Genomic DNA, 70,579 nt, shown 5'->3' on the forward strand with positions numbered 1-70,579 from the left:
AGGAGAGCATTATACATACAAAACCTTTGAAGGTAATAACTTTAGTTGTAAAAACATGGTAGACTTACCAATACAACTAGATACTATAAGGATAACAGTTCCTTGTTACATTACGAATCACGAAAGTGATCAAGAATTAATTTTAGGAAATCTATTCCTAAATAAATTAGAAGACTATGACATCAATAAAAATGAAATAGAATTCTTAGGAATGATTATTTCAAAAAATGGAATCGAACTCCAATCACACATATCAAAAAAGATAGTAGAATTTCCTAATAAATTAACAACAAAACAAGAAATTCAAAAATTTCTGGGTTGTTTAAATTACGCAGGAGAATTTATTCCGGATTTAGCGAAAAAACGGAATATTCTACAAAAACTTATAAGAAAATCCAACAGACTTGGATGGACCGAAGAACATACACAGTGTATAAAAAGTTTAAAAGAAGAATGCGCTAAGTTACCAAAACTCAGATTACCAGAAGAAAGTGATAATCTAGTTTTACAAACTGATGCATCTGATTATCATTGGGGAGCATTATTGCAAACCGATTTAAATGAAATTTGCAGGTACACAAGTGGTACTTTTAATGATGCAGAAACAAGATATTCCACTAATGAAAAGGAATTATTAGCAATTGTTGGAGGAATCAGAAAATTTTCTGCTTTTCTTCTACCAAAATAATTTGTTATTAGAACTGATAATACTCAAGTTTCAGGGCTAATATTTAATAAGCTACCTTCCAAACCGCAATACAGAAGATTGCACAGATGGCAGGTGTTATTATCTTTCTATTCATTTTCAATAGAATACATTAAAGGAAATGATAATTTTCTTGCAGATTTCATCTCTAGAAACGTCCAATATGGACAATCAGACAAAAATCCTGATGAACAGGATATATGAAGGAATGAAGAAAGTGGATGAGTCCATTGATGAAAAAAGCCAAAAGCTTTTCAAAATAACGAGCTATCAAGGTTGTCTGAACAATCTCGGATGTTACAATCTGAATTAAATCAGCTTAGTACTACTCAAGCTGAAAACATGAGAGAGTTTTTACTCTTGTGTGAGCATCTGGACACACGTCCAACACAGAATTCAAAACTGAAAGGGAATTTTAATCCCAACAAAGTGGCAGGAGATGTCCCACCAGCACCTAGTGCCAAAAACATCTCAATGGTAAGCAAGGATATGCCAATTCCTGAATCGAAAGAACAGGAAAAAAGCCTAGCAAATGAAGCAACAAGCTCATCATCAGCAAAAGCTGAAAGAATTATATCTGGGAAACCAGAAAGCAAGACTAACCAAGTTCCATCAGGAACAAAAGTTTTTTCTTCTTTTCAGGTTGGAAAGGAACACCCGAAGGAAGAAGAGTATCTTGCTTTTACCAGATACATCTATAATCTCCCAGAAAAAAGTGGAGAGACGTACGGTGTTTTAGGAACAACAAGTTTGTTTCCTAGAATGTCAATCTTTCCTAATGGAATACCGGGCTTTACAGCTCAATTATTTGAATTTGGGTACTTAGATCGTGTGTATACAAAACCGGATCTAAAAGAACTGTCCCAACTTCCATCAAAATTGTTCGAAGCAATTAAAAACTTTGCTCAAGGCAATGGAGTTTACTGCAGATTCTTCAGCATATCAATGGAGTGTCAAGATTTGCAGGCGTATTATCCTACTCTCAATTATATTTCAGTTGAGAAAATTAAAGAATTTAATGTTAAGGCTACCGGAGTTGATAAAAAACTTCCTCACCTTAATAAAAAATGGATTCAGACTAGAAGAGCGTTGGGAATAAAAGCCTTATACGCTATTCTTACAAGATTTTACAAAGAAGATTGTAGAGTCATCGATCAAGACAGCGATTGGGTCTTGATTACTAAAGGTAAAACTAAGTCCAAGGAACTTAAAGAAAGGATACTCGATATAGAACTTCACAGGCTAGGAGCCACTAAAGAAACATGGAAACTAGCATGCAAAATGCTAGATCATGATCATGCCTGATTAGCATAAGAAGAAGACAAGGAAGATGACGTAAGCACTTACGTCAAGAAGCATTAAAGAAAAGGAATCCTTTTCTTTTCCTCAAAGACAAAAGAAAGGTCACATCATGTCGGCCAATAATTCAAAAGAAGACAATGGAACGTCCATTATTTTATCACAAGGAATCTTCCGGCCCCAGCAATCAAGTAAAGCTAAGGACTAGAAGATAATTATGTAATATTTTAGGGAAGTCCCTAAAATATTATTCTTTTGTAATAAGTCCCTCCTTATATCTATAAAAGGAGAGGAACTTCATACAGAAAAGGCAGACTACATTTTCTCAGAAAAAACCCATCTTAGAAAAATGTTAGGTACCTTTAAGTATGAAGAGGGTGAGTGAGTAGTAACTTCTCCCGCTAGGGAAAAGTATATGTTTATGTTTTGATTAAGTAGGTAGTATATGTGTGTATGTAAAAATCATATTATGAAATAAAAGTTGGTTTCTATACCCTCTTTCTCAAAACTCCATTAATAAGTCTTAAGTGAAGGTTGCGATCTTCAGCCTAAAGGAGGAACAGTAAGAAGTAGTCAAAGACTGAGGTCGTTAGGACGAAAATTGTTCATGGCCTGAAAGGAGAGCTGCTGCGGTGGTGATAGGACTATTTATCGAGTAAAGAGAAGGAAGGTATACACGCAAACTTTTGGTTACATAATATATTTTTCAAATACACATATAATACTATACTAGATTAAACAAAAAAAATATACTTAGTACCTGTAGGGAATCAAAAATAATATGAAGAATCATATTAACAAAATCAATCATGCTATTTGCATATCATGCCATGTTAAAATGCTTATATTAGCATAAAAAATGAATCAATTTCTATTCTATCTATCTTGGAGATTTTGACTCGTTTTTTGTTACATTCGTAACTTTTATGGCCTTCTTCGCCACAATTATAACATTTGCATTTATCTGCAGGTTTTGTTTTTGAAAATTCTCTTTTCCTTTTATAATATTTTTTTAAAGCATATATATATATATTTAGCTCTAAATCAAATAGAAAAGTAAAAAAAAAAAGTGATACATTGCAAAAGATGAGGAATATTATGAATTTGTACACTTTTTCTGAATTATTGTACTTCTTCCGTTTAAAAAAGAATGACCTATTTTCCTTTTTAGTTTGTTTAAAAAAGAATGACCTCTTTTTTTTTTGGTAACATTTTAATTTCAACTTTCCACGTGGCATGTTTAAAGCCACAAGATTGAAGGGCAATTTAGTACATTTGACATAACTTTAATTTAGGACCACAAGATTCAAAAGTCTTATTTATTTTTTAAAACTTTGTGCCAAGTCAAACTAGCTCACTACTCTTTGTGAAACGGAGGGAGTAATAACTTGACCAAATTCTTCTGCACTGACCAAATCTTTTGCTTTCCTACCTATTCACTTTCACCATAAGCACTAGTCATGTCACAACTCATGTGAAATACACTCAAATCGATTATAAATCAGTTATAAATAAAATTTAGCAAAATTTTAAATGTATTGTTATTTTAAGAACAACAATTAACTAGTAGTTAATTTTAAATCTTATTTCCTCAACTTTTTTATTTTGATTTCACAATATCTAGAATCAATTTAAAATGTTAAATTCCATTTTTATCCGAATCCTCTATTTAACGAAGCAAATAATAAATTTTGGACTTTCACAAGTGTAACAAAGTTGGACACATATTTTTGGTTACTTAAAAGAGTTATAAAAAGTATATAAAACATCCTTTTCCAACTTTGCTTCTAATTCTATTTTTTTCATTCGTACCTTCCTCCTTAAGCAAAAAAAAAAATTAAAAAAATTCAGTCTTTGTTCTTAATTGTCTTCATACAATTAAAATTTTGCCTAAACTGCAGATTTTCAGCAAATTAAAAGGTAAAAGTTTTTATTACTTCACTTTTTTTTTTTAAACTTTTTTTCATTCATTTAGTTGTGATTTTGCTTCTGCATTTGCTCTGCAAATTGAAGGTAATTTTATGAGTATTTCTGTTCTGTTATGAAAGGATTATTTATTTTTAGTCCATTTAGAAAAGAATGTATTTTTTAGGGGCAACTATTTTATTTCATCTTTTCGTATAGTATGTTTAAGATTACAAAGTTAACAAATATTTTGGTGAATTCTACGTATCTTTAGTTTAAGAACATATAAATATAATCAAATTGAAACAAAGGAAGTATTTTAAAAGTATTCGTATATAATCTAGACAAGGTGGGAGTGGCGGTGGTGGAGATGGGCGAAGATCACGTGTGTTGGAGGGTGGGGAGGATATAGAATATATTCAATGTGTAATGTCATTTGTAGAAGTTGTATTTTGCACCCATGGGTTAAAAAAAGAGGATTTTTTTTTACTGTTAATTGTCATTTGTTGTTTCATATTATGTCATGTGATTAGAGACAGAGTCAGGATTTGAAGTATATGAATTTTAACGTCATGATTTGAAGTGTATGGGTTTTGAACTTGGAACCGAACCCATAGCTCGTATTAGTTACATAGTTGTGGTGATGTCAGGAATGTACACTTGTTTGTATCTATTGTGTGTTTAGTCCACTTAGATGAAGGATTGTAGTTGAATGAAACAGTACGCGGAGTATCCGCTGGCGCCCTTTCCAGGCACTTACTGAACCTGCTGACACTTGTGAAAAGTGAAAATGCAAAAGCGGCGGCCTTCTTGTTCAAACTTAGTATAAATGTTTTGTTTTGAAATAGTATGTGTATATTTGTATCTTGGTTCAAGTTTTATGCACTGATGATGTAAAAATTGTTTACACTATCAAGTCATTTAACTCTTGGTACTTGATTAAAGTTGGTTTCTTTTAATTGGAAATATGCATTCGAAACAGGCAGAGGGAGCTGATTGTTGTGTTTCTTGACCAGTTGTGGCTAGTTGCGATTATGGGGTTGTATGCTGTGGCGAGATTGGGGGTGAGTATATTGTCGAATGATGATCAGGTTTCTGTGGATTCCATAACTCTGTTTGTGGCTCTTCTTTGTGGATGCATTGTGATTGGTCATCTTCTTGAAGAGAGTCGTTGGATTAATGATTCCATCACCGCTCTGGTTATTGTGAGTCTTTTTTCCTATACTGAATCAATGTTGTATGTATGCACATATATAAAGGACACTGCATGTACGAGCTAGAAGAGGGATGCCCTTTAAGATTTGAATTCTGCACCTAAGTGGCCTAGAGTAAAGTTGTAACCACAAGACTGCAATTTTAGCTCGAGCACACACATATAAAACATAATGTTACCTCATCTACGAGCTAGAAGAGGGTTGCGCTTAGTAAGATTAGAATTCTGCACCTAAGTGGCGTTGAGTAAAGTTATAACCACAAGACTGCAATTTTAGCCCGAGCACACACATATAAAGCATAATTTACCTCATCTATGAGCTAGAAGAGGGATGTGCTTAGTAAGATTTGAATTCTGCACCTAAGTGGTGTTGAGTAAGGTTATAACCACTAGGCTGCAATATTATCCCGAGCACACACATATACATGCATAATGTTACCTCATGTACAAGCTATAAGAAGGAGTGCCCTTAGTAAGATTTAAATTTTGCACCTAAGTGGCGCCAAGTAAAGTTTTAATCACAGTACTGCAATTTAGCTTGAGAAAACACATATACATGCATAATGTTACCCCTTATACGAGCTAGAAGAAGGAAAACCCTTAGTAAGATTTGAACTTTGCACCCAAGTGGCGTGAAGTTGTAACCAATAGGCTGCAATTTTAGTCCATGCACACATTACATGCATAATGTTACCTCCTTGTACGAACTAGAAGAGGAATGCCCTTAGTAAGATTTGAACTCTACGCCTAAGTGGTGTAGAATAAAGTTGTAACCGCTAGACCACAACTTTAGTCTGTGTAGACGCATATACGTTCATGAATGATGATATTTTTGTGAATTTTCTTCAACACATTTTTATAGTGGACTATGCTTTTGGATTTTGCTGCAATGGACGATCTTTGTTGTTCTCGTGGCAGGGTTTATGTACAGGAGGCATCATTTTGTTAACTACTAAAGGAAAGAGCTCTCATCTCTTAGAATTTGACGAACAACTCTTCTTCATTTATGTTCTGCCACCCATCATATTTAATGCTGGGTAAGTTGTTTTCTTCTTGCCTTTATAGTGACATGTCAATTTTAATGGGGTTGCCACAGTTATTTGAGTTCGTTTATTGCATTGTTGCATATTACAAGTTTTGTTCTCCCTAATCTGAATATGGAAGAGAAAGAACATTTAGACTAAGGTGTTTAGCCCAAAAAAGGTACAGTTGAATACTTGAATTTATACGCGAGGTCTAAGGACACATGGATTGAGTTGACGAAAGTATAAGACTAGAATGCTATAAACTGTTGAATCAGTATGAACAAGACAAAGAAAATAACAAAATGAAGCATTTCAGTTTAGAAAATGTGAAGAGCCTGAATTCCAGATCTTCTAGCTATCACCAGATATCTTGACTTTATTGGTAATTCCTTATAACAAAGGAGCTTAGTATCTTGACAAAATAGAAGTAAGATGATAGTATAAGACTTGTGTCATGATCAGAATCTCATCATTACTAACAGAAGATACATGCAGTATTTATAGCTGAACGTCCAAGGACAAGACTTACGAAATACACCCCTTCTAATAAAACCTATTAATTTCTCATCAATTATCATAAAGCAACGGTTAGTGATTCCATAATGGCTATATTCTTGATCCTGTTCTAACCGGTTGCCGAGTAATATTCAATCTCATGTTTTCGGAGCTAGATGGACCTTACGGATGTGGCACTGATCACTTGTCCAGATCCTGTATAAAGAAGACTGCTTCCACCAAGCACACTTAGAAAAGATGCCATGCGTATCATCTACTGATCATGTCCTAATTCCTATGCGTTCCTTTTGCCACGTTTCACTTCCTGATTGGTCCGAGTCTAGAGCCTGATTTTTACCGTATACTGTATACATAAGGATTGTCCACATTAACGCCTGCTGTTGTTATTGATAACTGACAATTAGACAGAAAACAAAAAAGAAAAGAGCTGCAAGTTTTTTAGATGTTAAATTCTATGAGACTGACTTCAGCATTTGCACCTCATCAGTTTTCAGGTGAAAAAGAAGCAGTTTTTTAGGAATTTTATGACCATTATGTTGTTTGGTGCCGTCGGAACATTGATATCTTTCAGCATCATATCACTTGGTAGGCCATACTTTCTCAGTCCTCTTCAGTCAACTTAAGAAAGTAAATACCTTGTGTAAAGGGAGCTGGAGCGAGGTTCTTTTTCGCTTGTTCCGATGTTAAATGAGCTGAAGTTGAACTCTCATATTAACATTTTTACTTTATTAATGGTTGTAGTGATCTTGGAGGGGGAGTTGGTCTTAGGCTAGAGTTAGTTGAAATCTGAATCAATTAAAGAAGATGTGAATTAGCATTTGAATGACATGTCCTTAACTCCGTATGACAGCATCTAGTAGAGCAACTTAAAGAAGTAGGTAAGAATTTCTATGTTTACCTTATCCAAATTTCTTCTCAAGAACATTGTCCTTACGTCACAAATATTCACATTTCTTTAAAATGCTTTAACACAGTGTTAGAATGCAATTTTGCACATTTACAGACTTAAATGATTTTGAATGTGCTTGTAACTTGTAAAACACCTCCAGTTCTTTATTTGAAAGGCACATTCATGTAGGTGCTTTACTCAAGCTGTTATGACTTATGATCAAGGATAGTGTATTTGTCGTTCTCAAAAGAACAAAAAGAAAGAAGAAGATCAAGGTTACAGTATTTGCATATTCCAAATGTCTTGTCCTTTCTTCTACTGCATACAGCAAAATGGTTTCTTAATAGTTAAATTCTTCACCGTGTAGAAGCCAAAAATAATTTACTAGTTATCAGGTTTTACCAATGGTTCATTTTCGTCCTTCCTCCTTGAGAATTTCACTAGTTGTTGATTTTGTTTTTAGTTTTTACATGGGATATCTCTCTTGGTCGCCCTAACTTGAAAATTTTGTTTTAGGCGCAAAGGAGTTATTGGGAAAGCTTGATATTGGCTTTCTGGAGCTACGAGATTATCTCGGTACTAGTCTTTCCTCTTCTTTCGATTGCAGTTGATGTTTCAGGTTATCACTTGTAGATGTTATACTTTTGGTTGTTACAACAGGGCCTCATTTGCTTAAGAGTAAGCAAAGGAGAAAAAATGACTAATATGAGGGTTAGGAACAAAATATTGTGTTTTATGTATATATATATTGGTTGTAGTATCTCATTAACACAAGGAAAGCTTCTATGCAGTAGTAAAAAAGTTTCAAAAGATATTTTAAACTATGAGTTTGACTTCCACCTGTAATTTCTTAGTGTTTTCTTGGATCCCTTATCTCTCGCCGGGTCTCCACCTCTGCCACCGTGGTACCATAACCTTGTGAGAGTATTTTCTTAGTTTGGATTTGAGTGCGTAAGAACTATGTTACTCGGACTCTTCAAAAATGTCAACATGTGCATGTTTGGATCCTCCAAAAGTAATGCCTTTTTGGAGGATTCGACACAGGTGTGACAACATTTTTGAAGAGTCCGAGCAACATAACCTAAGAAGTAATCGTCATATAATAATTTGATTTAATGATATGGATAAAATTTAAGCTCAGTCTTTCTGCGGATGGCATTTTTCTGTAAATTGATTTTGACCTCTTATCTTCTGATAATTTCAAATACTTTTTTCGTAGCGATTGGAGCAATTTTTTCAGCAACAGACTCTGTTTGCACCTTGCAGGTATGGATTTCCTCCAAATGTTGCGGCTGTACTGTGGTAAAATGGATAATTATTGAGTTAGCAACTTGTGTAAACTGAATGTTATGAGTTTAATTCTCAGGTGCTTAATCAGGACGAGACGCCTCGACTCTATAGTCTAGTCTTTGGGGAAGGGGTGGTAAATGATGCAACATCTGTGGTGCTCTTTAATGCGATCCAGAAGTTGGACCTCTCCCACATCAACTCAAGGGCTGCTTTAGTGTTCGCTGGAAATTTTCTCTACCTGTTTCTTGCAAGCACTTTCCTTGGAGTTTTGGTGAGTAGCTCACTTTCTTGCTTTATGTTTTACGCGCATTTGCCAATCCTTTCTACGTTTGTCCTCTATTTTCTCACCGACAAGCTAATAAGACACGGGTCCCTCTTCAGCAGACTTTCCCTTTTTCTCATCAGGCCACAGGGTACTAACAGCCGTTTCATACTGTTGTTGTTTGCCATCCATGAGAACACCGCTTACTATCCGATTTGCATGTGTTAAGCATACCGCAATGTTCAACCTGTGCCAAGATCAAATTCTCCATAAGATTTATAGTTGCATTACCTAGGGCTTCCTTATTCGCTCGGCTCCACTATCTTGTGGAAATGGATCCCATTTCTCTTTTCAGTGATGCCAAAACAGCTGACATTATTTGACTTGTATTAACCTTCTTTTTTTTTGGTTGTATAAGAATTTGTATTCATTGGCATGACATCTACTATTTCCTCTGTAATGCCTTTGTATTTTCCTGTTTGAGCAAGTCTGAAAATTTCTGATCTCTTAAGCAATGATGTTAGAACTAGGTAATTTTTTTTCTGTTTTTTTCCAGCTCCCTCGTTTGATCAGATTATGCTAACCATCTATCATTATTTACGACATCTTGCTCTTGAATGCAGATTGGATTGCTAAGTGCGTACCTAATAAAAAAGATATATCTTGGCAGGTAAGCCTGTCTTTATTCCATTTTTCTTTCTTATAGTTGTAATTTATTAATTAGTTTACTATTATATGTCTTTCGTTTCGTGTCCAATTATTAATTAATCTGATTTTCTTCAAGGCGCAAGTTTTTGGCTTACCGGTCAAGACAAGAAAAAGTGATTACAGAGCTAGGAAAATTCCCACTTATTGAATGTCATAAGCTACTATAGGAGTTTTTTTCTTGACATACTGGCCCTTGACAGCAAAGCCTTTTTCTAATTATTGTTGTTTTTCCTACTGCTCCTGCAGTTTCTTGTCCTTCAATTCATGTTACTATCTGTTGATTCCTTGTACCTTGATTATCGTATTGTTTTTGTTGAAGTACTGTTCTGTTACTACTTGTTGCTTTTGTTATTATCAGTTGTTTCTTGTACTTTTGTTACTCCTTTTTTCTGGACTGTTTTTTTCATGAGTTGAGGGTCTATCGGAAACAACCTTTCTATCACTGAGGTAGGGGTAAGGTCTGTGCATATTCTATCCTCCCCAGACCCCACTTTGTAGGACTACACTGGGTATATTGTTGCTGTTATTGTTTTTCCTACTATAAATTAAACTGAGTTTAATCAGTGATATCCGTGAAGTTTAATTCCTGAAAGCTTCTCTTTGCTTTAAAATTTTTACATTTTTTTCTGATAATGCCAATATTATTTGTAGTCACTGTGAGATAGTTGGTTTCCTAGTTCCTAATAAAAATTGAGATATTAGTTACCATTCTGACACAGGGGACTAACTATTCAAGGTAGTGAGTCTCGTCGAGGAATCTTGATTCGATGTAGTAATACTGAGTTTGGACCTATTATAAATATGATTTAGGAAAAGACTTTTAAAGAGGATTTTGGATGTTAAGAATCTGTGTTCCTTGGGTATCAACGTGTATATATCTATATGTATTTGGCATTTGTAACTCTAAAAGCCGTCCATTCCACTTGTAGGCACTCAACTGATCGTGAAGTTGCTCTCATGATTCTCATGGCTTACCTTTCATACGTGATGGCAGAAGTAAGTTTCTGTACAATTGAATAGCTGTACAGATGTTAAAACTTGTTACCTCTACGTGATGTAGTTTGTGTAATTATTGATTGTGATCATTTGTCCCTGCCTTTCAGCTGTTTGACTTAAGTGGAATTCTTACAGTATTTATCTGTGGTATTGTCATGTCACACTATACCTGGCATAATGTGACTGTTAATTCTAAAGTGACAACAAGGTATGCTTACTCAAAAATCACTTATTCCGAACGTCTTTATCCTTCTTAAGGAACTTCTCAAAGAAGTTATGTACGTGTTTCTTAGTTTAACTAATTTTATTTTTTCACAGACATGCTTTTGCAACACTGTCATTTATTGCGGAGATTTTCATTTTCCTTTATGTTGGTATGGATGCCTTAGATATTGAGAAATGGAGATTCGTTAAAGACAGGTAAGATGTCATATCCATTTCATAAATTGTGTCTCTGAGTTCCATTTATTGGCCTTTTTAATCTAATTTAATTCTCATTTTGTGGATTTTCCATTTCATAGTCCTGGAAAATCTGTTGGGATAAGCGCTGCTTTGCTTGGCCTGGTTCTGGTTGGAAGGGCATGTTTCGTGTTCCCGTTGTCTCTGTTATCCAATTGCTTGAAGCGATCTGAGCATGACAAGTTTGGTCTCAAACAACAGGTTATATCTCATTTGTTGTCCTAGTCCCTTGCAGCCGGTGTTGCTAAATCTTACCGGAATAATAATAAATCATCAACTTCACAGGTTACAATATGGTGGGCTGGTTTAATGCGAGGATCTGTTTCCATGGCATTGGCTTATAACCAGGTCGATTCTTTGAACTTATCAGCTCTTCTTCTAAAATGTGTATGGCGCATGTGTCCTTTGGGGACAATCCGATAAAATTGGAATTTTCAGTACGTTACAGTTTGTTTTTTGTTTACCCGAAATAAGTGAGGGTAGGATACGGAAAACTCAAAACGTATCTTGTTAGTTAAATATATTAGTGCAAATCTCTGCTGCAATGCGCTCTTTTACTCCTTTCTCACTAAAGGCTTTTTCAGAAAGAATGTATTTGTATTTTAAAAGTGACATCGCGTTTATTGAAGTGTGATTCCTGCGTGCAGTTTACAAGGTTTGGCCACACCCAACAGCCAGGAAATGCAGTTATGATCACCAGCACAATTACAATAGTCCTCTTCAGTACAGTGGTAACTTCGTCTTTCCTTTCTCCAGCTCTTTTTTTTTAATGTATATATACTATATGTTGAATCCCCTTGATTTTTTCGTGTGTTTACCTTTTTATATTTTGACGTTCGTTTGTGAAAATCTTGGATCCGTCATTGCTAGCCCTTACCCCAAAATGAGATGAAACAATAGTCCTCACATATATAAAAATTTGTATGCATTCATTGGAAGATAAGAAAATTCTCAAGTCGACATTCTTCATTTACAACAACAACAACACTTCAGTCTTAAACAAGTTGGTGTCAGCTATATGAATCATCACTGACCATGTTACTCCATATAAACTCATCTCGACCATAGTAAAACTAAGAAGTAGGTAGAAGTTATAGTGAGTTAACTTTGATTGAGCTAAATCTAATTGTTTTGATCCCTTTTAGGTGTTTGGGTTGATAACCAAACCTCTTGTAAGGTTCTTGTTGCCTTCATCACAAGGTTTCAACAACCTGATCTCTTCTGAACAATCGTTTGCACGCCCACTTCTCACTAACGGGCAAGAAGTCGAAGTTGAGATGGGAAATGTTGATCCCTTACGACCATCTAGTTTGAGCATTCTACTGAAGGAACCCTCTCACACTATTCATAACCATTGGAGAAGGTTCGATGATGCTTTTATGCGACCCCTATTTGGAGGCAGGGGATTCGTGCCCGATGCACCTGAGTTGTCAAAGGGAGGATGTGATCAATATTGACAGTGTAAAAGCAGCAGAGTTTCTTCAATTTGCTGTTAAACTTACTGACTTCAGTGTAAAGTTCTTTAACTATGATCAAGGGCGGAGCTAAGGGGACGAAAGGGGGATTCGTCCAAGTCTTCTTGGTTAGAAATTTACATTGTATATACAATGTCGAAACTGGTTATTATGTATATCTTTTTACTACTTTATATTTTGAATTTCCCTTGGTGAAAACTCTGGCTCTGTCACTGAGTTCCATGATATCGTAGATAGTCATCCAATAGTGAACTGAATTCCTAATTATATGCTTGTATAGTTGTATATAGCATAATATTTGGTGTGATTTTATGATTTGTAACATGTATCATTGACTAACACAATTTTTACTTTCATTAGCATTTTTTTTTCTCATTGTATCTTTGTTATTAGTCAAACTAAACACAGAATATAATTTATTTAATACTTTGTCGGATGAGAATCATTGTGGGCGTTTGGTCTAGTGGTATGATTCTCGCTTTGGGTGCGAGAGGTCCCGAGTTCGATTCTCGGAACGCCCCCAATTTTTAATCATCATTTTTTGGTGCTTCGAATTAGCTCGTCGCGATGAAATCCGTTGAACTTGTTTTATACGATAGTAAATTTAAATTTAACAAGTTAGATCATATGATTTTATTTCTCAATCATTCTTACTTGCTTCTTTCACCCTTATTGGTTGAGAATAAGTTACATCGAGATACTATAGGGTCATTATACTCATGATGAAACTTCTTGAAGATACAGTAAATCAAAGAGGAAATGACACAAAATACAACAACCTCCTATTATTCTATGAGCTTTTAAGTAAACATTTGGCAGTCTTTTAAAAATTATAAGGAGTTGTTTGATAAAGGTAAATTATATATGTATTAAATTATGCATAAGTAATATCATGTTTGATAGTTGATTAGAAGGTAAATTATCTTTAAAGTGCAAATCTCACATTTGTCAGATGTTTAACCATGTTTTATTGTGAAATCTGAAAAAAAATAAAAAATGATTTTCAATGTAAAAATGATAAAGAGCATTTGAAAATTGGAAAAAAATGATTTTTTTTTTTTTTTATGATAATGCTTCCTTGATATCTAACAAAATCACGAGATTTTATTTCAATTTCCATATTACCGTTTAATATATGCAACAAAGTAAAGTTTTTTTTTTTTGTTTTTTTAATAATGGTAGAGACTATATGCTACTTCCTAGCTCCATTAACGCTATAAAAAGGGACAGCTATAAAAATGCATTGAGGAATGACGATCATTCATAAGGCATAAAACGCATGCCTCAAATGCGATTTATGAGAAAAATTTAAAATTTTTAAAGATATACCGTCCAACAGGTAACATAGAATATTAGGTTATTTATTCCAATATATAATATTATACTTAAGTAAATTCATATTATTTTATTAGATTACGTATAATTTTTCTTGATATAAAATCATACCAAACACATCCCTTATACATATTTAATTGATTTCTTAATATATGTTTTGAAGATATAATGAAGTAAAAATATGCTCCCTCTAAAGGTGCAAATAGAAGGAAAAGTAATAAGCATACCGAGTGTGAACTCATAAATGGGATTTGGGATAGGTGGGGTGTACACTACCCTTACCCCTACATTAAGGAAGATAAATATGTTGTTTCTGATAAGATCCCTGACTCGAAAAAAACACTTGTTAAATGAAATTTCTTTGAAAATGTGAGGAAACATCACTTAAAGATAGAATGTATTTCATTACCATTTTTTATATTGTACAACTTGCTACTTGCTACTATAGTCATACTAAATACAATATTATTGTTTTACATATATACTATCTACAATTGAAGAGCAAATGTGGGCGTTTGGTCTAGTGGTATGATTCTCGCTTTGGGTGCGAGAGGTCCCGAGTTCGGTTCTCGGAACGCCCCCAATTTTTAATCATCATTTTTGGTGCTTCAAATTAACTCGTTTCGACGAAATCCATTGAACTTGTTTTTTACAATAGTAAATTTGAATTTTAACAAGTTAAATTAAATGATTGTATTTCTCAATCTTTCTTACTTGCTTTCTTTCACCCTTATTTGTTAAGAATAAATTACATCGAGATACTATAGGATCATTATACTCATTATGAAACTTCTTGAGAGGAAATGACACAAAATACAACAACCTCCTATTATTGTATGAGCTTTTAAGTAAACATTTTGGTAGTCTTTTAAAAACTATAAGTTAGTTGTTTGGTAGCTTATTTAAAGGTGAGTTATGTATCTGTATTAAATTATGCATAAGTAATACTACGTTTGATAGCTGATTAGAAGGTAAATTATTCTTGTGTAAGATTAATATGGTGTTTGGTTTGTAACTGGAAACTTGTATAATTAATACATGTATAAATTATGACGAAATTTATGTATTATTTTATACATGATAGAGGGTAGAGTAGTTGATATATGATAAACCCTTTGGGGTGGCTTGGTGGTTTGGGCTTGGGACTTGCATTTTGGAGGTCTCAAGTTCGAAACTCCTTGCCGTGAAAGCTAAGAGTTTGCCTTTTGGGTGTTAGCAAGGGTAACTTATTTCCTATCTATCTACCATTCGTCTACCAAACGGCCCCTGTATGCATAACTAATTCATACATTATTATATAAAATAATACATAGATTCCCTTAAAATTATTCCATGCATTATTATAACTATGGCTACAATTCCTTTTTTTATTTTATTTTTTCTTTCCTTTTTCTTTTGTAGTTCTTCAACCGCATTGTTACAACAATGTCTAATGTAGTTCAAAATGAGGTCCGAAAAAAATAAAATGTAAGCATATTTTATCTTTACCTCATTGGTGGAGAGGTTGTTTAACTTCGCTTTTATTCCAAGGCAAAAAGGCCAACTAGAAGAAACTGACAAATTATCTTTAAAGTGTAAATCTCACAACTTTATCCTATCCGAGTTTTTTGATGGAATTATTTGTTAGATGTTTGACCATGTTTTATTGTGAAATTTGAAAAAATAAAAAAATTCAAAGTAAAAATGATAAGAGTATTTGAAAATTGGAAAAAATGAATATTTTTTTTAATGCTAATGCTTCCTTGATATCTAACAAAATCACAAGATTTTATGTCAATTTCTATATTGCCGTTTAATATATGCAACAAAGTAAAGTTTATTATTATTATTATTATTATTATTATTATTATTATTATTATTATTATTATTATATATGCTACTTCCTAGTTCCATTAACGCTATAAAAAGGGACAAAAATAAAAATGCATTGGGGATCATTGACAAGGTATAAAACACATCACATCAGTCAATTTATGAACAAAATTTGAAAAATTTAAAGATAAACAGTCCAACAGGCAACATAGAATATTAGGTTATCTATTCCAAATTTCCAATACATAATATTATACTTAGGTAAATTCATATTATTTACTCTCCCTCCGTCGAAAGAAGGCCCTCATCTTTGAGTTAAGACTCAAAGTCATCCTTGAGTTTTCACATGGAGCACTTATAGTCCTCCATGTTTGCAATATTGGTGCACTTTCGATCCTCCCCTAAACTTTTGCCTATTTTTTAACATTTATTTTAGTTCATAATTTTATGTAAGGAATGTCCCATCGTCTTTTTATATATTTAGTAGAAATAATAACTCTATGTGAGAGAAGGTGAGAAGAAGAATACCTTGTTATGTTCAGTATAAAAATTACTACAGCTAAACTAAGAAAAATTTAACATATGACATTGCAAGAAAAAAAAAATATGTACTATTGCACACGAAATCATCGTGATGAACCTCTCGACTTAACCTGCAATACGATTTCTACTAAATAAAACAATGTGTTTTTCTTCTCACAATCTCTCACATGGAGTTATTATTTCTACTAATTATATAAAATGACGATTAAACATTCCATGGATAAATTATGAATAAAATCAATGTTAAAAAATAGGTAAAATTTTGGAGGAGGACCAAAAGTGCACCAATATTGCAAACATGAGGGACTATTAGTGTTCCATCTGAAAACTCAAGGATGACTTTGAGTCTTAACCCAAAGATGAAGGACTATTTTGGGCCTTCTCTCCCCTATGTCCTTAATTACTTGTCCACTTTTCATTTTTTAGTTGTCCCTAATTACTTGTCCATTATGACAAATCAAGAAATAACAAATTTTTTTTACCTATTATACCCTCAATTAATTACTTTTGAAAAATGTAGAGCTACCCCGGTATGCATAACTAATTCATATATTATCTATATTACCTTAAAAGCATGAACTCCTCACTTGAATGTTATATTACTATAATATCCCTAACTTAGGTTGTAACTTTTCTGATGAGTTGTGACTTTTTTCAAAGGGTTGTGATTTTTCGATGAGTTGTGACTTTTTCAAAGAGTTGTGGTTTTTTCAATAAGTTGTGACTTTTTCAAAGGGTTGTGACTTCTCTAAAACGTCATGACTTTTCAGATAAGACACAAAAAACACTTGTTCATATTACCCTTTGTTGACTATAAATAGAGGGGATCCCTCTCATTTTTCAACCACAATTTTTTTTAATATTCGGCTATTCTTCTTGCATTTTAATTTTTTTTGTCTGATTTATTGTCGTTGAGTGAGTTCGAAGTTTAGCTGAGTATAAGATACCACTATTCTGATGAAGTTAGTCGTTCTATCCTAAGAAGGTATATTTCTTAACCTCGAGTGCTTGAGGAAAATAATTCTAATGATATAATCATTATTTTTTCGCTTAGTATATACATTAGTATGTAATGTTCCAATATATGAAGTTAACATGATGTAGTCTAAATTGATTTGCTTTTGTTTATAATTTCTCTTGCGATGTAGATATATGCTTCTGAATATCTTATTCCAAATTTATTAAACTTCTCAAGAGTTGATGCTCAAGACAAAAGAATGACTTTATTCATAAATGTTTCTTATGTGATTTAGATTGTCAAGAAGTTTGCATCAAAATAGTTATTACTATATAAACATTGTCCTTTAGTTTTACGAATTTACTATTTCTTAATATTTTAGTATTTTCGACAAAGAAAAGTTCATAACTTGTAATAACGCGAGTTGAAGTTTGTATTAGTTTAATTTTTATTATATATTTAATAGCTAATTTTTCTAAGATAATATTTTCATTAATGCAAATCTATCTATATAATATATTTGGTGGTATTTATATATGTCACGAATGTATTATCAAGTTAACAAGATCTTCTAACTTCAAATATATTATTTTAAAATGTTCCGAGTTCTTTTTTTAAAAAAAAAAACTCACAACAAATGTGAAAATATATGAATCATTTAAAATTTATCATTAAAAAAATAAATTTTATATTCATTAATATGAAATAAACATTTTCATTTTGTTTCTACACTAAATTAAAATCTAATAACTACAAAAAAAAAAATAGTAACATTAATTAAAATACCTATTTATTTATGTAAGTATACAATCTATTAGAAATTCATTTACTGCACATTAATTCTTTAATTATAACATTATAAATTCTCTTATTACTAATTATTGTAAACATTATTCACACTCTTTTACATTATTTAGTTATAATATTATGAATTCTCATAATTATTATATTAATTATTTCTATCTTTCATCTTTCCTTAATAACTTTTGACCAATAATTTTTAATATTATTATACTGCCCATATATATGTGATAACACGATGTTGTTATTTTCCTTGAAAGAATCATGCTTGGTTGAATAAATTTAAAATTGTTTATAAGTATATGAACTATATCTTTGTTGGGTGTAAGATAAACATGTTATTATATATATGATTTCACTGATATAATATATTCTTTAATTTTTACTTTTAGTTTTTCAGGTAAAAAAAAAGGGAATTTTTCTTAGTTAACTAGGGACAGTCAAATAACCATCTTTGATTTATGTACACAATCAATTGAGAAGTCAAATGTGAGAGCCCAAACAAGAACGTCATCTATTGTGTTATAACTTATAAAATAAAAATTAATATACAAAACTAGTTCTAAAAAATAAAATGTAGTTGTTCTCCATATGTTCATATGATGTCTAAACAGATCAATGTGGAATACACGTGCAAAGCAAATCTGGTTAGATGACTAGAAAAATACACAACAAATATCGTCTATAAGGTAATATTAGTGAGATACAACTAATCACATAATTGAACCTCATCAAATTGAAATAAATATATACATTATTGCTTTTAACTCGCGTGAATAAAAGATATATATGACGATCCACATTGAACATTCACAAAAGAATCTACCATATTATTTTGTGCAAAACTCATGTATTCAAATCTTCGCTTAAATTTTCTGAATTGATAATCACGTACAACGCACGTGGCGAAAAACTAGTTATATAAAATAATACATAGATTTCCTTATAATTATTCAATTCCATGCATTATTATAACTATGGCTTCAATTCCTTTTTTTCATTTTTTTTTTCTTTTCCTTTACCTTTTGTAGTTCTTCAACCGCATTGTTACAACAACATGTCTAATGTAGTTCAAAATGAGGTTCGAAAAAAATAAAATGCACGCATATTTTATTTTTACCTCATAGGTGGAGAGATTGTTTAACTTCACTTCTAATCCAAGGTAAAGACGCCACCTAGAAGGAACTGACGACCAAATTATCTTTAAATTACAAATCTCACAACTTTATCTTATCAAAGTTTTTTGGTGGAATTATTTGTCATATATTTGACCATGTTTTATTGTGAAATTTGAAAAAAAAAAGTTTTATTTTCAAAGTAAAAATGATATGAGTATTTGAAAATTGGAAAAATGAATATTTTTATAATAGTAGAGAATATATGCTACTTCCTAGTTCCACTAACGGTATAAAAAGGGACAAAAACAAAAATGCATTGGGGATCATTGACAAGGGTATAAAACGCATTAGACACGCGCGATTTATGAACAAAATTTGAAAATTTTAAAGATATACCGTCCAACAGGCAACATAGAATATTAGGTTATGTATTCCAATATATAATAGTGTACTTAGGCAAATTCATATTATTTTACTCCTTCTGTCCTTAATTACTTGTTTATTTTTGCTTTTTTTAGTTGTCCCTAATTACTTGTCCATTTTTACAAATCAAGAAAGGACAATTTTTTTTTACATATTATATCCTCAATTATTTACTTTGAAAAATGTAAAAGTTCTTGAAAATCTTAAGTTTTTAATTCATCTAATTCATAATTAATAGGGGTAAAATGGTAAACTCACTATATCATTGTATTCTTAATAGGTGTGTCAATTTAAAAGTGGACAAATAATTAGGGACAGAGGAAATACTAGATTACATATATATATATATATATCATACCAAACACATCCCTTATACATATTTAATCAATTTCTTAATATATGTTTTGAAGATATAATGAAGTAAAAATATGCTACCTCTATAGGTGCATATAGAAGGAAAAGTAATAAGCACACCGAGTGTGAACTCATAAATGGAATTTGGGATATGTGGGTGTACACAACCCTTACCCCTACATTAAGGAAGATAGAGGTGTTGTTTCTAATAAGATCCCCGACTCGAAAAAAACTCATTAAATGAAATTTCTTTGAAAATGTGAGGAAACATCACTTGAAGATAGAATGTATTTCATTACCATTTTTTATATTATACAACTTGCTAGTTTCTACTATAGTCAAATTAAATACATAATTATTTCTATATATAAATTGTCTACTCTCTAAGAGCCAATGTGGGCGTTTGGTCTAGTGGTATGATTCTCGCTTTGGGTGCGAGAGGTCCCGAGTTCGATTCTCGGAACGCCCCAATATTGCTTTTGTTGTCATTTCCCATTAATTTTTACGGAACGCAATCAAATTTTTTTTTATCGGAATTTCTTTATATATTTTAAGTATAACTTATTGTGATTTATGATACTTTTAATAATAGTTTTTACATATATAAATTTTATTTTTCACAAAAAACTTAAAGCTTGTTACCTTAACAAGTCTTGTGAAATAACTTCGATTAAAAAAAAAAAGATGTTAAGAGACCTATCAAGAAGAAAATGCCGCAATGGAATAAGCGAGATTAGATCTTCCCTCAAACCAATAAAAAAAAAAAGGTTGCCTTTTTGTATTACTCCTTTTTTTCAATTATAGGACAAAAAGAGGAAGACAACTGAAAAAAGTTTAAATTTCAAAATTAATTAATTCGCTCCATATTATTTTTTTCATGCCTTAATTTTTAATCAAATTTATTACATGTATACATATATAGTAAAATAAATAAATATTATGTACTATTTCCCTCCAAAAAGTTGCCGCTTTACTTTTTGCCTTATCCATTTCTCCTCGAAAAAAACCCATATTTCGCCATTAACAAAAACTCAACAGTTCTACAGTCTAGACTGTATCGGCGATTCCATAATCCTCAAGTGGAATCCATATCAATGATTCCAACTGGTTTTCTGTAATCGCGTTTTATTCAGGTGATTAATTCTCGCTTCTATTTAACTATATATATCGCGAAACTGTCAATTACTGCCCTTTAATTTCTTCAATGGATTGTGTTTTTTATTAGGCATGATTTTGTTGTTGTTGATGATGATGATGATCGTGAACAGAGAAGGAGAATTAGGATTTAGAATTTATGAGTTCTAAAATTCTAGGATAGTGATAACTGATATTGGGTATTAGTTAGTGAGTAAGTTCTAAGTTTAATTTTGTATATATTTAGTAATTATATAATATGATTACAGGTTTTGAACTAAAATTATTAGGTTGCGCTGAACCTGTACGTTAGGCTTCTAGCTCTGCCCTTAAATTCATGATGAAGATAAATGTCTTCTGGTGAAATAGTTAAGAGTTTTAAGATGATCGAATGTGTATATGTTTGTGTGTTTGGTATTTCTGTTGTTGATTTTGTAGGAGAGGTTAATAAAATTAGATTTTGGTTGAGGTTGATCGAAACATATTGCTCCTTGAATGTACATTTCTGTTTGTGTGTTTGCTATTTTTGTTGTTGATTTTGTAGGAAAAATTAACAAAATTAGATTTTGGTTGAGGTTGATCAAACACATTATTCCTTGAATGAACATTGTATTGTTTTGGGCATACAATGATTATTTAGTAATATGTGGATTCGAGATTATTAATTGATTGTGACACATTTGCTTCTGATTATCGTGATGTTGTTGTTGATGACGATCGTGAATTCATGATGAAGACAATGTCTCTTAGTAAAACAGTTGAAATTTCAATAGGATTGTATATGTTTGTGTATTTGCTATTTATGTGGTTGATTTTACAGGAAAATTATCAAAATTAGATTTTGGTTGAGGTTGATCAAAACACATTGCTCCTTGAATGAACATTTTTGTTTGTGTATTTGCTATTTTTGTTGTTGATTTTGCAGGAAAAATTAACAAAATTAGATTTTGGTTGAGGTTGATCAAAACACATTACTCCTTGAATGAACATTTTTGTTTGTGTGTTTGCTATTTTTGTTGTTGATTTTGCAGGAAAAATTAACAAAATTAGATTTTGGTTGAGGTTGATCAAACACATTACTCCTTGAATGAACATTGCTCTGTTTTGGGCATACAATGATTGCTCAGTAATATGTGGATTCGAGATTATTAATTGATTGTGACACATTTGCTTCTGATTATCCTGATGTTGTTGTTGACGACGATCGTGAATTCATGATGAAGATACATGTCTCCTAGTAAAACAGTTGAAATTTCAATATGATTGTATATGTTTGTGTATTTGCTATTTCTGTGGTTGATTTTACAGGAAAATTATCAAAATTAGATTTTGGTTGAGGTTCATCAAAACACATTGCTCCTTGAATGAACATTTTTCTTTGTGTATGTGTTATTTTTGTTGTTGATTTTGCAGGAAGAATTAGCAAAATTAGATTTTGGTTGAGGTTGATTGAAACACATTGTTCATTGAATGTACATTTTTGTTTGTGTGTTTGCTATTTTTGTTGTTGATTTTGCAGGATGAGATAATAAAATTAGATTGAGGTTGAGGTTGATCAAACACATTGCTGCTTGAATGAACTTCTAATTTTTTTCGGGGGCATACCATGATTATTCAATAATATGGGGATTCAAGATTATTCATTGCTTGTGATGGATTTGTCTTCTGATTATCCTGGTGTTGTTGCTGCTGATGATCATGTTGGAAATAAAGTCTCCTAGTAAAATAGTTGAAATTTCAACTTGATAGTATGTGTATATGTTTGTGTATTTACTAATTCTGCTGTTGATTTTGCAGGAAAAGTTAACAAAGTTAGATTTTGGTTGAGGTTGGTCAAAGACATTGCTCCTTGAATGACAGGCAAGGGATTTCAAATGGGTTGGCCATGAGCTGTTAAGGTATTAATTCTCTCTAGATTATTAATTTAACTGCAAATTACGAAGTCTGTGACTAAGGTTAAGGTGAGGAATTATGGATATATTCCTCAAATCTCTGTCTTTGCTTGTTCTCACAGCCCACTCACTCCCTATAAAAAAAACAAGTAGATTCAGGTAGTGTATGCTAATTAAAGAAGCAACGATAAACTCAATCTCAATTTTTTGATTGTTGCAGTCGGTTATATGAGTTCTATACATTTAACATACAATCTGCTTGATTTAGGTCATTTCATCAAAGAAAACTGTACATGGTTTTGTGATGAGAGAGCAAAATGGAATGCAATGATTAGTGAGTATATAGCCTACTCCAACTTGCTTGGTGTTGATGGGTAGTTGTTGTTGTTTTTGTATTTTGTTATCAGAGAGCAAGCTAAAAACGAACAGAATCAGAGTAGAATGGAAGCTGAGAATGCATATACACTTCCCTTTTATGATACTTTCAACATTGAGAGTCCTTTAATTGGAATGGACAACCTTGATTTTCCTACAATGAGCTTGGATGTCCCTGATTGTGCTGAAAATGAGGTCTCTCATATCGCAAATGAATGTGAGGAAGAGGTTGTCCTTGACAGTGATGATGAAAGAATGCATGGTACTGAAGTGGCAAGTGTCTCAAAGTTGAGATCTTCTGATGATACAAGGTATAAACAGCAGCTGGATAAGTGGAAACCCTCACCAGTTTCTAAACAAACCTATGTGGGTAAGCATTTGTTTTACAAGCATGACCTTTCACTCAATATCATTCTTATAATCATCAAACTGATGATATATGATTTTATGCTCATTTACCCATTTGTAATCCTACTGAAGCTCTGAATCTAAAAACTTTCTAGCTCAAAGTACTCCTGACTGCACTAGCTAAATACTCTAGAAGCTGTAACATTTTGAAGGAGGATAACTTGTTGTATAGATTTATGTGCATCAATGCCATTGGAAATGTTGTTTTTGGGATGTGTAAATTGCGAATGGACTCATATTTTTTTGTTGAATAGCACACTCTCTGATTTATCATTCCTCACCTATGACTGAATACCATCTTTAGTCTCACAATTATGGAAGATAACCATTTGTGTTTTTAGATCAAAAGCAAGAAGTGTGTAGAAACTAGGAAGCCTTTATGACAGAAGTTAATAAACTAATGACTTGTCAGTGATATACGGCATAGTTCAATTTTCAGCTTGACTTGAGTAAAAATATCTGAAGCGTAGGCGTTGAAGTTGATCAATAGCTATCAACATAATCATGACTTAACTATTTCTACATCTATTGGGAAAAGCCCTCTTAATCCAAATCTTTATAGCTTCCTTGATCTTCATAGCATCTTTCAATGTGCATTTCATGAATTCTTTTCAATTGTGTATCTCCTATTTTTTTGCACCTTGAATCTTGTCTATATTTTTATTAGGATGTCTACGGAGGTCAAATAATCTATTTAAGTTTTTGGATTCAGCCAGAAGCACCACAGATTTTGAGAAAACTGATCAACAGAAACAGTGTTCTGAGATTAATGGCAGACTATCTCTACAAATAGATAAGAGCAGTGTTAATACAAAACCAAGAGTTGAAGAGGATTGGTGTCAGGCTGCTGAATTAACCAAGGATGAAGTCTACAAAGGAAATGTGGAAACGGAAGGCTCAACTGTTTATGGTGTGAATGGAGATAAAGATTTTCCACTTCATTCTTGTAAAATAGAACTCCCCAAGTTAAACAAAACTGAATCTCAAGTATCTGGAGAGCTGTCAGAAGCTAATGCTCTGGACTTCATTGACCACTACCTATCAGTTTACAATGAAGATGCACTCAATGAAGTCAAAGCTAGAGGAGTGAATAAGATTGTATCACCTCCATTTTTCAGCCGTGTGGGACCTCAAAAATTGGCATGCAGAATGAATGTTCAAAATGCAGTAAAAAACTCCGGGGTTTTTGACTGGCCTGAGAGGCAAAGTGATAGTGCAAATGGTTCTTTTTCAAGACACCGAAAGATATTGACCTATCACAGAAAGAATTACGGACTGAAGAAACAAAAAGTATCTTGTATCCAATCCAGTAAGGAGCCAATGGAAAGTATGACAGATTTAAATAAGGCGGAACCAAAGTTTCTCCCGGAAGCTCACATGAATGTTGGGTCCAACTTCCTGAGGAAGTCGGATGAGCAATTTGATATGGGGACATTTGAGCAACACGTTGATTATGACGGAAATCAATCAAATGGATTAGAGACATATGATGTTGGCCTTGATACTCAACTGGCTGCTGAAGCTATGGAAACTCTACTACACGCCCCTCCTTTGAAAAGTGATGTGCTTTGGGCCTCTCCTGTTACAAAAACCAGCCTAGTTAAAGAAGGGAAATATCCTGAGATCGCTATCTCAAGAGAGTTTAACATTGATGATAGTTCACCAGAACCTACTTTATGTAGCTCAGCTGAAGTAGAGTTGTCTTCTGTTGTTCATAGAACTAGGCATCAAGTGTCTTTAAATTTGAGGAGCTTGGAGAGCCCAACAACCAATTCCAACACAGAGTTTAATTTTCCAAAGAAAAGAAGGAAGCAACATGAGCTTGGAGAGTTAAATGATAATTTGTTCAAAGTGGCTGTTGTAAGAGGGAAAGTTTCCAAAGCAAGTACTAACACATCAAGGAAAGCTAGAAAAGTTAGCATGAATAATCAAGGAGAAATTTTCCAAAGTGTAGCAGCCACATTGAGTCAAGTGAAATTGGAAAATTGGGTCTCTAAGGGGAAAAGGACACATAAAGGGGTGCGACGGCTTTCTAATGGATCAAGCAATCTCTATCCTCTACTGATGCCTGCTGATCAGGGAAATGACTTAAAGTTTCCAGATTTGAATCATAAGGCAGAGAGAAGATGCCAACCCGTGGAATTTAAAAGACAGAATCAGTCTTTAGAAAAGACCCAGTCAGGACTCTCGTCAATTCTGATTGCAAATAAACCTTATTCCTCAATTTGTAAATATTCAGTCACCAGTCAGAAGATGATACCCATGGACTTCAAAAGAGTTGAATCTACTGAGTCTGCCAAATTAAATGAAATGACCTCCATATCCACTAATCTTTTGACAAAAGAGATGAAATCTGACGTATTTTCAAATGGAATCTCAGATCCATCATACTGTCTTAATGATCACAAGAAAGGCAAGCAACACATGAGAAGTCTCTCCAGATCACCCCTTTCTCAAGAGCTTTTTAGATTAGGCTATGCAGAGCAATTACCTGATTTTCTGCCTAGAGGTTCACGACGACGAAAAGGTGCAGGTGACATTTGTGTCTTGTTCAGCCAGGGCTTGGATAGCAAATTAATCAAGCAGCAGAAAAAGGTACTGTTCCCCATTATCTGAGATATCTTCGACTTTAAATTGAACAAGTTTGGACAATGATTTATGGTTTTCCTAATTTCCCTTGAATGCAGATTTTGTCAAGACTTGGATTTATCTCCACGTCAAATTGTTCTGATGCCACACACTTCGTCACTGACAGCTTTGTAAGAACTAGGAATATGCTAGAAGCCATTGCCTATGGAAAACCAATTGTAACACATTTGTGGCTTGAGAGCTGTGGAAGAGCAAGCTGTTTTGTTGATGAGAAAAGTTATATCTTAAGAGATGCCAAAAAGGAAAAGGAACTCAGTTTTAGTATGCCTGCTTCACTTGCTCATGCTAGAAAGCATCCCCTTCTAGAGGTATGTGTGTATAATTGTGTAACCATCTGATCTAAAAGCTTAAGTTGCTTGAGAGAGTACACTTTTAGTTACTTATACAGGAATATTCAGCCTATCATAAAGTTCATTTTTTCATCTGAATTAACAGGGTCGAAGAGTCATTATTACTCCAAATGCAAAACCTAATAGAGATACCCTTCTAACCTTGGTCAAGGCAGTGCGTGGTGAGGTACACAACCATGACATTGATTTGACTTTTTTGATGCAGTTTTAGTTTCTACTCTTGACGTGTGACTGATGTGCACTGCGAAAAAATCAACCAAGTTTGTAAATTGCTGTTTTAAATGTATTATTGAAAATATTAATAACAAATTTATTTCAGTTAAGGATCTTTCTTTTCCTTTTTGATCTTATCAGGTGGTGGACGAATCTAATAGTAAAATCACTTGTGATGATCTATTAATTCTTTCCTGCGAAGAAGATTACAAAGCATGCATTCCATATCTGGAAAGGGGTATGATTTCAGTTCTTTCTTTTTGCCCTTCTGGCAATTGCTTTCTTGTGACTAATAGCAACAAGTATCACTATTGTAGGAACTCTTGTTTATAGTTCGGAGCTCTTGCTTAATGGGATTGTTATCCAGAAACTGGAGTACAATAGGTATGTATTTCTAAAAGAAAACGACATTGTCCATCTGTTCTCTCTTTAATGTCAAAATTACCAGTGTTTGGTGTTCTTCAATTATGGGAAGCAAATAAATATTTTGCATAACCAGGTGATTTTGCTAAATCCTATTCATTTGTGACTAAAATTTTGCCCTTTTAACATATGTGCATGAAATGCAACTTGCCTTATGTTTGTTAAGTGGCTGAAATGTCTGAATTCTTAGTGTTGAGCAAGTGATCATGTCATGAAATTTTTGTGAAAATTTACACAAATATGATACTTCGTGGCTGATGTTTAAGTAATCTTTGCAAAAATGGCCCCGGTGCTACAACACAAGCATGTCCTACAATTTGATAAGACCTATGAACAATTTAACAAAATAGGAGAATGAAGATTGTACTAAAGTTATGACGCCCTTATCCTACAATCTGATAAGAAGTGTGATCTTTATTGTTCGGGCATGAAATGATCCTATTTCTGTGAATCACCCTACTTTTGTTTTCTATTGAAAGTGATTCTGAACTTTCTAATTTGCACTAGCAACACCAATGCAAAAAGATTGTTATATCACTAAATTTGGAATCAATAAATTTTAAACTAAGCCACCCACTTAATTTTAGCATGTACCAACCTATAGTTAAAGTGATTGTACATTTGGACGCTGTTGCTCTAGGATCATTTTGAGTCACCTGCTTTTTATTTGCCTTTTTGTACCATCTATATGAGAAAGCCTAACTAGCTGACTAACATTAATGTTGTTTCAAGTACAGGCATCAGCTTTTCACAAAGTTTCATGACGAAAACTGTAAAGAATGAAAATCTGTCCAGCTTTTTCACGAAGAAAGCTTCGTGCCCAACTGCTTGTGTATCGATTAAAAAACGCTACTAGTCCAAGTAACAGATGATGATATCCTTGTGTTACCAGATACTCGAAGTTTTAGCTGGACAGAGGTATTGTATCATATTGGTATAGTAACTAAGTTTTCATAGTTTGTCCAGAAAAGGTTGTCTGTTATCTATTCCCATGTAAATTCACTTGGTTTGCTAATTTTTGAACAAATGTAAATTCTCAATGTTCTTTTCTGTTTTGGATTTGTTTAGAAAACAACTATGGAAATATTTTACTAAGGAAAATGACCCAACTCAAAACATCTCAGAATAAAGAAGATATACACTAAAACCTCACTAAATTAATATAGGTGGATCATAAAATATTATTTTATAGAGATATTATTTAATCAATAATTAATATTTATTAATTTAAAGAGTGTTTCGATACTACAAAATTCGTTCGGGATGAAATCTCAGAGATTTTAAATGAACCCACTTGTGAAAAAATCATTCATGAACTTGATGTCATGATTAATGATCTCAGTTATTGCAATAAAATGGATGTTAATAACCCGTTGGATGGGTAAAAATGATACATGTTTAGGGGTTCAAAACTTAGAAAAAATTGTGGATACCATTGAAAAAATAATGTTGATGATAAAGTTGAAAATGATACAATCGTAAGGAAACACTTATATTAAAACTCTTTATAATTTTATGGTGCAGATTTAAAAGACAACACCAAAACCTTTGGATGCAATAAGAAAAGTTATTAATGAGCTTCAACTATATTTAAATTTTAATAAAAAACAGAACACAATAGAATCATATTTGACTAAATTGTCTTAGATATATTTGTACTTTTAAGGAATTATTAATTTATTATATTAATAAGACCATATATTTATATAGGGGTCTTCTAAAAATATATTATCTTAATCGAAATGAGTTTTTTCATTGGCCAAGTTGGGACCGAATTCTTAGAGAGGTTATGAGTAGTAATTTAGTAAGGTCTTACTGTACTCTCATTTGTAGAATTAGATAAAAAAACAATTTAAGTTATTTTTACTTTATGGTGTAAATAATTTGTAACACTATCAATGCATTTTTACTTTCTATAGAAGGTTGCTTCATCTTTCTAAAACATTTGTATAGAGAATACATATATTTATCTTTTAAATAATTAATTAGCGTATCATAGAACATATACTTTTATAAAAACAAGAAAATTAGCCCAATTAAGCTCTACTTATGTTATTTTTCATGTCTTTTTATAAGGTTGTGTCACTGATATTAAAAAGAAAATGTTGGAATTAAAACTAATTAAATATATAAACGTGTCATTCTTTTAAAATTAATCTTAAAAGAACAAAAAAAAAAAAACAAGATACATCAATTGAAATGAAAGTAGTATATAATAGTACTATACAATTTATTTATTTTCTTAAAAAAAGACATTTTAAACTACATATTAGTCTAACAAATCCCACAATAAAAATCATCCTAATTTTTATTTTTTTTAACCAGTATATAAACATTGATTATATCCCAAGTATACACTGATAACAACTACAAACTATTATGGCCGAGTGATCAGTATTAAAATTAGAAATTTTGTCAAGGCCGTTTAAAACTTAAGTATATATCTCTAAATAGTTATTTTTAATCTATATATGTAGTATTCGATAAAGGATGTTCAAGTGATTACCCTGGTAATTACCCCGTGAGTGTATGAATTTTTTTAGCTGGCTGACTAAAAATGTTAAAATCCTTAAAGCCCATGGATTTCAAAATTCAGAAGCCCAATTGATTATGGGCCCGGCCTGCTCCATCTTTCTCTCTCTTATTCCTCAACCAAGTCGATTGGAACAACAATCAGACTCTCTCGGTTACATACTAGCTCCTCTCCTCCTCCTTCTCCGGCGATCTTCTCCGGCGATCTCTGAATTTAAGCGTGTAAGGTCATGAGTTTTCTCTAACTTAAATTTCCAATTTTTATACATAAAACAAAACCTAATTCGCTTTTGGATGGATTGATATTAGTATATTACTAATAATTTTGGATTTAAGTTAAATTCTCTTTGTATTTGCTCCAATTGCATTATTTAAGTGTATATTCCGGATTTTGATTTCTCATTCAGAATTTGCTTCTCCTGTGAATGAAAGTGTCAATTCCGGATTTTGATTTGTATTCAGATTTTGCTTCTCCTGTGATAAAAGAACCTGAATTGAATAGCTTATTGGGCAGAGTTACCTGTGGCATGTGGGAGGTGTGAGGTATCTGTGAATTAGTTTGAGGTGCGGGAAAGTTCGCACCAACACCACTGCTATTAAAAAAAATTGAATTGAGTAGCTTGGTATACTGGGTTACCTGATAGGCTGATACATATTGCTGGTGTGGTGTGAGGTAGAAGGTATGGGAAATATGACCCGTACACCACAATTATTAAAGAAAAATTTGAATTGAGCCATGTTGGTCCGTCTCTTCAAAAATGTTAAGTTGGATCCTCCAAAAATAGTGATCTGACATGGTGTGGCAACATTTTTGAAGAGTCAGAGCAACTTAGGAATTGAGTAGCTTGGTGGATAGAGTTACATGATACATGTTGATGGTGGGAGGTGACATGTATCCCGTGGAATTAGTTTGAGGTGCGTGATAGCTGGCCACTCCACGGTTATTAAAAAAAAGGAGTCTGAATTGAAGGGAATGGATACATATGATTCATACATCAGATTTTAATCAGTTCAGGATTGAACTGTCGTTAATTGATGATTTGCTTTCCCTGTGGTGATGACCTTAAACTCCTCAGGACCCTCCTTTGTGCCTTTTGAATTCTGCCAAAGGCATTTGGATTTCTTATTCCTATTCGTAGTTTCCGCTAGATTGGGAGAAATTGATTATTTTTCTGATTTTGACAGGAGGAAATTCCATGGCTCCAAAAAGAACAAGAAACTGAGCAATACTATGGCTCCAAAAAAGAAAAAGAAACAGAGCAATAACGCTGCTGAATCTAGTTCTAAAAGTACAGTTGCTGAAAAAAAAACTCCCCAAGCACTGAAGGGTAAACGTAAACTTGTAAAAAGGTTCTCTCACATAAACTCTGCACAAACCAAAGAAGCTGAGATTAGTTCACAAATGCAAGCCAGAAACAAACACAAGAAGGCAAAAAATGGCAACAAAGGAAATCATGTTGGTGAAAAAGATGCTAGTAAGTCTGACAATATTAATAAAGGAAACAATGAACTGGATATGAGTGAAAGATGTGGAGAGATGAGTAAGCATGAAAAAACTCAAAAGAGCCTTGATCTAAATGAAGGACGGGGAGAGGTAAATAAGGATGCAAAAACTTTGAATAGTCTTGGTGGAGTAATTTTCATGTGCAATGCCAGAACGAAAGAAGATTGTTTCAGATATCGTGTGATGGGTGTTTCGGCAAGCAAACAACACTTTGTAATGGGAATCAAACCTGGTCTTAAGCTTTTCCTCTTTGATTTCGATCTTAAGCTAATGTATGGTATCTATGAGGCATCTTCTGCTGGTGGAATGAGACTTCAACCAGCGGCATTCGGTGGGGCGTTCCCTGCTCAGGTCAAATATGCTGTCCTTATTTTATGAATTTCATCTTCTTCCTGTTTGTGAGGTGTTTATATTGATGGTTGGTCATCCAACAGGTACCTTTTATGATTCACAAGGACTGTATTCCACTACCAGAGAATGTGTTCAAGAAAGCAATTAAAGACAATTATGATGAAAAGACACGCAAGTTTAAGACTGAGCTGACAGTTATGCAGGTACCAAATGACCTCCCTAATTAGCAAGTTATTCACTGTTTTCCGAAAATCTGAATTCAATATCTTTGAGCAGGTGGAGAAGTTAACAGGGCTGTTTAGACCTGCACCATGTATGGATCCAACTCTCAAACCAGTACTACAGGATGCTGTGGCTCAGCCAGTTATTCAGCGCTCAGCAGCACCACCTTTATCTGGTTATGAACCTGTCAGGGAGCATGCATATGGAGCTCAATACGGCAGTAGTAAAGCAGGTCAGAATTTCTCACCACATGATCATGGAAGGCAGCAGTTTGTGGACCATCATGTCATGCCTAGAGAGGTTGCCCGTAATCCGCATTTTCTTACTGAGAAAGAATACAGAAGCTATGGTCTTCAACAGGCAAAACATCTGCGGCCCTGTACTTCTGCAGTACATGTGACCCACAAATTGGATCATTATGGATCAGAACAAGGAATACAGCAGCTACTGAGGGCCCCTACTGGTGTGAGAAGTGATGCAGCTTTTGCACGGAATGAACATGTTTACTCTGATGCTCGTTTTCCAAATGAAAGGGAATACCGTAGTTACGGCCTCGATTGTCTCCATGGGAGACCTGGTACTGTTACTCCTGCTGCAGAAAGTAGCAATACAATGTCTGCAGCTGCCAATCATAGTTTACTAAAAAATGTAAATCCTTACGACGAGGATACCACCTCACTTGTGAACCGGTATCTTTCTCTTCCACGGACAATGATAACACCTGGAGAGTTGCCTTTGACAGGCAGAGAGTCATTTGCTAGTGCTTCCAACTATGTGAGTGACATCAGAGGCCATCCAGGAAGATTGCCTGCTGAAAATGTAAGATTTTATGCACCAATTACTCCTTATGCACCAAATACTCCTTATGCACTATCAGGTTATGGCCACATATATCAGCATCCTAGAGATGAGCCTGGAAGATCATCGTCAGTCTTACCTCAGTATCCTTTTGCTGGCCCACCTGCATCACGTCGCTGAAACTACGCCGCAAAGTATATCCATTCCTGTATGATGTCCATTGTGGCTCCAATGGATTCCAGAATCCAAAAAATTACTCTATTTTATTTCACATTTCCTTCCTGTACATGTTGGAAAATAATCCTGATGGTTTTGCCGGATGCTTCGGCCTCAGTTCTTCAGACAGCTTGATGTTTTTTCATACCTATACTAAGGTCCTGCTGAAATCTGCAACTATGATGGGCAGTGTTGTGTGCCGATGCTACAGCTACTTAGTTTGTGAAAGGTCTACCCAGGAAAGTCGAATCCTAACTAACTATGAATCACATTAGCAAGACGGATCTCGGCCTAACTCCAGTAATCTCTCGTTTGTCTGAGACCATCAGATGGCACCCCATGTGATAGAGATGCATCTCACGCCCATCGTGGAAGAGGTGCATCTCCATGTAAATGACAATGATGAGCCAAGACATCGATCTTTGGTTCAAGTTTTCCTGTTTTATTTTTTTATTTATCGGTTTCCTATGTACAATATTTTCTGTTTCTACTAGATTATCTGATGTTTCCGCAAGATAAAGTTGATGCATCCCCAAAGGCAATGTTTGCCTGAACACAGAACTGTGATAGTGTAACTTTTATAGGAAAGATTGATGCCTCCGTTGTTGAACTGCTCAAGGAGTAGACTAAAAAAAAGTTCATGTTGGTGCTATTCCATTGTAGGTTTTTTTCGTTTATTGCAACTTATTTGTGATTAGTACAATAGGGTGCTGACTTTTACGATTTTTTTCGACAAAGAAACTACTAGTAATGCTACGCCGAGGCAAGAAGTGTATTACACTCGTTATGTCATGTTAGCGGAAAGTGTGTTAAATACTATGACTAGCGATTTACTTGGGAGAATTACAACTTTTTGCGAATAGTTCAACAGGGTACAGACATTTTTATAAAACTTTAATGAAAATAAATTTTCGACAAAAAAAGCTACTAGTAATGTTACATTGAAAAGTGTAAGACGCTCAATATGTCATGACAGCTATGCTGAGATTATTTCTCATATTGACTTGTTGTATTCACAATAATATGCATTGCATAAATTTTATGAACAAAGTTATTTATTTACAAAAAATACTCTTCATGAATATGAAAAGTGATGTATAAAAAAAGGTTAAAGAAACGACTATCAGTTACCTATTTTATCTCGAAATAATTATCCCAAGATTTACTATACCACCCAAAGGAGAAGGATAACTTATCCAATTACTAATTATTAATTCCGGAATAAATCTCGAACTTGCCAATCAAACAACAAATTAAATGGCATTATAATTTAATCCCAGGACTAATTGATTCTATCCTTCACACCAAACAACCCCTAAGGGGTTGTCTATATGGATTTAGACTTTAAAATAGTTTCACTGAACTAAATAAATACCATAGAAGCATTTCTCAAAGGTACAATCAATGTTGCTAGCCAAAACCTTCCTTGAGTAAATGAATTTTTCTCTCTTCCCTGACCAGTTTACCTTACATCTAACCATATCATGGATTTCTAGCACTTAACATCACAACATAGAAAATAAAACACGTTGAAACCAGATTAAGAATAGCTTCAGGACAGTAGCATCTGGATTTTCTGTACATAAACCGGCCTATTGATTAGAGTCGGCAGCTTGAGCGTTGATACTAGAATTATCACCTCCTCCGCTTGTTGGCACAGTGGTACTTCCTTGATACACGGGAGGTGGTGCAAACATTGGAGGGCCGCCAGTAGGAGCAGGCATTCCCATACTTCCTGGAACTGCACTTGGTGGACCGACAGGTCTTTGCATATTATTGACTTGACCAGGCATAGGAGCACCGGGAGGTGCCAACATCTGAGGCATTGGTGGAGGAGCATAACCTGGAACCATTGAAAGACACTCTAGTTTTTAAAGGTCTATTATCCAGATACTATAATTAGGGAAAACTTCTCAAGGCAACATCGATATGCAAACTTCCAAAAACTACAGCATGACACGATTTCTCTCTAGCATTCAAACAAGAAGAATACAAAATGGCTTGAGAAACAAATATGTAGATGGTATCATATGCACCTTCAAATTATTATGAGCTAAAGGGAGTTCAACTGCATTAGTGAATTCTATGCTTTAAAAGGAAAATGTCAAAACAAAACTAGCTTGCTACATCCTCCCAAAACAATGTGCAGTAGTTGCAGAATACGAATTATAATATCATGCTCACATAGAGGTGGGCTGTTTAAGGTAGGTTGACAGTTTGCAGAAGTCAAATATCAATGAATCATCCAAAGATGCAGAGGTTTCATATAATCCCCCCCCCCCCCCCCAAACACACACAAAACTAATTAAGGACTGAAATTTAGTTGATTTATGTATCCCATAATGCATTCCGGAACCTAGGCTATTGGAGTGCTCAAAGCTGGATGCAAAAGCATAGTTCCACTAATTTCATTTCTTGACGAACCAATTGGAGTTGTTCAAAACTAGAGATAGTCTCACAGATGAAACTTGTATTCTTTCACCACATATGTCCTTGATTCCCACTCAAAGGAAACATTAAATATTTTATGGTGACCTACGGCTTCGATAGATTTTAACAAAACCTCAATGATTTGAACCCTTGAGACTAGGCAACTGTTGTTTCCTAATAGATCTATTGCCAAATTGTTTTTTTCTTTTCCCTTAATTTTGGTAAGACCTATTGCAAAATTGTTTCGATCAATTAATTAGGACTCAATCCTAAGCTAATCAGTATCGGTTATATGAATCTTCTATATCTATTCCACACTATTGAGGGTGCATGTCATACTAATAATAGAAAACAGATATGTGATTTCATTGATCGGATAAACCTACTTGATCAAAATATGGAGCAGCTGATGAGAATTGAACCTACATCTTCTGAAAAGGAACTCTAATGCCAAGTTCACATAAAAAAATTCCAAACTACATAAACAAGAACGACATTCCATTTTGAATAGCTAATAGTGATACAACAGGGATTTATCCCTTCCATTGGGAGCTTATTTATTGTAAAATCTTTAAACCTACAGATGTACACAAACATACAATCTAGGAGTCAACCTGAGGAGGGGATGGAATTTGAAGTTTAGAGGTTCTAAATTCTAATCTTTTTAAGTTACTAGGTTCTAAATTAATAATTTGTACATATTCAATAACTTCTAAATAAGTAGAGAGTTTCAACTAAAGCTACTGGGTTCAGTCAAAACCGCAGCCAACACTCTCCCTCCGCCGCTGATGTCAATTAAAAAACAAAAATAAGATTGGAAATCCTTGCATAGTCAACAATCATCTTCAAAGTTTGGTGGAGGACCTAATATAAAACAACTATCTTCAAGAGGTATATAAAAGAACAAGGTACTCATAAGGGTTCACAATGCTACTGATACCTGGAAGACCGGGCATGGGCCTTGGAAGCACCGGAGGCCGCATACCAGGGACCCATTGGGCACCAGGTGGCATTTGAGGGTTGCCGGGCATCTGCATCTGAGGAGTTGGAAGACCAGGAAGACCAGGCCTTAGCTGAGGAAAAGGAAGGCCAACTGGTCTAAAGGCCCCTAGATGTTCCTTGACTTTTTGATCAATTAGACTTTGATTCAGTTGTGCCTCAAATTGTTGATAATAAGTTCGAACATTTCCCTGAAAGTATAATTTTGTGAGACTTGTTCAAAGTGATAAGCCTAATCTCAGAGGAAATGGAAATAATACCTTGTGTTTGTACCCTGCATTATGCTGCTTTCTAACAGAAGGCTGAAAATAGCAAGATAGTAGTGTTGTCAATTGCAGGTACATCATAATGAATTCAACACATAATTATTGGTTTTTCCTGAAAAGCTCCAATGAAGAGTCATGGACACAAGAAACCTGCAATCAACTCAAATGTACTTCTACAAAAGGATTACATTTAGGATAAGTTAGTGTATTCTTTAAACCTTTTCTCAAGAAATGTTTTTATTCCATAGTTTGGTTGCTCAGAATGTTTTCCTAAGAGAATTTCTCAACTCTTCTTACCTCAATTCACTTGTTTCAACCAATATGTAAACACTATTATCAGCCTTTCAACAAAAACAACTACGAGTGCACTTAAAGCCGGTGTCAGCTATATGGACCATCACTGACCATGTCGCACCATTTAAGCTCACTTCAGGCCAATATTATACAAAAAATAAATTTAAAAAATAGGAATCACTAGAAGTTATATATATTTTCTACCGGAACATAATCTGTTAAGACTAAAACACACCTAGAAAGTATAGGACTTGAGCAATCCTACTAGCATGACATACTGCCAACTAATAGATACCATCCACATAAGATTTTTTTCCTTCCATTATGTCCTATTTTCACTAAGCCTACATGGATTCTAAGAGATTGTATGTTTTTCAGACACTGTTATCTATTGTCAACCTTCAAATATTGAAAGTTATGCATTCAACATAGTCTAGCAGGAAGTGAGTTGAGATACATGAGGCCTCAGGTTCAAATCCTAGTGAAGACAAAAATACTGGGTGATTTCTTCCATCTGTCCAAGCATTGGTGGACAGAGTTACCTGATACTTGTGTTGTGCTGGTGAGATCTCATCCAAACACCAAAGTCCAAACAATCTTCAGGTTAAACTTTCTCAAAGAAAATATTTCAGGTGAATAAAATCTTACAACGAAGGCACCACAAAGATTAAGTGATTAAAGAACTTAATGTTATGTGTGACCTAATTAAGCTCAATAAAAGCGGCAATTAGCAAATCAAGTGCACAGGGGGGAACAAACCCAACTAAGCCTGGAGCTAGGATTTCAATTTTATGGATTCTGCAATTTAAAAACAACTATTTAATGATTTTAAACACAAATACATTGTTAGTCCCTAGGGCTTGTGTCCGCCGAAAGCTTCCTACAAAAGCTATTGGGTTCGGCAAAACTCGTATTCGAGCTTCTAGACCAAGTGCCCAATCCAATATCCAATAACGTACACAAAATTCCTAGGTTGAAATCAGAGATTCTTGAAAGATGATTTGAGGTAACTTACAGAATCATGCGTCAAGTAAGTATCACAGTAGTCACAGTAATACCTGAGGAGGAGAAAGAGGGTGAGAATCAAATAGGGAAGATGGAAGAAATTTTACAAAATATAATCAAATTCATTGGATTAAACATACCGAGGCATTCTGTTTACACAAAAGAGTAGAACGCCCTGCAAGAATAAAAAAGAAACTCTTGAAAACACCCAACAACAACAAAAAGATACGATCTTACCCCTACCTTGAGAGGTAGAAAGGTTGTTTGACTTGTTTCCAATAGACCCTCGGCTTAGGGAAAAGCAGTTCAAAAAAGAAATGACAAAAGTGAAGAAGTCGTGACAAAATACTAAAGAAACTATGACAAAGCAGTCTGAAAAAAAGCAGTAACTACAACAAAATAATACGATAACAGAGTTACGAGAAACAACATATATTAACAGACATCGAAGGATCAGAAACTACAAGAACAATACAACGACTAATTAGTATGGAAGAAAAAGCAAGACAACACACATCCTGATCATCTGAAATTTTTAATGATACAACTCAAAATTTGTGACTTCAACCCGGGAATTAAGCACCAAAGCACAAATAGCAAATATTACTACATTTTACTCATACTCCATATTTTTCCTCTTTTTTTTTTTGGTCAGTGGCCACCGGTGGCTCAACCCTAAAGCTACTAAAGCAATGGCAGGATTCCAAAGAAGCAAAAATCCCCAAATCCAGTTACGAAAACATACGGAAAGAAACAAATTACAGCAAACTCGTACAGATTAACAACAACTATTAGTTCAGTTTCCATGACAAACAATCAAATTCTCATGTGCCAAAATTTCAGCAAAATAGAGTATGATTTACAAAGGCGGCTCAACCCTAACCCTAAAAATCCCCCCAAATTCAGTTACGAAAACATACCGAAGATGAAACAAATTCCAGCAAAAGCACTGAGCTACACTACACATACATAAAAGAAAGGTATAACCAGATCTGATGAAACAAAATACTACCTTAGGTAGAATATTAAAAAAATTAATTCTTTTTAGTTGTCATGTATGCTATAAATATTTGTTTTAAAATAATTTGTCAAAAAGGAATGAAGGGAGTATTAATTAAATTTTTCTTAATAGTTTGTTGCTAATTTCTTAGTAATTACATTTTTTTTTTGGGTTTTCCATTCGGTGTTCGGTATTCACATTGGAGCCTGACTAAATTCGAATTCACACCAAGAAGTCCCACATTGGGAGGTAAAACGCTCCCTAACAAAAGCGATTCCGTACCCAAGGGAACTCGAACCCGAGACCTCTTGGTTAAGAATGAAGGAGTACTTACCCTCTTGGTTAACAAAGCGCTCCCTAACAACCCTTCTTAGTAATTATTAGTATTAGAGTTGTCAAAAAAATGTTAGTCCAGTCCCACCCGGCCCAAGTCTCACGAGCTAAGAAATTTGAAGGGCTAGGGTGGGCTGGCCCTTCATTTGGAGGGTTTGAAAATGTTCAATCCAACCCAATCCTATAAGGGTCGCGGGTTGGGGCGGGCTAGCCCTTCTTTTTTTTTTCTTTTCAAACTTAATAAAATTCTATGACATCAAAAAAATGAGACGATTTTCAAATCAAATATAACAAACAATGGTGTTATTTCAACAACACTGGCAAATAAATCTAGAGTGATTAGCATGTTTGGGATACTAGATATGCAAGATATATGTTGATGCATCCCAGATAAGCGAATGAGATAAGAAAGTGACAAGCGAAATGAGAGGGAGGCGAAGGCGTAGAATATGTCAATGTATCCCTCAAGGGCCAAAGACTTGGGCCTCATTTGTTTTCATTAAGATTAAGATGTCTGAATCTGAATGCACATCTGAATATTAAGATTAGCATTAAGATTAAGATGTCAGAATCTGAATGCTTGTCTGAATATTAAGATGTAGTTTCTAGGTCTGAACACTAAATCATTAAGATTGTTTGTTTTCAATATCTGAATGTGCATAATATATATTTTTTTAATTAGGAATTAAACCCTTTATCAATAAAAGTTATAATCAAAACCAAGAATACTTCTTCCAAAAAATTATTTCAAGAATAAGTTTATAACCAACCTCAGAAAAAAGATGATTTATTTGTTTTCTTAAACATTTTTTTCTCAAGAAACAATGATAACTTCTTTCAAAGAAGTTTTGACAACAAACGAATTGTGACAAGAAGAGTTCTTCATAAATATCAATTCACCCAAGAATATTGTATATTAAAAATATTAAATAAATACTTGTATAGATTATGAAAACTTACTTATTCAAAAGAAAAAATATGGTATTTGGTTGGAAAATGAGAGGAAGAAACTTGAAACTTGTCCAGAAGAGAAGCAAGGAAGAAGAGAATTTGTTTATGAAGAACGCTTATTATTATAATAGAGTCTGAATAATATTAAGACTCTGTTATAGATATGATTCATTCAGACTCATTAAGACCCATTAAGAGGTTTTTTTTTTTTTAAAAAAAGAAACAAATGGACTTAATGAAATGAATCTTAATGATTAAGATTCAGACCTAAAAAACAAACGCACTTAATGGGCTGAATATGAATGATTAAGATTCAGACCCTCATTAAGTGCAAACAAATGAGGCCTTATATGAATCGGACTTATAAGCTCTAGTTTTAAATGGGCTTGAAAAATCAATATCCCAATCTTACCCCAATAACGAGTTGGGTTGGGCCTGCCCCATGGGCTAAGTCCATTTTGACGGCTATAATTATTATGCACATATTTTTTAAATTTTATTATTGATGCAATTATAATTAAAAATCATACACAATCAAATTTGTAGTTAGTTTTTATTTCTTAATTCGTCTAATTTACTTCAATTTGAATCAACCATGTTTTAATACTGCTTTGTAAAATTGTCTTCAAATCTTTGAGATGTTTTATTAAACATTTCAAGCTCAAACTAATTAGGTTATCTTTTTCTTAATTTTAGTTTTAGGTCACCCATTTTATTGAACTATCTTGTCAGCAAATCATCAATTAACTACACTTCAATCTTGAACTAGTTAAATCTACTGTATGAATTCGTAACCATTCCCCTCATTTCAGGCTAATGAATATGAAATATCATGATGAAAACCACAAAAAAAAACGATAAGAAATCGAAAATGACACTTAACTAATGCAATTAGAGCAAATACAAAGAGAATTTAACTTAAATTCCAAATTTGTAGTAATATATACTAATAAAATCCATTGACAAATAAATTAGGACTTTTTTCTCGCCAAATTTAGGGGTAAAATAAGAGAAAAATAAGGAACTTACAAACTTGAATTCGGAGATCACCTTAGAAAACAGATCGTCGGAGAAAGAGAATGGAGCGGAGCTAAAATTCAGAAGAGAAGTTAATTTTTTTGTTTAAATTGAGCCCTTAAAAGAGCTTAAGTTCGGTTTGCGGACAAGTTTTGAATATTCAAATTTGTCCACAAAATGACAAAAATACCTCTTTGATTTCCATCAAATATTTAACAAACTTCGATTATTAAATTCAATAAAACTATGAAAAATGATTTAATCTTGTAACATACATATTTCTTGAATACCTTTTGCCACTTGATTAGAATATTTTCCAAACGTTAAGGAAATTACATAGATCAGATAAAGAATTTCCTTAGATTCAATAAGACTATAAAAATGATTTAATCTTGTGACATAAGTAACTCCTAAATACATTTTGTCACTTGATTAGAATTTTCCACATATCAAGAGGATTACTCAAGTTAAATAAAAAATTTCATTGATTTTAAAATTTATACGATATAGAAAATAAAAATATACGCTTTGATGCAATTAAAGTATATTGTAGCGTGCATTTCATATATACTGCATGTGCTTTATAATCACTAAAATTGAGAGGAAAGTAAATGATGTTTGCTTCATTGACGTGTGAGACCTAGAAAGAAATTAAATCATTTTATTGATGTTCTTATGACTTTTAACAATATTATGAAGAGATGGACTAGTGTATGTTACTTTAGTTTACATATAAAGGTTATGATAATATGATTTATAAGTGATTCTAAGAGATTATTTTTATAAATTAAAAAAAAAACTAAGTGAACACTTTTGATAGACAATAGAGAATAACATAAATATTCAATTGTCTTGTGGTAATAGAAATATTTTCTCCATAAAAAAATGTGATGCAACATATAAGAGTTTCTGGCCAAAATCATCTTTAAACTATACCCCAAATTTAAACTACATCCTTAAAATATCATTCTTAGCAGAAAACATCCTTCAAGTATTTAAAAGTGAACAATTTTCATCCTTCTACTTGAATTTATCAGAAAACTAACATATCCCATAAAAATCAAGTCATCCCTTTGTAATTATTATTCTAAGATACGTCAAAAATACTATCGTGAACTTTTTTGGAATTGAGTTTAGTATTTTGCAAATCTTTTAATTTAACTGTTTTTTTCATTTATTTTTCATGTAATTTGATATTAAAAATATTATTAGTTGAAATATGTTTCTTCTCAATTGAATATGCTATAAGCGGCGTTTTTTGGAGACTTCCGCTTCTAATAATGTAGAATGAAACTCAAATGCGAGACATAATCGATATTTTGATCACTTCAATATCAAATTGGCCCAAAAATTTATTGATCTAAATACAGTTTGGCTATGAAAAAGGTAAAGATAATTAAGCTTTAGCTTCTTTCCGTTACTATATAAAAAACAGAGCAAATCATGTATCCTCACACCTTCCAAACATTTTTTGTTTTAGTAAGCAATAGTGTCTAAGATTTTGAATATTTTTTCAGGAACTTCTTATAGCGGGTAGTGAAATTATGCAGGAAAACTTTGTTGATAGTCACGTTAACTGCTCATATTTTTGTAGGATCCCTTAGTTTTTTGACGATATCTAACAAAAGGATGAATATTGTTCACTTTTAATACTTGAAGGATATTTTCTGCTAAGAATGATACTTTAAGGATGTAGTTTAAGTCTGGAGTATAATTTAAGGATGTTTTTGGCCAAAAACTCCAACAGATAACACTATTCCTCTTTTAATTAAATCTCGATTTCGAGTCCTAATATTAAAAAATGATTAAAAATACTTTTATTGAATAGATTTTATGCATCGTGTATCTAAATTAATTGAACTCAAATAAATATCGAGGAAAACAAAACTAAAAAAGTGAAAATATTGTTTAAAATATGTGTAGACAAAATTATAAAGAGAGGGTGTGAGATAGATAGAGGATTATTTCTTGTTCATATTCATTGTACATAGCTTTGTCCACAAGAACAAGCAACTTTTTTTACTCTTTTTTTCTTGGAAGGTTAGATACATTCAACCAAAATGCCAAACTATTTGTTTTCTACTTCTTTTCTCTCCCACAAACAATAAATTTATTATGTTTAGTGAGTCAAACATTTTAAAAAAATAAAAAATAATAATAATAATAATATATTCGATATATTATTATAAGTGGGGTCTGAAAAAGATAAATTGCATTAATATTTTATCTTTAACTAAAAAAAATAGAGAAATTGTTAAAGAAGAACCTCAATTCAGTGAAGAAAGACAATTAATAAAGAAAAATAGTGTGATAAACAAATTTACAATAAATTTAATTTAATTTTAATAATACGATATCAGACATCAAATAAAAAGATAATAAATATTCATCCCCACATATTATTATTATATATATATATGCCAAACGAATCTACTTCTTTTTATTTATATGTTTGTTTGTTTGTTTTATAGTATGAACGAAAAAGAGAATGGAAGAATCACGTTAGAGAATATATGGTTGCTTCCACTTTTCATCTTTTTGTTTTTATTTTTTCTTTCATAGTGTGAAAGGAAAATATTGGAAGAATATAACTTTATAAAGATTAATGTGGTGCATTATAATTTTTGGCCTATAGCAAGTGATTAAAGATTTTTTTTTTAATAGATTATGATTTTCGAACGGTTGAATCAACAACATTATATCCCCCGACCCCCACCCCCGGGCCCCTCTTTCCTCTAGTGCACAATCGAGGTTTGCGTCTATATAAACTATTTACCTCATATCTTTTTGAAATATACAAATCAATTTTCAAACTTTATCTCTAAATACGAAACATTTCATACAACGAACTATGACTAAGCGACTAAGGAAGACACTGGTTAGTAGTACGCACGAAGTTTTCTTTTAACTTTTGAAAATCTTGATAAATTAAAAAGGATATTATAATGTATTTAAATTAATTATAATGTGTCATATGAAATCATCATTTCACACCTTATTATTATAAAAATACAGTAGTATAAATATTGCCACTAGAAATCCAATGTATATCCCAAGAAGGTGCATGGAAAAAGACAAAAACTTAGGAAAATAATAATCTATATAATAAGGACATGACAAAATGACAAATTAAAAAAAAAAAAAAAAACAGATGGAGAGAAGAGAAGGAAAGGGATGTCACTTGTACTTTTTGTGTATTTATGTGGTGTGGAAAATAGAAATACATGTGTTTAATAATTATTGGTAGTATATTAATAGTATTATTTAGTTTTAGTGCATATTGAAAACTAAAATGTAATTAATCAAAGTTAGAGAGGTTATTATTAATGATATACTCCTTGCTTTATTTTATTTTATTTTATGGGATTTTATTTGATTAAACCACATAATTTAAGAATACAAAGAGACTTTTAGAAATTACAATTTAAAATAAGTTATAGAATTTTTATTGTTATAAAATATTTATTAATAATAAAATGAAAAGTTTAAAATTAAAATAAATTTTAAATATAAAACAAATTTTTTATTTAAAGTGAATCACAAAATTTGAGATAATACGCATGACAAGAACCAATATCTCAATTGATAAAATTGGAGAAATAAAATAAAAAAACCAAATTAATTTATGTATATCTTAATTCTTAACTATTCTAATATTCTATGAGATATTTGTTATTTCACATCAAACACATACTGAATAACTTTGTCTATCAAAATCTACACAAATAAAAAAAAATACTATCGAATATTTTTGTCTCTTCCGTAATTTAAATCATTACTTCTAAAATTTGCATTCATTATCACTAAATTGTTTCCTTGAATAAATTAAATATAAAAATGTATCACGTAAAAAATAAATAAAAAAATTTCTCACTCGAAAAACACGAGAAATAAAAAATATTCAAAATCAACTTATACTTATCTTAACTATTCTCTCTATATATATACCCTCACACATTACTCAAATTACTCTACTTATTAAAATTAAAATAGAATAAATTATCAAATATTTTTTTCCTCTATTATAATTTAGACCATATATTTTGAGTTTGTATCCACTTCATTAATGGTCCTACTTAATCATCATCATCTGATTTCTTTCTATATTGAACCATTTTTGTGCACATATACGGTAATTAATCAAACTTACATCATATATACATACACGTTCCCTAATTGTTTGGTATCAAAGTCGAGGTTTAAAGGAACGATAAAATTATGTTCGTGTAATTTATAAGTTATAAATTTGAATCGTCAAAATATCTACTTTGGAACTTTATTAATTCAAATTTGTACTTTCGTTTACTCGATACGAAGAATACAAATTCGTCGAATTTAATAACTTTCGCTTAAATAATATATTTATAATAAATTTTATTATTAAATATAGGAGTACTAATATTAGACAAAAGCTCATTTTATTAATCATATATGCTTGTAATGTACTAATAATAGCTACTATTAATAATTACGATTAGATAGATAAAAGAAATTCTCCAATCAATAAGAATATTAAGATCCCTAAAGTAAGGTCTATATTAGCCTTTTTTTTTGTCATGAAAAAAGGAAGGGCCAGGGTTAAGCTTTATCAACTTTTTTTTAGATTAAAAAGGACAGATTTTTGAAGAAAAAAAGAGGAAAAGAATAAAACATTTTAGATTAATAATCTACACCACCAACAAGCTACTAGTATACATAAATTTAATATAACGATGTTGTTTGTTCGAATATTTATTATTTTTTTGCTTTTATTTTATTTATTTAATTTAATATAATTTTTAAAAAATTATAGCTTAAATTGAGAATACATAAAATCTACTAAAATGATCTTTAATTTTATTTTATAAATAACTAAAACAAAAATAAGATAAATAATTTATAGTAGATAAAATAATTATTTTAGCGAAGAAATATTGTAGAGAACATAAATTTAACTTAATATGAAAATTTGATTTAATTCTTTTTTATTATTATAAAACGTTGTTATAAATTGTATCATTTATAAAAATGTATGATCATAGAAAAAAAATTAAAATTATTTTTGGTACTTTCTTATAAAATATTCATAAATATATAAAAGAGAATTTTCATCAGAAATAATATTATTAGGTGATTTCTTCATATCTATTCTAGTGTTGTTATAAATAGTTAGTACATAATATTTGCTGATAAGAATATGATAAGTTCGTAAAGTTAATCGAAGTGAGCGTAAGTTGATCCCGGAAATATGATAAGTTTGTAAAGTTAGTCTAGGTGAGCGTAAGCCGTAAATTGATCTCGGAAAAAAAAAAGTTGGGTCCCATTGAACAGTTTATTTCGGCCGCCTGCTTTTGTCGTCTCTTTCATTTTTTTCTTCCACCATTTTCGTCCCTTTGTGCTTGACCCCTTTTCTCTCTCTCTCTTCATCTTTTCATTTGTCTTTTTCTTCTCTTTTCATCCATCTCTATCTCTATCTCTATTTTAAGCTTTAAATTTTACTTTCTTTCTATATTTTTTCCTCTTCATCTTCTTCTTCTCTATACCCTCTTTTGTCTTATTTTTTTTTTCTCTGTTCTTGTTTCAGAAACTGTCTTTTCTTCTTTTCTGATTGAAACCCAAAAACTAGGAATCAATAAATCAGTATATAAATATTATTTACATATACCCTTTTGTCTAATTAACGGTCAAACTGACTCCTCTGGGTCAGTTTTCAGCAAATTATGACAGATAAAAAACTCATCTTTTTCAAGATTTGATTTTTTTTTTGGCCCCTTTTTGTTTTGCTTGAGGAATAGTTATGGCTGGGAGTAATGAAATTAATGCTAATGAATCTAAGGTAACCCCTTTTTTTCTATTTGTGTTAGTAGTTAAGTTTCTCAGCAAATTATGAGTGATAAAAGACTGATCTTTTTCAAGATTTGATTTTTTTTGCACCCTTCTTGGTTTGCTTGAGTAATAGTTATGGCTGGGGGTAATGAAATTAATGCTTAATGAATTTAAAGTACCCTTTTTGTTCATTTGTGTTCTCCTTAATCTATTGTGAACTTTGTAAGTGGTATTAATTAGTTGGTTTTTTTGGCTAATCATGAGATCATTTTGCGAGAAATTTTAGTAGCTTAGTTGGTTGGTTATGTAACTTTTACTTCCATGTTCAATCCCCACCTTATTTTCCCCTTCCCTACCACCAAGGAAAAAGGGATCACATTTTGCTTTTTCAAGATTTGATTTTTTTCTTCTTTTTTGAGTAATAGTCATGGCTCTCACTAATTAAATTAATGCCCTTTTTATCAATTTGTGTTCTCATTAATCTCTGTAGTGAACTTTGTCAGTCTTTTGCTAATGAAGGGATCATTTTGCTTGTTAATCTATTTGTTGGGGATTGACTTTAGGTGTCTTAGAAAGATTTGAGTTTTTCTTAGAGTAAAGATTGAATCTTTTACCATTAGTTTCTGGATTTGACCTCTGTTTATGCATATGATTTGCCATAATCATATATAGGGGTTTGACTTTTAGGTGTTCAAAGAAAAACATCAGTTTCTTGAGAATTCAATACTATGATTTAGAGAGTTTGACTTTCTGTGTAGGAGTTATTTTCTTTGAGAAACCAAAGTTTGATTTGGGACAAAGGCTGAATCTTTACTATTGATTTTAGGATTTGAGGTCTACTTATATATGTATGTGATTTGTCATGCTTTGTTTGATTCTTAGCTTAGGCTCAAAATCTGATATAGAGGTTTGACTTTAGGTATGTAAGAAAAACTGAGTTTTTGGTAAACCCAAAATCTGATTCATAATCTGTTATAGGGATTACTTATGTGTGAGAGAAGTTTTTTGTGAAACCAGACCCTGAGTTCACTACTCTCTCTGTTCACTTTTACTTGTCAAGTTTCGCTTCACGAGAGTCAATTGACTAATCTTCGAAGCTAAAGTGAATCAGATTAATTTGATACTGTAGATTTAAAATTTTGATGTCGAAAACTATATGAAAAATACTACAAGTAATCCTTCTCTTATTAATATGATGAAAAAATAAATCTTAAAGTCCATGCAGTTTCACTCTCGAGAAGCCAAACGTGACAAGTAAAAGTGAACGGAGGGGTACTAAATTTATGATATGAGCTCTGTGAATGTGTGTGCTTAGTCATACATGTGTTTCTTTTGCCATGTTTATACTGATTTAACCTCCTTTGTGAAATCATAAAAATCATTTGGCTATCATCAATCTGATTTTAGTGTCATGAGGAGATGTCTATTATAGTTCATTCTATCGGTAGATCTTTTTGTAATAACTATGCATTATATCTCTTTTGGCAGAGGGTGGTTCCACTTAATACATGGATCCTTATATCCAATTTCAAGCTTTCTTACAACATGCTTCGTCGTCCTGATGGCACGTTTGATCGTGATTTAGCTGAGTTTATAGACCGGAAGGTCCCTACAAACTCGATTCCGGTCGATGGTGTTTATTCTTTTGACGTATTTGATCGTGTGACGAGTCTTCTTAATCGAATATATCGACCTGCTCCTGAAAATGAGGCTGATTGGGGTAAAATAGAGCTAGAGAAACCTTTGAGCACCACGGAAATTGTTCCTGTTATAATTTATTTCCACGGCGGAAGTTTTACTCATTCCTCAGCCAATAGTGCTATTTATGATACATTTTGCCGCCGCCTTGTTAAGATTTGCAAGGCTGTTGTTGTTTCTGTGAACTATAGACGATCTCCAGAACATCGATATCCGTGTGCGTACGATGACGGATGGGCTGCTCTAAAATGGGTAAAATCAAGGACATGGCTTCAAAGTGGGAAGGACTCGAAAGTCCATGTCTATATGGCTGGTGATAGTTCGGGTGGTAATATTGCTCACCACGTTGCGGTAATGGCTGCTGAAGCAGGTGTCGAAGTATTAGGTAATATACATCTTCATCCAATGTTTGGTGGGCAAAACAGGACAGAATCTGAGAAGAGATTGGACGGGAAATACTTTGTTACCGTACAAGACAGGGATTGGTACTGGAGGGCATATCTACCCGAAGGGGAAGATAGAGATCATCCGGCATGTAACATATTTGGCTCGAGGAGTAGAAGCCTCAAAGGACTAAAGTTTCCAAAGAGTCTAGTCGTGGTGGCTGGTTTGGATCTTAGTCAGGATTGGCAATTGGCATATGTCGATGGTTTGAAGAATTCGGGGCATGAGGTAAATCTCTTGTATCTAAAACAGGCAACAATCGGTTTCTATTTCTTGCCAAACAACGATCATTTTCCTTGCCTCATGGACGAGATAACGAACTTCATCCATCCTAACTGTTCATAGATTAAGTTAACTTCAGCTATACATAACAAAAGCTTGACATATGTCACTCGTGTTTTTTTTCTTCTTCGTTTCTTTGTAGTGAATAGAATGATGTTTAGTTATATGTAGACTTACTTCACTCTTGTGGTGATACAAGCGTTCAAACCTTCAGGTCATCGTCTGCAAGGTTGTCGTTGGCTTGATCTTCTCGATTCTAAAGCCCGATTTAACGTGTTTTCTTAGGTGAAGTTAGCTCTCTTGGTGCCTGAGAATTGTAACTTGTGGAATTGTAATTTTCAGAATATTATGATGTTGTCAACTTACTTTGTATGTTGTGTTTGAGGAATATATATATAAAGATGTTTGTTAAGTTTCAAAAAAAAAAATATATATAAAGATGTTTGTTCATTTTCTTTGCATTTTTCTAGCTATGAGCCATAATATTGATCTTCTTTCCTACTCTCACCATCAAGATATTGCTAGTTGGAGTTCATGTAATTGCAATTATGATTTATTCGCACTTGGTGTTTACACTAATACGATAGGAACTACTATTATTATAAATAGATTGTAGATTGTTAAATATGAATTATTTTCGAAGAGAATTAATAATGTTTTCACTTTAACTCCAGTTTGATTCAATCTTCAATTCATCGATTGATGATGGAGGTGCTCAATCACTTGAACAAACATCACTTATTCGATTTTTTCCCCTCATATATTGAAGTCTGATAATAGAGTTATTCGATATCTCTGCTAGAGATAAAAAGAAAATACTAAGCAAAACATTATTCCAATAATTGTAGTTTTTTTTTCTTGCATTTATTGAATTGAGTCTTTTACAAGTTTTGGTGCTAACTACTTTTTTCAAAAAGTCTAAACAATCCTAAATTAAAACCAAATAAGGTAGTCTATACAAAAACAATGACTATTGATTTGACATGTAATGTTTTTCTTATGCAAAAAGGCTAAAGAATCAATGTCTACATCTTCCACTTCTCTTTTATATCATCCACAAAAAATGTTGTCTCCAAAATTTCAACTTATTCTACTGTGAGTGGATTTATTACTGTGATGGATGTTGATTTTTTTAATTTTTTTTTGTTTATCTAAAAGATTTTTATTTATTTATTTTTTAACCTTTTTTTATCTTTCTAAAAAGCTTCTCTTTTGTATCCCACTATGGAATTTAAGTTCCTTGTAGTGTAGCTTAAAGGTAACAGCCATCAATTGGGTTTCCCTTTATCCTATAAAAAAATTAAAATAAGTTGATGTCTCCGATCTGACACAAAATTTAAGAAATAGAAAAGATCTTGACGGATAAAAATGATTTGATCGTTAATAGTGATGAATGGTAGTGATTGATAATGGCAGTTGATAATTATGATGATTGATGATGACAAATGATAATTATGATGAATCATAATAACAACTAATAATAGTGATGTGATTGATAACGATAATCAACTACATATGAAAACTAAATTATCATAATTATAGTAGTTAAAGTGAAGTTAGATTAATTAATTGTAATTAAGGGGGTGTTTTGGTATGAAGACTAATATTTTAAACTTTTTCATGTTCGATTGGTCAAACGTTTCAATAATTTCACAAATAACATTTCACATTAATTGTGTTTTTCCCATCCTACATTACCCCTTATCTTTACTCCCATCCCCGTAGCCTCCCCCCCCCCCCCCCCCCACACACACACACACACAACTTATACTTCATACTAAACACATCTTAAGGGGTTGTTTGATAGTTGATTTGGAGATAAGTTATGCTAATATTAAATTTTACATAAATAACATAACGTGTTATAGCTGATAAGGAGACAATTTATTCATGTTATAACTAAACTCCATATTATTAATATTTATATAATTCTAACCGAATATCGAACCATTTTAGGTTAAAAAAAGGTTTAATATAATGAACACATGTCACAATTTTGTGTGTACCTTATAGTGGACCATAAAAGGCCAATGCCAAAAGACTATGTGTCCACACAAGAAAAGAGAGATGGATGTAATTGTCAATTATATAATCATTGTAGCTGATTTGATATACTCCGTTGTCAGCTCATGCATCTTCTTTTGGATTTTGGGATATATACTAGAAATGATTGACATTGACATTTTATCCCCCCTCATTCTATAAACCATTTTAGTCGACGTGATCGAGATGAATTTAGAATTTAAATTTTATTTTTATCTATGTATGTGACTTTCATTTTTATCTTAATGTTAGAAATTATATTTTTGATAAACATTCAATTAAAAAAAAGTTCAATTTTTGATGTATAAATAATTCATATTAGAGTTATCGGGTTCAAATAAACTTAAACATATAGCTCTATATAGATTAATTTGAATATATATAGCATATAGTTCATTAAGGAAAAATATGTCATATATATTATTGTTATTATTATTATTATTTTGCTTTGAGATCATTAAATTGGTATAATGTTAATCTCAAAACAAACATAGTAATTCTTTTGTTTTAATATTTCTTTTATACAATGATGTTCAAAATTAATTTGTGCATATTTTGATAATCGCAGCATATATATTTTTACTATTATTTTGCCTATGGAAATTTAGACAAATGAAAAGAAATTATATTAATAGTATTCGTTAAAATTTAAACTATGTTTTACAAAAGGCATAAATCTTCATAGATATCAAATACCCACGAGCCATATATATAGAGAGAGTAAAAAAAATATATGTTCTTTCTACAACATATCTACATAATTCTTTTTCATTTAATTAATCATAACTTTTATCATATGTATTAATCTTTTTCTCTTTCAAATTACTCCAACTTCTTAAACATGATATGACAATATATACTTTATTATTTGATTTTATGTGAAGTGATAGTACATAAATTAAATCGAAATAATTGGTATAGGGAGATAGAGCGTTTACGTCAATGAAGGATTGTGTATTGAGGTCAGGATCGTTAAAGATAACCACCATATAATTTATGTAGTGAGGATGATATGATCTCCATCCATAATCAGAAGTCTAATTTCAAGTCTCGTAGTATAAATTTAAATTATCAAAATTTTAAGACAGATATTAAATTCGAATATAGATTGTTAAAACATTTGTTAGGGGTGGGGGACCTATACCTAAGGATCTCATGTACGTACTATTATTTGTTGTTTTATGAATATTAGCAGCTGGATGCATATTGTATTAATTTTTTTGAAATAATAATATTGTGGGCAACTTGAAGGTTACAAAGCTCAAGTCCTTGTCATCAAATGGGCAATAATTTTTCATGTTTTTAATAATAAAATTAATAATGATAATAACAACAACAATTTTGGACTTATTGTATTTATTTTTTTTAAAGGAAAAAAAACCCCACCACCAAGACAATAAATTTTGTCCTTATATTACTTGACAGCATCTTATTTTACTTTATATTATTTTGACTGTTTGAATTCAATTCATATAATATTAAAGCTCATGTATCTATTTTTATTTTTTTTAAATAGACGTTTCAAAAAGCTTTATATGGGAGAATAAATATATTTTCTAATAAAAACGATTTCATATTTAGGGTTCGAACCGAAGATTACACTACTTTTCTTATTAGTGATTATGTTTTCTTCTTTATTTTCTTCTTTTTTTACTTAGGTTCGATGCAATCAATAGCCTTTCGTAAACACCTTTCTAACTCCTTGAGTTAGTGGTAAGATCTGCGTACACTCCACTCTCTCCATATCCCACTTAGTGAAATTTCATTAAATATGTTATTGTTGAGCTCAAGATTTAAAGTTAAAAATCAGTGAATAGTTCTTACTATTCTATTACAACCTTTGTTGATTGATGCATTTTTAAAAGATAAAAATAAAATACACTCAATATTCAACACTTGTATTCCAATTCAACACTGCCTTACGTTAAAGGTAAAAGCGTTCCTTAAAAAAATAATTTTGTACTCAAAATTCGAACTTAAAATATTCGATAAGAACAACTAATTCAAACTTTGTTGGCTGTCTCTCATCTACCAATGATGCTATTCCTTGACTTCTACTCCATTTTTTTAACCAATGGAACTTAGGACTTTATGATGAATTGGCTAAGAATAAAAAGACTAAAATTAATCGACCATAACAAATAACTTTAATAACATACTTTTTGTGTTTAAATTTGATGGAATTCCATAACATACAACTTTAGTGAAGTAATGTAAATAAAATGATTCAACAAATAAAATCATATTTTATTTTAAAGTCTAACTAAATTAAATTCGTAATAGAAATTTCACTTTAAAAGATAAAAATCATTTTCAATAAAAAATGATTTCATGATGCTCAAGCGCAAAATCTAAGATTTTTGATATTCATTAACGTTCAGAACACTTACATAATTAACTCTTTTAATTCTTCTTTTATTGATCTATCAAACATTAGTTTTATTTATCTAACATTTTATATTTGATTACAACAATAATCAAGTATATCGGTATTAACTAAACATTATAATTTATGAATCGGGTGATAACATATGTAATGATTTCACACCTTCAAAATATCAAAATATACGTTAATATATATTGTCCCTCATCTTGTTGCTTCTCAATTTACAAAGTAAAAAATAAAATGACTCACAAATAAATAAAGTAACATGGTTCAATTTCTCAGCAAAATATATTTCAAGAGCTTAAAATTTAAGTAGTATTTATCATGACTAATTTTTCTTACAAAAGACGAACCTTGATATGTGATAATTTTTTTAAGATAAAAGAGAAGAGTTATCACGTAACAAAATATGATGCGTTAGAGCAGCATATTAGTATTTACATCACAGCCACTACTTCTCCCAAATTAAAGATTATTGTTGAATGTAAAGTTGAAATAATAGTCCAACCAAAGCCATTTCAACCCAAATTTGATCATAGGGAGAAGAGAGTAAAGAAAATACTAGCTAATTGGATTGTCAGCGGGGTAATTATCTGTTTTTTACTTATTTTGTGTTACTGTATATAAAATATTGATGATTTTTTGTGTTTCTATTTATTTAAGATTTGTAATTTTTGTTATATAAAGGTTTCGGTTGACATATGGAATTAGAATTTGATCCAGAAAAAAAAATTGTCTTTTGAAAAACGAATGGCGGATATGAACGTTGAACTCAAAAAAAGTATGAAGAATAGCCGATAGGCTGAAGTACATATTGCTCAGTTGGAAAGGAACGGTTAAGAAATACCAGGAAATGCTTATTGCTAACCTCGAAAAAGTTTTGAAGAAAAAAATGAAGAAATAGAACCAAATTGCTAAGTTTCAGAAAGAGGGCTTGACTCAAACAAAACGGGCAATGAATCCCAACGATACGGCCTAGTTAAGACATATTGACAGACGATTTCACTTATTAATTAAAAACGAGTCATGATAAAGGAAAATCGCAAAATGAATCTTTAATTAAGTTGTACAAAACTTTATATAATTACAAAGAAGTTACACATGTACGCTTTACAACTTGAAAGAAGTGCAACAACTTTAAACTACATTAAAACCTCACTAAATTAATACTCGACAAATTAATAATCTCTTTAAGATAATATTTTCTTTTAGGTTTCAACTTGGGCTAATGGAAAAAATCACCCAGATAAGATAATAAAATAATATATTTTCAAAAGTCCCATGCATAAATATATGGTTCCATTAATATTATAAATTAATAATTCTTTAAAAGTACAAATATATCTAAAACAATATAGTGAAATATGAGTCTATTGTGTGTTTTTTTGTTAAAATTTAAATTTAGTTGAAGCTCATCTCTAACTTTTCTTGTTGCATCCAAAAGTTCTGGTATTGTCTTTTCTAACTGTTCCATAAAATTGTAAAGAGTTCTAGATGCGATAAGTGTTTCCTTACATGTAATTGGTTCCAAAGGTATTGTATTATCTTCAACTTCATTACACTACACCAAAAATGATCTTTAGCGGCAACTAATTAACGACAATGGCTTAATTGCTGCTAAATATGTACTTTTAGCTGCAATTAACACTCTTTATAAATGTTTCTCCTATAATGACATTAGATCCCATGACAAATAACTAATGTCGGTAAAGACTTTAACACTCTTTGTTAATGCATATACTTATTGTCGCTAAAAGATTAAAGATGTTTTTGTTGTAGTGTCATCAACATTGATGTATTCATTATAAATTTACTTTTATGTGAATTCAATAAAATATGATACGTAAATTAGTAAGATACAATGATTTTTATGTAATCAAAATTAACCGTTGAATCACAAAATACTCTTTAAATTAATTAATATTAATTTATCGATAAGATAATACCTCTACAAAATAATAATATTTTATAGTCCCACCTATATTAATTTAGTGAGGTTTTACTGTATATACATTTTAGCTATCCAAACAAACAAAGTAAAGAAAGAAAAAAATCACGATCACACAATAAATATGATCACACCAAATTGAATTATTTTTAAGATATGTAAAGGGATATATCCGACCGATTCTTACTAAAGGGATCACCCATGCCATATAAATAATATTTCATAATCAAATGGTCTCTCTCATATTAATTATTCGCAAGTATAAACTATCATTTATAACTATCCAATTACTAAGTTAACTTTAATTTATTACTCCTAAATACATCCTAAAAGAAGATGAAAAGTTATGTAAAATTCCATGAGTTTCTCTTAATGTATTCCACTATATTTATTTAGTTAAGAACTTAAAATATATTGCTATCTATCTTTTAACTCAAAGTTCATTTCAAAATATTTCTGTTCTTTCTAATTTTTGGTTTTTGAGTACATGCAAATATCATAAATTCGTAATCAATAAGAATGTGTCATTATGGTTCAATCTTTCAAGATACACCACTTTATGCGATATATATCGACAAGATACACCACTTTACGTGATGTGTATCGGTCGGATACATCATTTTACGTGATGTATTGAGACGTACGCAATGTATTGGGATGTTGAGTGATGTATCCGAAACCGTGACGCGGTGTATTGGGGCATTAAGGAATGTATCCAAAATCGGGACGCGATGTATCAGGACGTTTTGGGATGTATCCGGATTCCACTAAATTTAAGAATTTTTTGTAATTTAAAAAAGAATAAGAATATGATGTAATTAGCTCTTAACACTATGAGATTTGTGTAAAATCCCCTTTTTATTTCTATGAACTATCTACCTGGGCTTCCAAATTGTTGTCATTTTTCTATGAACCATCCATCAACTTCCAAATGAATTTTTGTTGCATGTAGGAAAAAGTTTAGAGCTAAAAGCTTTTCCTTTCAAAATTGGCTTAGATGCCTTTACGGGTGTTGAATGGGTGGATCAGATTAAATTTGAATGAAGTTAAATGAAGCAAATTATTGAGTCAAGCTTCGATTCATTTAAAATTTGTTTAGGTCAAAATGGATTAGAACAACAGATAACTCAACTTATCGACAACCTCTATAGGTAATAATACAATCAAAACAACAAACTAAACCTACAAAAAAAATGAAAATTTATTTTCAAGCTTTGGTATTGGTACACGAAGATTAGAAAAATTGAACCAATTAAACCATAGGATGGTTTAGTCAAAGGCAACACATGTTTGAAAAGAATTAGGAAACTTGTTAAGTTAAATGGAAAAAGAAAAGAAAATGACGAGGGATTCAAGCAATATTTACTAGTCCTTTGAAATAAAATAAGATAAAATAACCCATTGAAATAGAGAGAGAGAAAAAAAATAGCCCAAACTAACTCGTCATATACCCGTTAATCAATGTGAACAAATTATCTCAAGTCAATTCGTTTTTTTATGAAGTATTTTTTCAGATTTCGATGGAATTTTTTGGTGTTTAGGTTTAATATTTCTTATGATTAAATTCAACTATAAGAGTTCAATAAATATATAACAGAGACTAAAAACATTCACATTAAACAAATTTAAAAGGACTAAAACTGTTCAAAAATAATACTTTAGGGACTACTTTTGAACCTACTACCAAAAGTAAGGAAGAGATCATTTATGTCATTTTCTCAATATCTCTGTTAGGTGTTTCACATGTCCACCAAAAAAAAAAAAAAAAAAAGAGAAATGAAGGAAGAGTTAAGAGTAAACACGAAGTGAAAAATTGGTAATTTTAAACAACTCCAAGATTTAGCAATCAGGTTTGAAAAGTTTTGATTTTTTCAGTTTATTCACTTTTTCATATAGATATGCAAATTTTACAGAATTCTTGATTTTCCCTTTTTTCTGCTATGCTTAATTGCTTGTGAGAAGTCAGCTCTGATAGAGTTTCTATATAATCAAAATGTCTGTAGAAAGTGTTAATCTCATATGGGATTTTGCTAATTTCATTTCGAATGGTGAAGTTGAAGTAAAAAAAAAATGATTTTGAGCAAATTTACATAAATCTTGGCTTGTTTTCATTTTGAATAGCAAAGTTTGGATTTTGAGCTATGTCCCCCTCCCCCCTCCTAGTGCCGGAACCAGTATTTTCACTAAGGAGGTTCAAAATACGAAGAAGTTCGAAGGATTCAGTCTACTCTATATATATATGATATATATTAAAAATATTTTACTTTGTATATACAATGTAATTTTTCACTGAAGGGAGTTTGGATGAACCCCTCGTCCCTACCCAGCTCCGCTCCTACCCCTACCCCTCATTATTGCTAATTCACAGAATTCTTGGTTTTCCCTTTGTCTACTTTGTTCAGTTTCTTGTAAAAACATCAGCTTTAATGGAATTTATACGCCCAATACAGTCTCTGGTTCATGATATACTTGTTGTAATATGTTGAGCTAAAGATGATATTTTTCTGCCTTCTAAAAAATTTTTGGATGTTAGACAATATTTGGTTTTTCATTTAAAAGAGTTGAGCTAAATATTTTGAACTTTGAGCTATATTATCCCTTCATGATTGCATATTCACATTAGTCTTGGTTTATTCCTTGTTGGTTTTGCTCAATTGCTTGAAAAAACATCAGCTTTAATGGAACTTATATCCCTAAGACAATCTCTATATAGTGAAAGGCGTGGCAAGAGAGCGAGTTCGACTCGCGAGAGGAAAAGTTTTCAGATGAGATGGACCACTAGTATCTCTGCTGAATTATGTTAAGCTAAAGATGGTATTTTTCACACTTCATAGAAAAGTTTGCTATTAAACAAAATTTCCTTCTCTTTTAGAATAGCAGAGTTCAGCTTAGACTTTTCGATTTTGAGCTATATAGCCCTTTCAACAACAACAACATACCCAGTGTAATCCCATATATGGGGTCTAGGGAGAGTAGAGTGTATACAAACCTTACCCCTACCTCGTGGAGGTAGAGGCTGTTTCCGGAAGACCCTCGGCTCAAGTAACGCATATCAAAGCTAGGAGAAAAGAAACATACAAAATCAAAGAGGACATAGTAAATCATAAGGAAAACATTGCATAGCATAGCAACAACCAAATAACTCGATAACCGAAGCACAAGAAACAACATGTAGTAACATGAATCGGAGGACCGGGAACTAGGAGAATAATGCTACTACTATTGGTAAAGAATGAGAAACATGTATATTGCCCCGTTGTGATTGCAAATTCACATAAACCTTGGCTTCCCATTTATCTGCTTTGTTCAATAGCTTGTAACATCAGCTTGGATGGAACTTATACACCCAATAAAATCTCTGTATATTAATATCTCTACTATTTTGTTGAGCCGAAGGTGGCAGTTTCTGCCTTCTAAAGAGAATTTGCATGTTAGACGTGTTGGGTTTCATTTAGAATAGCAAACTTGAGCTAATTTTCTTGAATTAACTCCTCCTAAGAATTGCCAAATAGTGGTGTAGGATAGCAGTAGGTTGATGGCTAGTCAAAAACAGTCTTAACAATTATGAATCTCTAGTATACTCTATTAAGAAGAACGAGTACGGACGATCCATAGAGCTGATCTGACTAGTTTGGGATTGAGGTGTTGTTGATTAATTTGTTGAAGCTCCTCTGAAGCATTTGTCATGGCTTCTTCATTTTATTTCCTTTTCTGTATTGCTTTGGACTATTTTTTTCCTTGAGCTGAGGGTCTATCAAAAATAACATCTCTACTTCAAGGTAGGGGTAAGGTGTGTGTACACTCTACCCTCCCCAGAACCAACTTTGTGGGATTACACCGCGTATGTTGTTGTTGGTCCTCTGTAGTGTGGTTTTTATGGTTTCTAAATAAAACAACATCATTTCCCATATACACTGGTCTTGATTAATGTATTCTGTGTGTTTCCACCATTTTTGGCAGGTTTGGCATGGTAGGAACTTGATTATGGATGATATGGTACTTCAAAGCGTCTCTCAGACAATCACCCCGTACTGTCTTACATGTGAAAATGTATTTTGATTTCTTACATTCAGAGTCCATTGAAGACATGGGGTATTCTCTAAGTAGGTTAGAAGTAGAGACCGGACACTTTGATGGTTCAAGTTCCAATCACGGGGTTGCTAGCAGTGTTCATCACGACAGACCAGCAAATTATTTGGACCATGAAATTTCTCAACTTACTAAGCTTAGATCAGGGCCCCATGAAAATCTCAGTAGAATCCTACCCGGGAAAAAGGAAGTTCCTGTGTCCACATTCAAGATGTTAGCTGCTCGAGAAGCCAATATTTCCGGTAGAGGAAGGTTTTCGAAGGCAGATTGTTGTCATGTTCTAAGTAAATATTTGCCGGTTAGTGGTCCTTGGATTGTGGACCAGATGGAAACCAGGGCTTATGTATCACACTTTTCAGCAGATGGTTCCCTTTTTGTTGCTGCCTTTCAGGTACTAGCAGTAGTTTATATTGTATTTTTGTAGCATTGAGAAGATTAGGCATTGACATGTGTCAGTATTACATTTTTGTCTTTTAAGATTTCCATATCTAAGTCAGCTTCAAGCAAAAAAAACACACTAGGTGATTTATTCCCATCTGTCCTAGCCTTGCCTTGGTGGACAGTATTACTTGGTCTCTGTTGCTAATGGGAGGTGCCAGGTATCCCGTGGAATTAGTCGAGGTGCGCTAAAGCTGGCCCAAAACATCACAGTCATAAAAAAAACTTTTCCATATCGAATCAGAAGCCTGTTTTTTTTAATATGAAATCCCAAAGTTCTCTAAAGACTACACTCTTAACAATGCATTAGACAGATTTGAGTTGTGTTGCATTCTGATGCTTCTTCTTGTCTAAAACAGGGAAGCCATATTAGAATATACAATGTGGAAAGAGGGTGGAAAGTTCACAAGAATATTCATGCAGAAAGTTTGAGATGGACAGTTACTGATACATCTCTTTCTCCGGATCAACGTCATTTGGTGAGTTTCTATTGTACAGACGAATCAAGTTTGCAACTGCTAAATTTTGCTTTGTTTTTTGTTTCAGGCTTCAGTTTTTCTCTTTTCATAGGAGGCATAGTGCAGATAAACACATTTTCTTTTCTTTTTTTACTTTTTATGACGGTGGTGTTTAGGCGAGCTTGCTCACCTCGACTATTCTACCCAATACTTGGTACCTCACACCAAGTCCAACACAGGTATCAGGTAACTTTGCCCAGTGCCCACCAAGGTTTATGCTGGTTGGAAGGCCTCGTGGGAAGGCCTCCACTGGGAGTTGACCTTGAGACCTCTTGGTTATCCTCCTGCTTCTTTGACCACTGGGACACACCTGGGTACGCTAAGCATATTGTCTTTATGCATGTATGATTTTTCATTTTGTATATAGATGGCAATGGGGCGGGACGGGACGGGGTGGTTGCGGTGCAGGTTTGGTCTAAATCTTTTAAGACTTAACCCGCCGCGCTTTGCGTAGCAGTTTTTAAAATATTTTTAACTAGCCCCGTCCTGCCCTGCCCCCCATAGCAAAAACTTTCCTTTTTCTTTTTCATTCTATCATTTAACCTAAACTAACCTGCTCAATGTTTTAGTTTTCCAAAAATGGAGAGTTTAATAATCATTAATTACTCAAAAAGTTTAACTAAATCTTTTCTAAATCAAATTTCAATAATTTAAGTAGTTTAATTTTTTTTTTTTTTAATAGTTCTTACTCATGAGCCACCTTATAATCTAGGATACTTCTAACTCCATGTGTTTGAGAAATCATTGGAAATATGTTTGTGCTATTAAATCCTCTCCTCTGTGACATACTCTCTGTCTCTCTCTTCCTGATCCCAATTTAGTTTTACTATGCTAGACTTACTTGGAAGATCAACAATAATGACTTTGAATAGAGACATAATTTTTGAAGGTTGTTAGAGACATGATAAATAATGGATGATATTTGTAAATTGGGATGGTCTATAATGTAACATGAAGGACAAAGCAATATAATGGTATATATTCCTCTATTGGATTGAAATTGAAGACATGTCTCTTCGTTAAGAAAATTGGTGAAAATTGGGTAGACCAAAAGAACCTAGGGAAATGTCTAATGTAGTTGGTTGACTGTTGAGAACTGTAAAGATATGGTACCTGAGCCTAACTCAACCCCAAACTAGCTCATGAGGAGAGGATTTTCCAAGTCCATATAAGGAGACCATCAGTCTATTCCCCAACCAATATGGGACTTTTACCCACTCTAACAAGAACCATAAGGTTTCGGGTTCAAATCCTAGCGGAGGCAAAACTATTAGGTGATTTCTTCCTATCCAAGTCAGGTACTTATGGTGGTGGGAGGTAGGCAGGTTGCAGGTATCTCAAACACCACAGTTATTAAAAAAATTGGGTGACCAAAAGGGAAAGTAGTTGAACTAAAATTGCGACAATGAGGACACTTGACAAGCTATTATTAATTAGGGAGATGAAATCAAATTAATTAGGTAGGTGTAACGAAATTAATTCCATTCTACACAGTTATTTGCAAGGGATTGTTTGGATATAGAATGTTATCCTACTTATCAAAACATTAGCTGTCATTACTACGAGCATTTCATGTTACATATATATTCAGTCATGTGTGTTCTGTTTCTCCATTTGTGACATTTGAAGGGTTTAGTTAAAATATGTTCAAGAATGACTTTGAAAAGAGGCATGTGGTTCAAATCCCAGCAGAGACGAAAACACTAGGGGATCTCATCCAATCTGTTCAAGCCTTGCCCGATACTTGTGCTGGTGGCAGGTAGTAGTTACCCCGTGGAATTAGTTGAGTTGCACGAAAGTTGGCCCGAACACCATAATTATCAAAAAGATAAAAAAAGAGGCATGTGTTTTGTTCAAAACTGCTGTGGTCTAAAATTCTTTCAGATTTCTTTTTCTCTTGAAAATTTTATTATACTGGGGGATTCGGAAAGGGGGATACTGAGAATTGAACGGACACCTATTTTGTGGTGACTCCCACTGATATCACGAGACCATAAGCATTGGTGGTTAAGTTCTTTCAGAGTTTGTACAGCTATTTTTGGTGTCTTTCACAAAAGGTAAAAACAAATTATCTTTGTTGTTGAAGGAGCTTCATCACTGTTGTTATCTCAATCTGTTCTGGTGTTGCTAATTCTGCTATACATTTAGAATATAAGGCTATTGGAAATTGAGAGAATTACATGAAATTCAAGGAACTCCAAAGTGAAACCAGCTTTAGAGAATCTTAAGTTGCACATTAGATCGAAAGGTAGACCGGGACCACTGCAACTTAAGCTGATAGCAAATGGACATTGACCACTGACCAGTAACTTCTGACTAATAGAATCTAAGCTAAGATATTACTTCAACTAATAGAATCTAAATTAAGATATTACTTCTAGATTTGCATTACTAGGTGAGATAGGATTGAGAACGAAGATATTGGGCACAAGGTGGGAGAGGGTCTCTGTGGTGGGCAATGTGAGGGAAGTGAGACTGAAATATTCGGGCATGTGAAGACGAGATATCCAGATGCCCAAGTGCGGAGATGTGAGAGGTTGACTATGGTGGGTCTGAGTAGAGGTAGAGCCTAGAGGTAGGACGGCGTAGTATTTGGGAGAGGTGATTAGACAGGATCTGAAACACCTGCAGCTTACCGAGGACATGACCCTAGATAGGAGGATATGGAAGTCGAGGATCAGGGTAGAAGGTTAGTAGGTAGTTGCGCTGTCTAGTTTCCCTTATCAGTGATATTAGTATTTTTTTCCTCCTCCTGCTTTCTTCTACTTCTTATTATTGCCAGTTGTTTCCTTTACTTCGGCTATCATATTATTTATTGATGCTACTGGTATTCTCTACTGTATTCTTTTTTCATTCTTGTTTATTATGCTTTACTTGAGCTGATGATCTATTGGAAACAACCTCCCTACCCTCATTAGGTAGGGGTAAGGTTGCGTACACACCACCCTCCTCAGACCCCACTTGTGGGATTTTATTGGGTATGTTGTTATTGTAGAATGATAAATTTACACTTTATCACAGAGTATATTTATATTTGTGTTGTAGAGTAACACTTGTGTTGCTTTTGCAGGTGTATGCTACCATGTCACATATCGTACATATTGTAGACGTAGGATCTGCTGCCACTGAATCTGTAGCCAACATCACAGTACGGCGGTCAATCTCTCTTTCTTTAGAGTTCTTATTACTCATATGCATAACAGCTTCATGGGATGGGACTGCAATATCTAGCAGTTATCACTTAGAAGTATCATTTCTAAGCCCTTTTAGGCCTAGGAACAGATATTCAGTTCTGTTCGTCTTGTGGATAATTATAACTCCAGCAAGGCAGCAGTAGTTGCACATCTCTGTGTTAAAGGTTTCAATTATTTAAAGAATGAGTCGTTTAATACTTGAGGCGCAATTTAACCAAGTTTTGTATTTGATTTTGATATGATGCTCTTTTTTTTTTTTGGATACACATCTCTCTTTATGAACTATTAAAAAAACTGGACTTAACTCTGAAAGCAGTAACTAAGTCAAGTATGAAAGAATATCGTTTTCCTTTTCTGGAAATGGATTCCGAACAAGTTACTTATTTCAGAGAGTTTGACTTGTTATAAGGTGTTGTTTGTACATTAAAGCTGTTTGATATGAAGTTTTGTGTGGGTAATCTATCTTTTGATAAAAATTAATGCATTGAGTATTTTTCCTATGGCATTGGTTCACAAATGACAGTTCCCCAAAGCTGTGGGATTTAGATGAATTCAGATGTACCTTACTTGATATCTTAGATCCTGTAAGTTAAGGAGCTTGCTGGAGTTTTGATTGCATTATTATATGCTACTACCATTAATATTTGGCTTAAAAGATTAGGTCCAAAAAGGATTATTAGAAATTTGATAGGAGTAACATATGCAACTACCAAGATTGCGGTCTGGGCTATATATTAGTCTGTTATAGTGACAACTTAATACTAACTCACTGTCATCTTTTTGTTTTTATGAAAACTTAATGTTGGCTCACTTAAATGCAGGAAATTCATGATGGTTTGCTTTTGTCTGCTGACAATGATGATTTTGGAATCTTCTCTGTGAAATTTTCTACTGAAGGTCGGGAAGTTGTTGCTGGAAGTAGTGATGATGCGATCTATGTTTATGATCTTGAAGCAAACAAACCCTCCCTTCGAATAGCCGCACACAATGTATGAATATACTTATAATAGATGTGTGTCACAAATCTCTTTCTTGTGAAGCATTTTTTAAAAAAAAAATCTGTTTGCTACATCCAGTACATCTGTTTGACAATTATGAAGCTAATAATTATTCTTCTTGGGCTTGTTTTAGTAGTCATATTTAAAGACGTGCTCTTTTCTTGGCAAGACAATAACTTTTTGTTATTCAAAAACATGTTCACCAAGACAAGGAGGTTTCACCTCCTCTTCCTTCATGATCTGGTGATGATTCTGATGAAGTCATCATTCTCATCGAGTCCTAGTAAATACGTGTTTGCTTTGAAGTAAATTATTCTGAGCGCTCTGCTGTAAGAAGCGGTGTGGCTGAACTAGCTTTTCCTGAAGTTCCTCACTAAAGTCATCACTAAGTAGATTTGATCATTAAATTTCTCAATAGCCTATTCAGTGAGTGAATTGCTTGACACCATTTAATCATTTCTAGTACAATATATCTGCATGAAAAATCTGAATTGTAAATTTCAGTACATCTGTGTCTAGATATACCGGGCAAGTATTCTCCAATTTAATACACCAGTTGAGGAATTCTCATATATTTGCTTTTTGTGGATACACAAGATTTCAATTTGTCTCTATAACTTTCTGTTGATGAGCTGAAATAATTTTCTGTTGCAGTCTGATGTCAATTCTGTATGTTTTGCTGACGAAAGTGGCCATCTCATTTATTCTGGAAGTGATGACAATCTGTGTAAGGTGATCATCATCCTATCTTACTTTGGAAGAAATGCTTAAGAATCAAGGTCTCCTTCTGAAAGATGCTAATAGAAGATACTTGTTGAATTAATGATAAAATGACAAAACAGAGGGATAGTATTGGACTATGAACCTATGGGAAGAGTCATTATGCATACTTCCTTTTGATACCATATCTATGTACATTAGAAAATATTTGCACTTTCTCTCTTTTGTTGGGGACGGAAGAGCTAGGTTGGGGGGTTGTGGAGTAATCATTGAGGCTCTGAGTGATTTGAGGCCGAGGAACTGATGCTAAATCTTCTAATATTCTGCTGGGTGGTATCTTGATTCATTTTGTGTAACCTGTTTAGCTTACTGAGGACATGACCTTAGATATGAAGGTTTGGAGGTCGATGATTACGGTAGAAGGGTGGTAGGTAGCGGAAAGTTGTCGTACTTTTACGTAGGAGAGGCAGGGGGCTAGTCTCCTCTTTTCATCTTCTCCTTATTTGGTATTCAAGTAGTATCTCACTCTTCATTTTTACTATTACCAGTTGCTTCATTTGCTTTGTTTATCTTGCTATTTGGTTATCATTATTTTTCTTTCAATCCTGCTTTATTACTTCTTTTGAGCCGAGAGTCTATTCGAAACAACTTCTCTACCCCACAAAGGTAGGGATAAGGTCTGTGTACCTCTTACCCTCCCCAGACCCCACTTGTGGGGTTAAACTGCGTATGTTGTTGTTCGTAACAGAATGCAGAGCTCTTCTTGATCCTCTAAGGACCAAATAATTTGAGTCTGGATGAATTAATATATGTCTATGTATGCTTCCATGATATTTATTTCATGAGTTCAGGTCTCTTTTTTATGAGTAACGAGGTTGTTGCTCTGTGTAGGTCTGGGATAGACGTTGCTTTAGGGCCAAAGAAAAGCCAGCCGGAGTCCTGATGGGACACGTAGAAGGCGTTACGTTCCTTGATAGTCGGGGGGATGGTCGTTATTTCATTTCTAATAGTAAAGATCAGTCCATCAAGCTCTGGGATATCCGCAAAATGTCTTCTCATGCTGCTCGGTATGTTTATTTTCTGGCTATGCATCTCCTCTATGATTCTTCTTCGTGATGGTCTATGCCTATTATTTTTTGGTTTACTAATAAGATTAGGGGAGATATGAACCTAGTACAATACATGAGATTCAATGAGATTTATTTTTATTAATACATGAATCAGATTAAATTCACGAAAACCAATTTTTACATATCTTATGACCAACTAAGTTGCTCGGCCTCTTTGTTTTTGGTGCCGCACCAGTGTCGACACAACATGGGTGTGGGTGTGGATGTGGGATCCATACCGGATTTGGTCAACTGATTTTGGGTACTTTGACCGAAATCAACGGAGAAATTCGGGATAGATACAATGTTTTGGTTCTTATCTATTGTTTTTTGTACTTCCATTGCTTTTTTTTGGACTATTTTTCCTTGAGCCGATGGTTTATCGGAAACAGCCTCTCTACCTCCCAAGGTAGGGGTAAGGTCTGCATACACATTGCCCTTCCAAACCCCATTTGTGGGGATTACACTGGATATGTTGTTGTTTCACTTGCTTACTTATATGACTAAACAAGACACATACACTTCCTTGTTTTCAGCAATATCTGGTTCAGGAATTATGAGTGGGACTATAGATGGATGGACTACCCTGCTCAAGCTAGAGACGTGAAGCACCATTATGATCAGTCAATATCCACTTATAAGGGTCATTCTGTATTGCGTACTCTAATTCGCTGCTACTTCTCACCAGAATATAGGTTAGTGCTAGAAAATATGCTGCATTGACTCTCTGTTTTTTCCCTATGACAACTTCCAGTTACCCTTATTTTGGCGTAGTACGTATTTAAATATTTCTTGGGTTATATTTTACAGCACTGGGCAGAGATACATTTACACGGGATCCCATGATGCCTGCATTTACATCTATGATTTGGTAAGTATGAGGCTATACATCAACTTATTTATCTCTAAAAGGAATTTCTTACGAGATCACCCCTTTCATTCTGGGGTGACGGAGGGATTGTACAATTCGAGCCATTCTAGAATAGGATGATTTCCGGCCAATCCTTATACCTTTTTCTTGTCTAAATGATATCCTAGGATATTTAATGAAACTCGAGTGATTTTGTGGTTAGAAAGATTAGTTTAATGACTTTCTTGCAATTATACTATAAAGGATCATTTTGTATGTGCCTATGCGGGATGAGATAGACAAGGATATCCCACCTTCTATATGGGATAACTAATTCCATCATTTTATTGGGATAATATAATCCCAGGACTAATTAATACCTATAACTAAACACGGGAAAAATTTCTCCTGCATTTTATCTCGGGATTATTATCCTTACCCCCATACCAAATGACCCCTAAGGTTTTGTGTGACCCTAATTTCTGAAGAATTCTTCTTATCGATACGTGTTATGTAACGATGCTCTTGGTTTCTAGGTAAGTGGAGAGCAAGTCGCGAAATTGCAGCACCACCGGTCGACCATTAGAGATTGTAGCTGGCACCCTACTTATCCAATGCTTGTTAGCTCTTCTTGGGATGGAGATGTTGTCAAATGGGAATTCCCTGGAAATGGAGAAGCACCACTCCGTCCTAAAAGGAAGCAGATCCGAAGAAGGCATTTCTTTTAGATGCTATCTGCCCTCGGGGATTTCTCGGTTATCAAAGAAAAAACACGGTAATAACTTCACGGTGTTACACCAACATGTATAGTAACTGTGTGAACGCAAATTTTAGCTGAAACATGATAGATATTTTGATATACATGTATTGTACATAAATAAAGGCGAACATGTACATTGCATTTTGTAAATAGTACTCGGATCGTTTGGGGATCGTGTGATTCTGTATGTGTGGCTCGTACTGCAGGCTAAGCGGAAGAAAATGTAAGGTCGTGCATTAGCACTTCTGCAAGAAAAGGGATGTGCTAGGACGCAACAGCTTCTTGCATACAGATAAATTGAAGCTCAAATACAAGTATGAATTCATGTAGCTTAACTTGATGGTACCTTTTGTTCACATAGGCAAATTCAGGATTTTATTTGATGGTGTTAGTCTTTACGTTTTTTAGCATTGAATTTATCGTGCTTTGTTGAAAATTTAGGGAGTATTTGCACGTATATGTATGGTTCAAATTAAAAGTATTGTGTTCAGATGAATTCGACCCGTTGCCTAAGAGTTGAATCTACAAACTCTTATGTATGACTAAAAAAATTTTAAAGGTAAAAAAACATCAATTTTTTGAATATATGCATGTATCTTGAATTTTATTTGCTTAAATAATTCTTGTTCTATTTCCTTGACTAATTCATATTCTTATAAATTGAAAAAGAAATGTTAAAACGATTAAATACTTGTGATAAAAGAAAGTTGAAATATTCCTAAGATTTGTTATTACTGATTAGTCAATAACCATAGTAGATGTCGACTGATAAAAGAATTGAGAAAGTCAATGGAAAGAGAAGAAAATTGCACATATAATAAACTAAATTTAGATTCCATTTACTAGCATCTAATGTCATGGTAAGTACCCTTCGTTTTTAACTAGAGGTCTCGGGCTTGACTATTCGAGTCCTGCCTTTGATATTTTGAGCGTTTTACCCCATAAATGGAATTTCAAATCATGTTCAAAGTTGTAGCCGGATGGTAAGTATCCCTTCATTCTTAACTAAAGATCTTGAATTTGACAACGGAAAAAAGGAGTCGCCTTTAATATTAATTACTGTTTTACCCCTAAAAATAAGATTTTATTATGCAAATTTGGATTAGTCAACCCCAAAACGAACATGATGTGGAAAAGTAATAGTAGGTAAACATCTTCAAATCATGTACGGAGCGGGTGATAAGTTCCCTTCCATCTTTAACTAAAGATCTCGTATTCAAGCCCCGATATTTGATTGCTTTACCCCCAAAAAATAAGACTTTAGTACTCGAATCTGAATTAGTCAACCCCATAACATACTCAATACCAAATAGGAAACAAAAAAAAACAGGACATTAATGTAGAAGAGTAATAGTAGGTGAACAACTTCAAATCATATCTAGATCAGATGGTAAGTTCTCTTTCATCCTTAATTAAATGTATCAAGTTCGAGCCCTGAATACAAATTTAAATTAGTCAAACCTCTGTTTACTAAACGTATCAGGTTCGAGCCTTGATTACGAATTAGAATTAGTCAGACCCCGATAACGGATAGAAAACAAAAAAGGAAAAAAGTGGAGACATTAATGTAGAAAGAGTATTAGTTGGTGAACATATTCAAACCGTGTGGTGAACACCTTCAAAAAAATTTAATAGTTTATCAAGTGGCTTTTAAAAAATAAATATACAGATAGTTACTTATGGGACCAGAAATAAATTCATAGTTTGCATAGTTTTGACTTATATTTTTTATTTTTGAATTTATAGTTTGATTAAAAAGTATGAAAATTTTATGATGATGAATTGATGGAGGACAAAAAAGTTTATTCCTTAGCCCTTTTACTTGTGATTTTATTGATCACACTCATC

The 70,579-nt window shown here is 32.9% G+C and overlaps 7 protein-coding genes and 3 non-coding genes across 11 annotated transcripts in view; 9 read left to right on the forward strand and 1 right to left on the reverse strand.

The window, feature by feature from the left end:
- Positions 1–3,876: 3,876 nt before the first annotated feature.
- Positions 3,877–12,825, forward strand: LOC125812982 (sodium/hydrogen exchanger 2-like). Of its 2 annotated transcripts, none has more exons than XM_049492462.1 (15): positions 3,877–3,925; positions 4,927–5,115; positions 6,042–6,160; positions 7,152–7,249; positions 8,070–8,129; positions 8,773–8,819; positions 8,920–9,114; positions 9,729–9,775; positions 10,743–10,809; positions 10,917–11,017; positions 11,128–11,229; positions 11,331–11,469; positions 11,554–11,616; positions 11,916–11,999; positions 12,414–12,825. In XM_049492462.1, exons 2-15 carry the CDS (start codon positions 4,945–4,947, stop codon positions 12,723–12,725), a joined length of 1,605 nt encoding a protein of 534 aa, XP_049348419.1. In that variant the 5' UTR covers positions 3,877–3,925; positions 4,927–4,944; the 3' UTR covers positions 12,726–12,825. The 2 variants fall into 2 exon arrangements, with proteins under 2 accessions (XP_049348419.1, XP_049348418.1); XM_049492461.1 differs by lacking the exon at positions 3,877–3,925 and adding an exon at positions 3,981–4,018.
- Positions 12,826–13,192: 367 nt separating this feature from the next.
- TRNAP-UGG (transfer RNA proline (anticodon UGG)) lies at positions 13,193–13,264 on the forward strand. Its single transcript has one exon. It is a non-coding gene; the product is annotated as a tRNA-Pro (tRNA).
- A 1,323-nt stretch (positions 13,265–14,587) lies between these two features.
- Positions 14,588–14,659, forward strand: TRNAP-UGG (transfer RNA proline (anticodon UGG)). The gene has a single exon. It is a non-coding gene; the product is annotated as a tRNA-Pro (tRNA).
- A 5,825-nt stretch (positions 14,660–20,484) lies between these two features.
- On the forward strand, positions 20,485–20,556 carry TRNAP-UGG (transfer RNA proline (anticodon UGG)). Its single transcript has one exon. It is a non-coding gene; the product is annotated as a tRNA-Pro (tRNA).
- Positions 20,557–21,127: 571 nt separating this feature from the next.
- LOC125813030 (uncharacterized) lies at positions 21,128–28,564 on the forward strand. The gene is made up of 10 exons (XM_049492522.1): positions 21,128–21,220; positions 23,019–23,119; positions 23,521–23,858; positions 24,564–26,096; positions 26,214–26,491; positions 26,584–26,853; positions 26,981–27,061; positions 27,250–27,346; positions 27,426–27,492; positions 28,269–28,564. Exons 3-10 carry the CDS (start codon positions 23,555–23,557, stop codon positions 28,312–28,314), a joined length of 2,676 nt encoding a protein of 891 aa, XP_049348479.1. The 5' UTR covers positions 21,128–21,220; positions 23,019–23,119; positions 23,521–23,554; the 3' UTR covers positions 28,315–28,564.
- Positions 28,565–30,193: 1,629 nt separating this feature from the next.
- On the forward strand, positions 30,194–33,750 carry LOC125812913 (uncharacterized). The gene is made up of 4 exons (XM_049492383.1): positions 30,194–30,285; positions 31,249–31,918; positions 32,002–32,121; positions 32,195–33,750. Exons 2-4 carry the CDS (start codon positions 31,295–31,297, stop codon positions 33,116–33,118), a joined length of 1,668 nt encoding a protein of 555 aa, XP_049348340.1. The 5' UTR covers positions 30,194–30,285; positions 31,249–31,294; the 3' UTR covers positions 33,119–33,750.
- Positions 33,751–34,490: 740 nt separating this feature from the next.
- On the reverse strand, positions 34,491–38,348 carry LOC125813013 (U1 small nuclear ribonucleoprotein C-like). Its single transcript, XM_049492502.1, has 5 exons — positions 38,289–38,348; positions 38,159–38,201; positions 36,844–36,885; positions 36,525–36,774; positions 34,491–34,997 (listed from the first exon to the last, which is right to left on the reverse strand). Exons 1-5 carry the CDS (start codon positions 38,294–38,296, stop codon positions 34,747–34,749), a joined length of 594 nt encoding a protein of 197 aa, XP_049348459.1. The 5' UTR covers positions 38,297–38,348; the 3' UTR covers positions 34,491–34,746.
- An 8,543-nt stretch (positions 38,349–46,891) lies between these two features.
- Positions 46,892–50,039, forward strand: LOC125812898 (gibberellin receptor GID1B-like). Its single transcript, XM_049492363.1, has 2 exons — positions 46,892–47,264; positions 48,743–50,039. Exons 1-2 carry the CDS (start codon positions 47,226–47,228, stop codon positions 49,739–49,741), a joined length of 1,038 nt encoding a protein of 345 aa, XP_049348320.1. The 5' UTR covers positions 46,892–47,225; the 3' UTR covers positions 49,742–50,039.
- A 7,780-nt stretch (positions 50,040–57,819) lies between these two features.
- On the forward strand, positions 57,820–68,901 carry LOC125812885 (LEC14B protein-like). Its single transcript, XM_049492349.1, has 10 exons — positions 57,820–57,905; positions 60,016–60,535; positions 60,942–61,061; positions 64,171–64,248; positions 65,116–65,283; positions 65,947–66,024; positions 66,904–67,079; positions 67,658–67,816; positions 67,932–67,992; positions 68,508–68,901. Exons 2-10 carry the CDS (start codon positions 60,044–60,046, stop codon positions 68,697–68,699), a joined length of 1,524 nt encoding a protein of 507 aa, XP_049348306.1. The 5' UTR covers positions 57,820–57,905; positions 60,016–60,043; the 3' UTR covers positions 68,700–68,901.
- Positions 68,902–70,516: 1,615 nt separating this feature from the next.
- The window catches only part of LOC125812877 (probable receptor-like protein kinase At5g20050), a 1,414-nt gene continuing 1,351 nt past the window's right edge, over positions 70,517–70,579 (forward strand). Inside the window, exon 1 of the mRNA XM_049492335.1 lies at positions 70,517–70,579. This exon is cut by the window's right edge and continues 1,351 nt beyond it. Coding sequence (XP_049348292.1) covers positions 70,517–70,579 — 63 coding nt within the window.

Source organism: Solanum verrucosum, unplaced genomic scaffold, assembly GCF_900185275.1.
Source record: "Solanum verrucosum unplaced genomic scaffold, falcon-dt-bn FXZP01000144.1, whole genome shotgun sequence".
Taxonomy (NCBI): Eukaryota; Viridiplantae; Streptophyta; class Magnoliopsida; order Solanales; family Solanaceae; genus Solanum; species Solanum verrucosum.

What these genes read in the sequence shown, in the direction of transcription:
- LOC125812982 (XM_049492462.1), top strand. Translation starts at nt 4,945, where the DNA reads ATGGGGTTGTATGCTGTGGCGAGATTGGGGGTGAGTATATTGTCGAAT. An exon ending in TTTCAGCATCATATCACTTG is followed by an intron (nt 7,250 to 8,069) that starts GTAGGCCATACT and finishes ATTTTGTTTTAG; the next exon opens with GCGCAAAGGAGTTATTGGGA. An exon ending in AAAAAGATATATCTTGGCAG is followed by an intron (nt 9,776 to 10,742) that starts GTAAGCCTGTCT and finishes TTCCACTTGTAG; the next exon opens with GCACTCAACTGATCGTGAAG.
- LOC125813030 (XM_049492522.1), top strand. Translation starts at nt 23,555, where the DNA reads ATGGAAGCTGAGAATGCATATACACTTCCCTTTTATGATACTTTCAAC. An exon ending in AGGACTCTCGTCAATTCTGA is followed by an intron (nt 26,097 to 26,213) that starts TTGCAAATAAAC and finishes ATGAAATGACCT; the next exon opens with CCATATCCACTAATCTTTTG. An exon ending in CAGAAACTGGAGTACAATAG is followed by an intron (nt 27,493 to 28,268) that starts GTATGTATTTCT and finishes TTTCAAGTACAG; the next exon opens with GCATCAGCTTTTCACAAAGT.
- LOC125812913 (XM_049492383.1), top strand. Translation starts at nt 31,295, where the DNA reads ATGGCTCCAAAAAAGAAAAAGAAACAGAGCAATAACGCTGCTGAATCT. An exon ending in GTGGGGCGTTCCCTGCTCAG is followed by an intron (nt 31,919 to 32,001) that starts GTCAAATATGCT and finishes GTCATCCAACAG; the next exon opens with GTACCTTTTATGATTCACAA. An exon ending in CTGAGCTGACAGTTATGCAG is followed by an intron (nt 32,122 to 32,194) that starts GTACCAAATGAC and finishes ATCTTTGAGCAG; the next exon opens with GTGGAGAAGTTAACAGGGCT.
- LOC125813013 (XM_049492502.1), bottom strand. An exon ending in ATGCAGGGTACAAACACAAG is followed by an intron (nt 36,775 to 36,843) that starts GTATTATTTCCA and finishes TTATACTTTCAG; the next exon opens with GGAAATGTTCGAACTTATTA. An exon ending in GCCCATGCCCGGTCTTCCAG is followed by an intron (nt 34,998 to 36,524) that starts GTATCAGTAGCA and finishes CAATGGTTCCAG; the next exon opens with GTTATGCTCCTCCACCAATG.
- LOC125812898 (XM_049492363.1), top strand. Translation starts at nt 47,226, where the DNA reads ATGGCTGGGAGTAATGAAATTAATGCTAATGAATCTAAG. An exon ending in TTAATGCTAATGAATCTAAG is followed by an intron (nt 47,265 to 48,742) that starts GTAACCCCTTTT and finishes CTCTTTTGGCAG; the next exon opens with AGGGTGGTTCCACTTAATAC.
- LOC125812885 (XM_049492349.1), top strand. Translation starts at nt 60,044, where the DNA reads ATGATATGGTACTTCAAAGCGTCTCTCAGACAATCACCCCGTACTGTC. An exon ending in GTGATGACAATCTGTGTAAG is followed by an intron (nt 66,025 to 66,903) that starts GTGATCATCATC and finishes TGCTCTGTGTAG; the next exon opens with GTCTGGGATAGACGTTGCTT. An exon ending in ATGTCTTCTCATGCTGCTCG is followed by an intron (nt 67,080 to 67,657) that starts GTATGTTTATTT and finishes CCTTGTTTTCAG; the next exon opens with CAATATCTGGTTCAGGAATT.